The 72,089-nt window shown below is 45.9% G+C and overlaps 1 protein-coding gene across 2 annotated transcripts; it reads right to left on the reverse strand.

Moving 5' to 3' along the window:
• Positions 1-1,547: 1,547 nt before the first annotated feature.
• Positions 1,548-53,530, reverse strand: LOC147122216 (uncharacterized). 2 transcript variants are annotated; one of them, XM_085983133.1, is made up of 12 exons: positions 51,563-53,530; positions 46,084-46,160; positions 43,878-43,992; positions 40,214-40,287; positions 38,458-38,555; positions 36,171-36,403; positions 27,263-27,339; positions 26,086-26,169; positions 23,223-23,337; positions 9,395-9,468; positions 6,856-7,025; positions 1,548-1,831 (listed from the first exon to the last, which is right to left on the reverse strand). In XM_085983133.1, exons 1-12 carry the CDS (start codon positions 51,611-51,613, stop codon positions 1,566-1,568), a joined length of 1,434 nt encoding a protein of 477 aa, XP_085839259.1. In that variant the 5' UTR covers positions 51,614-53,530; the 3' UTR covers positions 1,548-1,565. The 2 variants fall into 2 exon arrangements, with proteins under 2 accessions (XP_085839259.1, XP_085839258.1); XM_085983132.1 differs by having other exon boundaries at positions 38,458-38,618.
• Positions 53,531-72,089: the final 18,559 nt, after the last annotated feature.

The raw sequence follows: 72,089 nt of genomic DNA on the forward strand, positions 1-72,089 counted from the left end.
GACTTCCGGATTTCCCGCGGGCTGTCGAACCCCCCCCCGCTCCCCCCCCCCCCCGCTCCCAGCGCATCGGGAAGTAAAAAGTCCCCCCTTAGTTTCTGCCTCAACCACTAACCGTGGAAATTAATTCCACAACTTCACAACTCTCTCTGTAAAGAGTTTTCTCCTGGCCTCTGTTCATTTAACTTTATATCTATAGCACCTTGTTCTTCACCCCTCAACTACTGGAGATGGTCTGCTTCTATCTATTCTGTCCCATCCTTTCATAATTTTAAACACTTCTATAATATCACCTCGTAATCTGTCTGGAAAAAAAAATGATCACGTCTTTCTTTGTATTTTTTCCCCCTTTTACCAGGCAACATCCTAGTGAATCTGTGGCGTACCCATTGTAAAGCATGAATGTTCTTTCTATAATGTGGAGCTCAATTCTGCAAACAGTACTCTAACTGATATTATTAAGCTTTATATAGCCTCATCATTACCTCTTGGCTTTCATATTCTATACCTCTTGAGATAAAACCTAGAAATCCATTAGCCTTTTTTGGGAACTAAGGGATATGGGGACAGTGCGGGAAGGTAGAGTTGAGGTAGAAAATCAGCCATGTTCATATTGAATGGCGGAGCAGGCTCAAAGGGCTGAATGGCCTACTCCTACTCCTAATTCTTATGTTCTTAAACAGATTTATCAACCTGAGGTGATGCCTTAAATGTCCTGTGAAGCTGTATTCCCAAATCCTTCTATTCCTCCACCGCACCGAGCCTACTTGCATTCAGAGCATAATTATTGCTGTTACTTTTTAAAACTGAAATGCAGCATCTCACACTCACTCATTTAATTCCATGTGACACTTTTTAGCCTATCTCTCATTTTATATCTCCTTGCATCTTCCTTTGGTCTTCTGATGAATTAGCCATGCCTCCTTAAACGTTGAAAATGACCACCCAGTTTTGGGTGTCTGTAGTGAGATAATATGCAAATGATGGAAATTCATCTATTGGTTCCTAGCACCCAGTATTGCTACAGATGGTGCAGCAGCCATTTAAAATTTAGTTGTCCCAAAAGCTTATGCAGATCATTGCTCTTTACTCCTAAATATCAATTAAAAAAAATGTTAAAGTTTTAATTTTCAAAAGCAGCACAGAGGCTGCCAGTAATGCTATTCTGAGGTAAGTTTCAGAGGCCCTCCATAGCCGACTTCAACACCCCCGCTCTCCCCCCCACCCCAGGCAGAGGCTGGGGAACACACCAAAAACATTTAAATGGCCCTGAGACTGGACGATTGTCTGGTGTCTCATCATACTCAAACTGTGCTCTAATTATATTAAAGTTCAATATTTTTCTACTGTCTCCGCCATTGTCCCCTTGTACCATGTGAAACAATGGGCGGGACGATGCAGCTCAGGTCTGCTCAACTCTGGTCACATTGAAAATGCTAAACTGGTGCAGCTGGAGATTGTTCAACAATACAATAATTCTTTTAAAAATGTTTAACTGTTGGATTATTGGAAGTAGAATTGCATTGTCAATGATTCTCTTACCACTAATGTGGAGATGTAAAGCTCCTTTAATTCATTTTAGAAATATGAGTTAATTGCACCTCAGTTTGGTTACTGTGTGAATATACAGTAGAAATCCTCTTTCTGCCCATTCTGTGCTGTTGAAAATTGGGAGGAGCATGCATGGGGTCTGACTTGCATGGTAAAGAGCACTGTGAATCAACGTTGCAAGATCCTGTGAAGCAACTATCAGCTGATACAATGGAAACTGATTTGCCAGTCTCCTTTCTTGGTTGGTATTTCAGTGGAAGCTTCTTACACGAACCAGTAGCCTCTGAAAGCAAGAATTGAAATACATATTATGCAAGTCATTTTCCCTTCCTCCTACTGCAATCCCTCACCTTCCCCACAAACATTTAACGGTCTCTTACATTTATCAAGCCATCATTATTTTCCTGAGATTTCAATCCTCCAATACAGTTTTCACGATATTTTTCAATTTAAAGCAAGCAGATTTTCATTTCTAGTGTGTCTTAATCAAGTCATAGAGTCATAGAGTCATAACGGCACAGAAGGAGGCCATTCGGCCCATCAAGTCTGTGTCGGCTCTCTGTGGAGCAATCCAGTCAGTCCCATTCCCCTGTTCTATCCCCGTAGCCCTGCAAGTTTATCTCCCTCAAGTGCCTATCCAGTCTCTCCTTGAAAACATTGTGTGTCTCCGCTTCCACCACTTCCGTTGGCAGCAAGTTCCAGGTCCTCACCACTCGCTGCGTAAAAAAGTTTTCCCTCACATCCCCCCTGTATCTCTTGCCCAAAACCTTAAACCTGTGTCCCCTAGTCCTTATACCATCAACTAGTGGGAACAGCCTTTCCCTGTCTAGCCTATCCAAACCCGTCATAATCTTGTACACCTCTATCAAATCACCCCTCAACCTCCTTTGCTCTAATGAAAACAAATCCAGCTTCTCCAACCTGTCCTTGTAGCTAAGATCACCCATCTCTGGAACCATTCTGGTAAATCTCCTCTGCACCCTCTCGAGGGCCTTCACATCCTTCCTAAAGTGTGGTGACCAGAACTGGATGCAATACTCCAGTTGTGGCCTAACCTTTATAAAGGTTCTGCATAACTTCTCTACTTTTGTACTCAATATTTCTATTTATGAAGCCCATAATCCCATTTGCTTTGCTAACCACTCTCTCAATATGTCCCACCACCTTCAGGGACCTATGCACATTAACTTCCAGGTCCCTCTGTCCCTGCACACTCTGTAAAACTGTGCCATTAAGTGTATATTGCTTCTCCCTGTTCCTTCTGCCAAAATGCATTACCTCACACTTCTCTGTATTAAATTTCATCTGCCACTTGTCTGCCCATTCTGCTAGCCTTTCTATGTCCTGTTGCAGTTGATTGGTATCATCCTCACTGTTTGCCACACCCCCAAGTTTGGTGTCATCGGCAAATTTAGAAATTCTACACTGTATTCCAATATCTAGTTCATTTATATATCAAAAAAAGCAGTGGCCCCAGCACTGACCCTTGGGGAACACCACTGTCTATCATCCTCCAGTCTGAAAAACAGCCATTTACCACAACTCGCTTTTTTCTGTCCTTAAGCCAATTCCTTATCCAAGCTGCCACTGACCCACTTATTCCATGAGCCTCAATTTTGTTAACCAGCCTTCTATGTGGTACTTTGTCAAACACCTTCCAAAAATCCATGTAGACAACACCCATTGCATTCCCTTCATCAATCCTCTCTGTTACTTCATCAAAAAGATTAGTCAAACATAATCTGCCTTTTACAAACCCATGTTGGCTCGCCTTAATTAAATTAAACCTCTCCAAGTCCCCGTTAATTTTTTCCTTGATTATTGATTCCAAAACTTTACCCACCACTGATGTTAAACTGACCAGCCTGTAGTTATTAGGATTGTCCTTACACCCTTTCTTGAACAATGGTGTCACATTTGCCACTTTCCTCAGGCACCTGCCCCACATCTAGGGAAGATTGGAAAATTATGGCAAGCCCTTCTGCTGTCTCCTCCCCCACTTCCCTTAACAACCTGGGATGCAAGCCATCTGGACCAGGCGACTCTAAGCATACCCAGCCTTTCTAATACATCCTGTCTATCAATTTTCACCCCTTCCATTGCTTCTACCTTTTCCACTTCTACTGCTATTTTGTCAGCATCCACCTCCTTAGTAAACACCGAAACAAAGCACTCATTGAGTATTCTAGCCTTGCCCTGCGCCTCTAAGCATATATCACCTTCTTTGTCTCTAATAGGCCCCACCCTGCCTCTTACTACCCACTTACTGTTTACATGCCAGTAGAAGATTTTTGGGTTTCCTTTTACGTTAACCGCCATTCTACTCTCATATTCTCTCTTTGCCAATCTTATTTTCAGTTTCAAATCCCCTCTCAACTTATTGTATTTGGTCTGGTTCTCCCTTGAAGAATTCATCTGATATGCATCATGCACCCTCTTTTGTTTCATCATCTTCTCCCTCGTCATCCAAGGAGCCCTTGCTTTGGTTCCCTTACCCTTCCCTCTTGTTGGAATGTACCTAGCCTGTACTTGGAACATCTCCTCCTTAAAGATCACCCATTGTTCCATTACAGTTCTTCGTGTCAGTCTTTGGTTCCATTTTACCCTGGCTAGATCCTTTCGCATCCCATTGAAGTTAGCCCTATTCCAGTTTAGAAGTTCCACTCTAGATTGTTCCTTGCTCCTCTCCATTGCTAATCTAAATCTTATGATACGATGAACACTCGTACCCAAGTGTTCTCCCACATACATTTGGCCGACCTGGCCCACCTCATTCCCAGCACCAGATGCAGCAATGCCTCCTTCCTAGTTGGACCAAGAACATATTGGTCAAGGAAATTCTCCTGAACACATTTCAGAAATTCCTCCTCCTCCTTTCCCTTTACCCTAACATTATCCCAGTCGATATTTGGGTAATTAAAGTCCCCCAATATCACCACTCCATAACTCTTGCATAACTGTGATTTCCCTGCAGATTTGCTCCTCTACCTCCCTCTCAATATTTGGAGGCCTATAGAATACCCACAATAGCGTGATCATACCCTTTTTGCTCCTCAACTCTAACCAAATGGATTCTGTCCTGGTCCCCTCAAGAACATCCCTCCTTTCCAATGCTACAATGTATTCCTTAATCAGCACTGCCACCCCACCTCCCTTTTTTCCTTCCCTATCTTTTCTGAACACCTTGTACCCTTGAATATTAAGTGCCCAGTCCTCACCCTTTTTAAGCCACGTTTCCGTTATTGCCACAACATCATATTGCCACACGGCTAATTTTACTTGTAGCTCACCAACCTTATTCACCACACTTTGTGCCTTTATGTACATGCATTATAAACCCACTTTTGAATTTTTAGTAGTCTTTCTTAGTCTGCTCCTATCTAATATGGTACTACTACTGCCTCTAGTACTATCTTCTCTAGTACTATCCAACACACTCACTCTTTTATGCACCTTATTCCTCTTTTCTACTCCTATATGCTGGTGCCATCCCCCTGCCAAGCTAGTTTAAACCCTCCCCAACAGCACTAACAAACCTCCCCGCGAGAATATTGGTCCCGGCTCTGTTGAGATGTAACCCACCTGGCTTGTACAGGTCCCACCTTCCCCAGAAATGGTCCCAATGCCTCAGGAATCGAAAGCCCTCTCTCCTGCACCATCTCGCCAGCCACGCATTCATCTGTTCTATCCTCCTATTCCTGTACTCACTAGCACGTGGCACCGGGAATAATCCGGAGATTATTACCTTTGAGGTCCTGCTTTTTAATCTCTCTCCTAGCTCCCTAAACTCTGCCTGCAGGACCTCATCCCTCTTTCTGCCTATGTCATTGGTACCAATATGGACAACGACCTCTGGCTGTTCACCCTACCCCCTCAGAGTGTCCTGCATTCGCTCAGTGATATCCTTGACCCTGGCACCAGGGAGGCAACATACCATCCTGGAGTCACGTCTATGGTCGCAGAAACGCCTGTCTGCTCCCCTAACTATTGAATCCCCTACCACTACTTTTCCTTTTCCCTCATTAGGTCCCTGCATGCCATGCACATCCCCCAACTAAGGGCAGAGGTAGGCTACCTGTATCCAAGTTTCTGTCTGTTCCACTTTGTAATTAGTTGCAAGGAGGTACACAAGACATGGCTAGGCTGGCTTATCCAATGATTTTTCCTCCCTACTCTTTGCAAAGAAACATCTTGCCTGTGTTTCCTTTCTTCCAACAGCCTAACCGAGATCTGGAACTCGGTGTGTGGGGAACTGACTGAGCTGGCAATCCACTACTCCACGGCACCACCTAGATGGTAAACATTTTTATCTATTTGTATTGAGTAAGTTTCATGCTCAGAGGAGCATCCCCTCTATACCAATGTGGTATTTTTAAGGCAAGACCAAAAACTTCTGTCAAATTATTAGCGTTTTGTGTTCTGGGTTTGTGCTCACAAGGAACTGGGTTGAAAGTGCCCAAGCTCCTTTCATATGGAATTCTTATATCTGGTGAAAATGGACACTTCTTGGGTTGGGGACTGTTCTTTAGGTTGGGTGCATACATGTGAATGCTTAATACATTCTTTAGACACCAATATCCCTTAGTTTGACAAATACAAAATTTAAAATCTAGAACCATTAGCACAGGGTAAAGTCCTGATGCTGTTGGTGGGGGTGGGGGGTTGCAGTGGGGGTGGGGGGTTGCGGTGGGGATCACATACTAAGTTGGAAGAAGTATTAGGGGAACTGGCTGAAAGTGTGGTCAGAGAGGTAGGCTTTGAGGTGGTTTTCAAAGATGAAGAAAGAGATATAAGCAAGGCAGATCGGCTGAGAAATGGAATTCCAGATTGCATTGTGGGGGAAGGCTCTGCTATCGTAGATTGAGCATAAAGGTGGGGTCGCAAGCAGGTCAGGATTGGAAGATCAAGGCGTACAGGTTGGGATATAGGGAGGACTGGAAGATATTGCAGAGATAAGGTAGTGCAAGGTCATGGAGGGATTTGTAGATGAGGATGCGAATGAGAGTTTTTAAATCAATGTGCTGTGGGATCCAGAAACAGGTCAACAAGCACAAGGGTGACAGGTGAGTGTGATAGGATGTAGGCATTGATGGGTTGAGGCAGGTACAAAAGTCTAAGTTAGTAGTCTTTGTGTTAGACCAGATAATGTAGATTCAAACTCATAAAGATCAAGGATGTGCATTGTCATGTTCAGTCTAAAGAAGCTGCTGGGAAGGGGGATGAAATTGAGGGCAATGGTGCAGAATTTTTGGCAGAAGCAAGCACCAAAATATTTTTAAATTTTTTTTAAAACTTATCTCTCTGTACTTTTTACCACTGCTCCTCTGTACCCAGATGTCTCTGGGGAGCCACTTTTCCATGCTTCGATACACTTCTCCTGAAAGGACGATGCACTGTCTGGCCGCCTGTGCATATTGTGGATGAGTAAAGTACAATGTTCATTGCACCAGTTCCCTGTAGTATACTTCATTATGTACCTGTCCACAATATACAGTACCACATAAGAGAAATGTCAATTTGCCTTTATTGTACCAACTTTAGCCTGGGATTAAAATTCCTGTTTTATCCCCCATATATAATTTATGAAAATAAATTATAGCTCCAGTCCCAATGTGACTTTCCTAGATGCTGTAATCACAAGAGTCATGATTTTTCTTGTGCTGTTTAGGTTTTGGTGTTAAATATTATGGGCTGGAATTATTCCATGTGTTGCATAGCATCTGACTCCATGACCTAGAAAAACCAGCGCTGTGCGGACATCTAAGGCCTCAAAATGGCGGGCAGGAAGTGCGCGCACACTTCCGGCCAGAAATGTGCCACTTGCCATATTAGGTAATGGCAAACAAGAGCCGTCCTTTACCCACACCTGAAGTATCTGCATTTGCTAAAAAGTGGCCTAATACCTGCTTGAGGTTTCCTCCACAAGATTGGTTTGCCCTGAGGCAGCCCACGCCATCGCGGGCTGCACTTGGGGAAACCAGCACGAGGGATCACCTGCAACAAAGAATCTAAGGGGGAGAAATTCAGTTGGTTAGTGCCTCCCATTAGCGCCTTGAGGGGGGGGGGCACTAGGGGGTTAGCAACCGGGCACGGCGAATGCAGCGACGCCCGCGAACTTCAGTGCCGGTAACTCTTACTGCCTGGGCCTCTAGCACCTCGCAGATCATGACGTCATAAAGTGCGCAGCGCCCCGTTATAGCCCCGGATGTGAAATTGCCTCCCGCCTCCTGCTGTATCGCCGGGCGTGAACAACGACAGGAAGAGGAAGTGTTGTCAACTCGACTGGCCGCTTGGGGAGCGCTAATTAAAGGGAATGATTTTCAGGTAGGCCAACCTTTATTATTTGCTCCAGTCTGGTGCCTGCTCAAAGTTTTTGATGTTTCATTGCTGCAAGATGTCCGAGCCCTCCACTTTGAGAGAGTGCTTGGGGCTGTAATGGCAGTCTGCAGGTCGCCTTGCAAAGCAGAACTGACAACAAGTAGGTTGTGCACCATCACTGGCCCTTCCCTTTAAGCGAGGGAAGCAGCCTCTGATACCGTTTGCAATGCGCTCCAAATTGTTCAGAGCTCTGCCGCTACTGCCCTGCTCCCGGACTTTAGTGCTCTAAGAGAAGTGGTTCGCGCTTGATTTAGTGCTCCACTTCCCTCTTGGAGTGCTAAAGCTGAATTTCCAGGCAGGAGCGAATCATTAGAGCCTGGCGGTACTTTTACTACTTTTCAAAAGTTAGCGCCCCAAACGGGGCGATACCCAATTTCTAGCCCTTAAGCAACTTACCCGAATAAAGAGCAGGAATGCTCCACCTGGCCCCATATTTAACTGCTGTTCTCCACCCCCTAGCCTCCCTCCCCCCTGGCCTCCTCTCCCAACCTACGATCATGGAGAGGGGATGAAAGAACATTGACATGGAACATAAAAAATCTTGCAAATTAAGGAATACACATTAAAAAGTGGCACACCACTGTGGTATTTGCTGGAGCTGGGTATCTCACGCCCTGCCCCCTTTTATTCAATGTTTTGCCTCTCCTTTCAGCCCAAAAATTGTTTGTGCCGCAAATTTCTGGAAGTGTGAGCTGATAACAGCGAGATCAACAAGGCATCTGGGACCTTGGTGAATGATGGGACTAACAGTCTAGCTCCATAACCAATTACATTTATGGATAGAGAAAGAAACAGAGGAATGAAGGAGAAGGAAGTAGGATGAATTAGAGCCAAATTATGTATAGAAAGAGAAATAACGAGAGAGAAAGAAAGATTGGATTAAGAAAGAGAAAAAAATGAGACAAAAAGGAAATGTAAGAATTAAAAAAAAAAATGTACTTAAAAATTTTAAAAGCCTCTAAGAACAATTTACTACCTGCAAGAATGAGACTCCACAGTTTCAATTGTTCCATTTCTGGGCCAAAGAGGTTGAGTGGCATTGCAGGAACATAAACCTTGCCATTAAAAGAGTCCTTATGTTATTAAGTACCAGCCCGAACTTTGTACGGCACGTTTAATTCATTTTAACAGCGCATTGCAGCAATTTCTTGAAACGCACGGGGAGGTTGATAGTGAGCTCTAGTTTTTGCAAGGCTAAAGGGGGAGCTGTGCAAATCGTCCAGCAAGTTGTGGTGATTTGCAATTCACGGGGTGTCCCTTCCTTGCCACAAATTGCTGGCTTATTTAGACACTGATAACGGCGTGCGCATTGAACTTGCCTTTATTTTCCCAGCAAATTCTGGGCCAATATTTTAATTCTCAATTCTGGTTGAATCAGAGCTCAGAATTAAATTTCACACAATTTTGAGCTAAGGGCAGATTTTATTCATACAGCTAAGTCCACCATAAGAATTTACATTCACATTACCTTTCTTTACTTTTTGTCTGTTTATCATGTTTTTTAGATGTTCCAGAATTACCTATTGAGTCAGCAGGCACAACCTAAATGAGAAATTTAAGCTGATTAAATGCACTCATTCTCCCACTTACAGATACTCCCATACGTCTCCTCTCATTCCCAGAACACACTCTATATGCTTGTTGCAGTTGCTATATCACTGTCAGCAGATGGTAAATAAAATACTCGAAAGAATATTTAACTGTTCGGAAATACAAGCAAAATATGCTTTAATTTATCCCGTGTCGATTGGAGATGCAGAGCTGTTCAAACGGTTTCAACTGTAGCACGTAGTGTAACATTTCAACAAAAACAGCATCTTTCCAGATAAATTAATTTTGTATTACGTTGTATGAAGAAACAAAGCATAAAATGAGACCATCAATCCTTCCCTTCTACAAACCATGTACAATCTAGCTATTGTGGATTCTATTCCACCTATTGAATCTTCTGAAGGAAAGTTCTACATCAATATTCCCTGAACATCAATGGTAACCATACAGAAAATAGGGACCATTAGCCTAGTGTCCTCTCATGGAACATCCTGAGCAGAAGTAAGGTGGTGTGTGATTGGCAGCCAAACAATAGGAAAAACAATTTCAAAACATGACACCAAATTGGGGGGTGCATTTAATACAGAGGAGGCTGCAGCAAAATACAGGAAGTTATTAATAAACTTGTAGAATTGGCGAGTAATTGGCAAATTAATTTCAATCTTGTTAAGTGTGAGGTAGCATATTAAGAATAAGGAGGCCATATACTCCTTGTAAAATAAGTGTCTAAATGGGGTAGAGGAAGATGTGGGTGAGGTTTTAAATGAATATTTTGCATCTGTGTTCACTATGGAGAAGGACGATGCAGGCATCGAAATCAGGCAGGGGGATTGTGATATATTGAACAAATTAGTGTTGAGAGGGAGGAGGAACTAGCGGTTTTAGTGGGCTTAAAAGTGGATAAATCCCCAGGCCCAGACAAGATGTATCCCAGGCGGCTGTGTGAGGCAAGGGAGGAGATTGCAGGGGCTCTGACACAAATTTTCAGAACCTCTCTGGCCACAGGGGAGGTGCCAGAGGACTGGAGGACAGCTAACTTAGTACCATTATTCAAGAAGGGTAGTAGGGATAAACCAGGAATTACAGGCCAGTGGGCCTAATATCAGTTGTTAGAAATTATTAGAAAAAATTCTGAGGGACAGAATTAGTCTCCACTTGGAGAGGCAAGGATTAATCAAGGATAGTCAGCATGGCTTTGTCAGGGGGAGATCATGTCTAACCAATTTGACTGAATTTTTCGAGGGGGTGACTAGGTGTGTGGATGAGGGTACTGCAGTTGATGTAGTCTACATGGACTTCAGTAAGGCTTTTGACAAAGTCCCGCATGGGAGACTGGTCAAGAAGGTAAGAGCCCATGGGATCCCGAGCAATTTGGCACATTGGATCCAAAATTGGCTTAGTGGCAGGAGGCAGAGGGTGATGGTCGAAGGTTGTTTTTGCGACTGGAGGCCTGTGTCCAGTGGTGTACCGCAGGGATCGGTGCTGGATCCTTTGCTGTTTGTAGTGTACATTAATTATTTAGATATGAATGTAGGAGGTATGATCAGTAAGTTCGTAGATGACATGAAAATTGGTGGAGTGGTAAATAGCGAGGAGGGAAGCCTCAGGCTACAGGACGATATAGACGGGTTGGTCAGATGGGCAGAACAGTGGCAAATGGAATTTAACCCTGAAAAGTGTGAGGTGATGCATTTTGGGAGGACTAACAAGGCAAGGGAATACATAATGAATGGTAGGACCATAGGAAGGGCAGAGGATCAGAGGGACCTTGGTGTGCATGTACATAGATCCCTGAAGGCAGCAGGACAGGTAGATAAGGTGGTTAAAAAGGCATATGGGATATTTGCCTTCATTAGCCGAGGCATAGAATATAAGAGCAGGGAGGTTATGATGGAGCTGTACAAAATGCTAGTTAGGCCACAGCTGGAATACTGTGTGCAGTTCTGGTCGCCACACGATAGGAAGGATGTGATTGCATTGGAGAGGGTGCAGAGGAGATTCACCAGGATTTTACCTGGGCTGGAGCGCTTCAGCTATGAAGAGAGACTGGGCAAGCTAGGGTTGTTTTCCTTAGAGCAGAGAAGGCTGAGGGGGGACCTGATTGAGGTGTCCAAAATTATGAGGGGCATAGATAGGTTAGATAGAAAGGAACTTTTCCCCTTAGTAGAGGGGTCAATAACCAGGGGGCATAGTTTCAAGGTAAGGGGCAGAAGGTTTAGAGGGGATTGAGGAAAAACTTTTTCACCCAGAGGATGGTTGGAATCTGGAACTCACTGCCTGAAAGGGTGGTAGAGGCAGGAACCCTCACAACATTCAAGAAGTATTTAGATGAGCACTTGAAACGCCATAGCATACAAGGCTATGGACCAAGTGCTGGAAAATGGGATTAGAATAGATAGGGCTTGATGGCCGGCGCGGACACGATGGGCCGAAGGGCCTCTTTCTGTGCTGTATAAATCTATGACTCTATGGGCTGGATTTTAATACTGGAGGCGTGTAGGAGGCGGGACTACAACTTTTGAGGTTGTAGTCCCGCCTCCATCGAGTTGTGGCCAACCCACTCGATTTTCACTTGATTGACCTTGTTGAGCCCACCCAGCGGGCTCTGCAGGTCAATTAAGGGCCACCCGGCAACAGGTGACATCACAGATTGATATTTCATCTGTCAAGAGCTTTTGACAGAGGAAATATCAGTGTTTGACAGCTCTTTGAAGCTGTCAAACACTGACAGTCTGTACTCTAAGTTAATTCCTTCCTCTCAGGCTGATTTAGAGATCTCTCCGGAACAGAAAGCTGAATGCTGCAACTTTTGACAGCTCGTGGCCATTCTGCTTTCTGTGCTGGTGAGATGAGGGACTCCCGAGACCTGAAGGAAGGAAAGCTGTAAAGGTAATTAAACTTCTTTAAACACTTTACACACACCAAACACACTTACCTCTGCACTCATGCACCCATCACTCACCTGAACACTGGACATCTCAAGCCCTTCCGCCCGATGGTCTGCCTCGCTAACTTGGTGTGGTTTGAAGCCGTCGGGAATCCCACACTTCAGGAATAAAAATAGGGATTAGGCTAAAAACTGCCTGTTAACTATCTGTTAACAGGCAGTTAATTGGCACTAATCCCCTTCCCGCCTCGGGGAGGCGGCTCCCAGCACAGGTCGGGTATCCGCCTCCTTTGAAACTGGCATGGAGGCGGGTTGGGGGCAGGATGGGTTTGTGCCCCCCGATTTCGCGATTTTAACCCCCCACATGCCTCCAATCCCGCCTCCACGGCCCAATGAAAATCCTGCCCTATGACTCTAGGAACAGAGGCATATGTGGGTACAGATTCACAAATCACTAAAAGTAGCAACGCAGGTTAATAAGGCCATAAAAAAAGCCACCAGAGCACTGGGGTCATTTCTAGAGGAATAGAATTGAAAAGCAAAGAAGTTATGTTAAACTTGTATGGAACTTTGGTTAGACCACACTTGGAGTACTATGAACAGTTCTGGTCTCCATATTATAAAAAGGATAGCGAGGCACTGGAGAAGTGCAAGAAAGATTTACTAGAATTAAACCAGAACTAAGAGGCTATACCTATCGGGAAAGATTGAACAGGCTGAGGCTCTTTTCTCTAGAAAAGAAAAGACTGAGGGGTGACCTGATAGAGGTCTTTAAGATTATGAGTGGGTTTGATAGGGTAGGGAAGATGTTTCCACTACAGGTGAGACCAGAACTAGGGGCCATAAACATAAGATAGTCACTAATAAATCCACTCGGGAATTCAGGAGAAACCTCTTTGCTGCCACAAGGAGTAGTTGAGGCAGAAAACATAAATGCATTTAAGGGGGAAGTTAAATAAGCACATGAGGGAGAAAGGAATAGAAGGATATGTTGCTGGGGTTAGATGAAGAATGGTCTGTTTCTGTGCTGTAAATACGCTGTAACTTTGCAATTTGTCAGTGAGAAAACCTGCTGTAGGTAGCCTAACCTGAATAAATCAGGATGAGCTCCAGCCATCTGGACCGTCAGTGAATAGGAGCTTACTTATTGGGAGTAGAGTACAAAGGTTTCTTTACCAAAGTGTGTGTTCGGTCTATAGTTAGGCACAGAGCCTCCATGTTCTCTGATGGAGCTACTGAAGTGCTTCTAGATGAATTCCGTCAGTTGAAGAAGGTTCAGATTGGTACATAGTGGTGCAGAGTCCCAAGGAGAGCTGCTCAGTAATAATGGAAGGAGGAGCCCAGTGCAGTCACTACCAATGTCATCACTCCATGCACAGCAACTCAGAAAAAGGTCAATAACCTTACCAGATTAGGCAAGTTAAGAGGAGCCAGCTACACCTCCCATGGATGTACTGTACAAAGCACGTCTGCCAGTCATAGTGACCTTTTCTCACCATTGTTAAAATGCTTCAATTGCTAACCATCAATACCCAGGAGGCAATGCTGTTCCCTTACCACCTCCAGCCTTCAACTGGAAGTGTTCCTTTACTCAGTGCCTTTCATGCAATCAGCCTACTGAAAACCTCAGATGGAATCCAATTGTTTAGTGCTTTCACCTGTCATGCCATGATGGGCTGCATGCTGACACTTGGGTTTTACAAGGAGAAGACAGCCCATAAAATAACAACAATAACAACCTGCATTTATACCGTGCCTTAAACTTAGTAAAACATCTCAAGATGCTTCACAGGAACATAATCAGATAAAAGTTGACACCAAGCCAAAGAAGGAGATATTAGGACAGTTAACCAAAAGCTTGGTCAAAGAGGTAGGTTTTAAGGAGCATCTTAAATGAGGAGAGAGGTCGGGAGACAGAGAGGTTTAGGGAGGGTCTTCCAATGATGGGGAGAAGGAAATGGGGAGGCACAAGAGGCCAGAGTTGGAGGAACACAGAGTTCTTGAAGGGTTGTAGAACTGGAGAAGGTAACAGATAGGGAGGAGCAAAGCCATGGAGGGATTTGAACACGCGGATGAGAATTTTTAAATTGAGGAGTTGGTGGACTAGGAGCTAATGTAGCTCAGTGAGCACAGGAGAGATGGGTGAATGGGATTTAGTGCGAGTTAGGATACGGGCAGCAGAGTTTATGGAAGGTGGATGATCGGACGCCGGCCAGGGGAGCATTGGAACGGTCGAGTCTGGAAGTAAGTGAAGCATGGATGAGGGTTTCAGCAGCAGATGGGCTGAGACAGGCGATATTTGTGATGGAGAGGATATGGTTCAGAAGCTCAGATCTGGTTCAGCCTAAGACAGTGGCTAGGGAGGGGTTGGAATCGATGGCTAGGGAATGGAGTGAGAACGGAGACAGGCGGCAGTGGATCCTCAAATACCCGCCCTCACACCCTCTACAAGGAGGATGCTCTCCAAATCTTCGGGAAGAAGGTGATAAAGGGTATCAGTGCGAAAGAAGGAGGTGGGCAAATGCCAGCTGACATCAATGCTGCAGTGTGTACTATCTAGAGGATGCAATGTAGCAAGTCCCCAAGACTTCTTCGACAGCAGCTCCCAAACCCGTGACCTCCAGCACCTGGGACAAGAGAAGCAGGTGCATGCAAACATCATCACAGATGAGGAGAAATTTCTTCACACAAAGGGTGGTGAATCTTTGGAATTCTCTACTCCAGAGGGCTGTGGATGTTCAGTTGAGTATAGTCAAGACAAAGATCGCTAGATTTTTGGATACTAAGGGCTCGATTTTACCAGGCCCGAGGAGGCGGGAATGGAGGCATGTGAGGTGTTAAAATCGCAAAAACTGGTGGGCGGGCCAGATCCCGCCTCCAAGCAATTTTTCCACATGCGAGTTTTCTGACACCGTCTCCATCCCGCCACCGAAGTGTGAGTGTCTGCGCTGGTGTTGGGTGCTCTGAATTCTGCTGACGCTGCGCCCTCAGAGGTTGCAGCTTCCTCTGAGGAGTCTGGAAGCTCAGGCTCTTCCTCCTGGACAGTGGGGATGGGGGCTCTCAATGGTCCTGTGGGGGAGTAAAGGAAAGAGTTAGAGATGTGAGGCCAAGGTTACATGCACATTGAATATTGCAGATGATCAAAAGTCAATCTGTTAGAGCATCAGAATCATTATCAGTGACTCATGCAATGTCAATGAGAGAGATGATAAACAATTCTGTCACCAGCTTGCTCTGATACACCCGTCTGTCCATCCCCCGCTTGCACATCCTCCTCCACTCCCATGATCTCCAGGGCCGCCTCCTCCCAGGGGGTGAGCTGGGCTACTGAGGGTGGCCCTCCTCCTGTCTTCGCTCTTTCCCTCTTATTGTGAGCTCTCTTTTCCTGCAATGAGGGAGACAAGTGGAGTTTGAGTGAGAATGAAGGAGTGAGTGTAGAGAATCCATAGCATAGATGCTTAGAAGGAGACAAAGATGGAGTGAGTTGGCAAGACCAAGGGCCCTCCCTGTGTGTTGTAAATTGTAATTGCATCACAGTGATAGGGAGTGTGAGGGCTGCAAAATCGAATAGTTAGGTGAATGTGACCATAGAGAGAGAGCGAATGGGTAAGGGTGCAGGGATGTCAGTGTCAAGTGGGATGTGGAGGAAGAGGTTGCCAAAGCTGAGTGCTGGTGATGAGAGGAGATGGGGATCAGATTGAGGGTGATGGGAAAGTCATACTCACTTTCCCAGTGTGCAGAAGGTCATGAAACCACTTCCTGCACTGCAGCCAGGTTCTGCGGCACATAGACATTGAATTGACCTCCTGGGCCATTTGCATCCACACAGCTTTAGTCTGCTGAGGAGGCTTTTTCCTCTCCGAGGAAGGGAAGAGCACCTCCTTATTGGATCTGGCTCCCTCCACCAGAGCTTGCAGGGTGGCTTCATCAAAGCGTGGAGCAGACTTTGGCCTGCTGCTGGACATCGTGGCTGAAATAAGGGTTTACAGCAATGGGCATGAAGTTTGTAGTCTCCAAAAGAAGCAAGGCTGCTTGCAGTCCTTAAATCCAGCAGCATTGATGACGTCATCGGAGGCGACTTTCAGGATGGAAAGACTAAGTGGGCCAGGGGTTCCCACACGCTGGGAATCAATTGGCCAATGAGGTGAAAATCGCATTTTCCCCCCACATCAAAGTGGAGTCGGGTGAATAACAGGAAAAAAGTGTCTGACACGTCCCCGGCCCGCCTCAATGATGAAATCGAGCCCTAAGGGAATCAAGGAATATGGGGATAGTGCGGGAAGGTGGAGTTGAGGTAGAAGATCAGCCATGATCTTATTGAATGACAGAGCAGGCTCAAAGGGCTGAATGGCCTAGTCCTGCTCCTATTTTTTATGTTCTTATGACCTCCAAGTTCCTCTCCAAGTCATACACCACCCTGACTTGGACATATATCACCATTCCTTCATCGTTGCTGGATCAAAATCCTGTAATTCCCTACTTAACTGCATTGCAGGCGTACTTTCACTACATGGACTGCAGTGGTTCAAATAGAAAGTCCACCACCACCTTCTGAAGGACAACTAGGGATGGACAATAAATGCGGGCCTTGCTAGAGATGCCCATATACCGAGAATTAATTAAAAGAAAGCTGCTGGTTTATGATGACACTGGGTCCATCAGCATGCAAGAAATATCATTACATTTATTTTTGATTACATCTGGGCCACCAGCTGAATAACTGGATCCAATACACTATTTTTACACATGGTAATCTCCAGAATTATTATCCCTTTGTTCTATATGCCAATTTCATTGTGTACAAGGCACATTTTTCTTCCCTTTTAAGGGCTCATGGGGTTGGGAGTAATATATTAGCATGGTTAGAGGATTGGTTAAAGGACAGAAAACAGAGAGTAGGAATGAACTAGTCATTTTCATTTTGGCAGGCTGTTACTAGTGGAGTGCCACAAGGATCAGTGCTGTGGCTTCAGCTATTTACAATCTATATTAATGACTTAGATGAAGGAACCAAGTGTAATGCATCCAACTTTGCTGACGATACAAAGCTAGGTGGGAAAGTAAGCTGGGAGGAGGACGCAAAGGGCTCGAATTTCATTGGGCCATTGAGGCGGGATTGGAGGCGTGTGGGGGGTTAAAATTGTAAAAACTGGTGGGCGGGCCCCAACCCCGCCTCCAAGCAATTTTCATTAAATCGTGTCTACTGGTCCCGTCTCCGTTCTGCCTCCAAGAGGCGGGATAGGCCGTTAAGGCCCTTAACAAGCACTAAATTGCCTCTATAATGCCATTTTGATAGGCCTTTGTGATTTTAACCCTTTCCCCACGTGAAGCACGCCTGTTCTGAACCACGACGGTGAAACCTGGCGGTAGCACAGTTGGATTGCTGACTATCAGCTGCAGCTCAACCATTAAATAGGAGATTTGATCAGCCATCATTTGCAGGTGGCAGGACTTTGTCAGGGAACATAGGGTCTGATGAAAGGGAGGAAATGAAAGAAATCAGTATTTGTAGGGAAATGGTGTTAGGAAAATTGATGGGATTGAAGGCCGATAAATCCCCATGGCCTGATAATCTACATCCTAGGGTACTTAAGGAAGTGGCGCTAGAAATGGTAGATGCATTGCTGATCATCTTCCAACATTCGATGGAATCTGGAACAGTACCCATGGATTGGAGGGTAGCTAATGTTACCCCACTATTCAAAAAAGGTGGTAGAGAGAAAACGGGGAATTACAGACCGGTAAGCCTGACATTGGTAGTGGGGAAAATGCTAGAGTCCATTATAAAAGATGTAATAGCAGAGCACTTGAAAAACAGTCACAGGATCGGACAAAGTCAACATGGATTTACAGAAGGTAAATCGTGCTTGACTAATCCGCTGGAATTCTTTGAGGATGTAACTGGTAAAATAGATAAGGGAGAACCAGTGGATGTGGTGTATTTGGACTTTCAGAAGGCTTTTGATAAGGTCCCACATAAGAGATTAGCATGTAAAGTTAAGGCACATGGGATTGGGGGCAAGGTATTGACTTGGATAGAGAACTGGTTGGCAGACAGAAAGCAAAGAGTTGGAATAAACGGGTCTTTTTCCGAGTGGCAGGCAGTGACTAGTGGGGTACCGCAGGGATCGGTCCTTGGACCCCAGCTATTCACAATAAATATTAATGATCTAGACAAGGGAACTAGATGTAATATCTCCAAATTTGCAGACGACACAAAGCTGGGTGGGAGTGTATGCTGTGAGGAGGATGCCGAAAAACTCCAGGATGATTTGGATAGGTTGGGCGATTGGGCAAAAATATGGCAGATGCAATATAACATGGATGAATGTGAGGTTATCCACTATGGTGGCAAAAACAGGAAGGCAGATTATTATCTGAATGGCAATAGATTGGGAGAAGGGGAAGTGCAACGAGACCTGGGTGTCCTTGTGCACCAGTCACTGAAGGTAAGCATGCAGGTGCAGCAGGCGGTTAAGAAGGCAAATGGTATGTTGGCCTTCGTAGCGAGAGGGTTTGAGTACAGGAACAAGGATGTCTTGCTGCAGTTGTACAGGGCCTTGGTGAGACCACATCTTGAGTATTGTGTGCAGTTTTGGTCGCCTTATCTGAGGAAGGATGTTCTTGCCATGGAAGGAGTTCAGCGAAGATTCACTTGGCTGATACCAGGAATGGGATGGCAGGAATGACATATGAGGAAAGATTGGGACGATTGGGTTTGTACTCGCTGGAGTTTAGAAGAATGAGAGGGGATCTTATTGAAACTTATAAAATTCTGACAGGACTGGACAGACTAGATGCAGGAAGATGTGCTTCAGATGCCTGGATAGATCAGGTGGAGCCCTGCAGTACTCAGCAGCCAGGGTCTCCACAATCATCGTGGTTTGCTGTGCACTTCACAACATGACACAGCGTCGTGGCTTGCAGATTCCTGAGGATCAAGTGGCTCGTCACATATCCTCCTCAGATGAGGGGGAGGAGGAGAGCGAAAACGAACATTTGCAGAGGCCCATCAACCAGCGGCAGCAGTACGCGAGAACATTGCTGCCCGGGATGCAAGGAACGCACTCATCTTGGCCAGATTTGCTTAGCCTAGCCAATCAAGCACTTTTGCCTTGCAACTTCTTACCTGAGCATCGACAATGGCTAAGAACCAACGGATTCCTAGCAATTTGACCACCATACTGACAATTGCAAGTAATTCTAAGCCCTCAATGTGGAAGTCCCATTCGTGAAATGACACACACCACAACTACAGCAGTAGCCATCAGATTTTTTATTTACAGTAATCATCTGATGGCTTTTTAACATAAAACATCAAATTTCACCCAAGTGACTACCCTTGTGACTATTTGTGCAGTATCTTTCTCTTACGCGTGCTCCGACGTGGTGCTTCCCCTGTGGCTTCAGCAGATGTGGAGGCCCCTTTCTCACTTTCTTGCTGCTCCTGTCTCGACACCTTTGGTGGGCATCCTCTGGGGTTGCGAACCTGTGAGGGCTCGCCAACAGTCTGCTGCTCCTGCGGCTGTGCAGGGGTTGAGATGCCAATCTCAGTTGGGTGTGGACTCTGGTGGGGCTCTGACCGAGGACACTGCAGTGGCATGGAAGTGCGAGCGCTTGGAGAGGAGCCCCCACTTCCTTGATGTCTGCCACCAACTTCCCTCTCATGGGTCAGGTCCCCCTCAGCGCTTGCAAGTGGCTTGAGAGCACCTTGCTGCACATCAGGGGGGCCATGGGGACCCGTATCTGCACTGGCAGTCCTATTCAGAAGGACTTCCATGAAGGTCTGGTTTCTCTGTTCAATAGATGACCATCGCTCCTCCAGAGATGTCATTCTATTCAGAACACTCACTATGTTTTCTGCACTCTGGTGACTTATCACCTCCATGGAGGTTGCCATCCTTTCCATGGTGATGCGTTCATGTGCCAATGACTCCACAAACGCTCTGCTCATGTTCGCAATCGACTCCTCCATTTGCTCCACACTCGCAGCGACCCTGGAGACAAAACCTGCCAGAGACTCCTGCATCTGTTCCTGGAATTACAGCACTGCTGATCTTATGGATGGACCCAGAGGCAGAGGGTCAACATGCAGCTGAGCTGAGCTGGCAGAGTCCTGCGCCCTCTGACTAGGACTCTCCACTGCTGTCCCTGTCTCCACAATCTGCTGATGCTCACTTGTGAGCTGTGATACACCAGGTGACAACACTACTCTATCTTGCGATGTTCCCTCTGAGGTGTGAGTGTCTGCACTGGTGCTGGGTGCGGTGAATTCTGCTGATGCTGCGCCCTCAGAGGTTGCAGCTTCCTCTGAGGAGTCTTGAGGCTCATGCTCTTCTTCCTGGACAGTGGGGACAGGTGCTTGTGATGGTTCTGTGGGGGAGTAAAGGAAAGAGTCAGAGATGCGAGGCCAAGGTTACATGCACTTTGCATATTGCAGATGATCATAAGTCCATCTGTTAGAGCTTCAGAATCATTATCAGTGACTCATGCAATGTCATTGAGAGAGATGGAAAACTATTCTTGCTGTCACCAGCTTGCTGTGATGCACCCGTCTGTCCGTCCCCCACTTGGGAATCTTCCTCCACTCCCACGATCTCCAGGACCGCCTCCTCCCAGGTGGTGAGCTGGGCTACTGAGGGTGGCCCTCCTCCTGTCCTCGCTCTTTCCCTCTTATTGTGAGCTCTCTTTTCCTGCAATGAGGGAGACAATTGGAGTTTGAGTGAGAATGAAGGAGTGAGTGTAGAGAATCCATAGCATAGATTATTAGAAGGAGACAAAGATGGAGTGAGGTGGCAAAGCCAAGGGCCCTCCCTGTGTGTTGTAAATTGTAATTGCATCACAGTGATAGGGGGTGTGAGGGCTGCATAGTCGAATAGTTAGGTGAATGTGACCATAGAGAGAGAGGGAATAGGTAAGTGCATGGATGTCAGTGTCAAGTGGGATGTGGAGGAAGAGATTGCTAAAGTTGAGTGCTGGTGAGGAGAGGCAATGGGGATCAGATTGAGGGTGATGGGAAATTCATACTCACTTTTCCAGTGCGCAGAAGGTCATGAAACCTCTTCCTGCACTGAAGCCAGGTTCTGCGGGTTATTGACAAAGAGTTGACCTCCTGGGCCACTTGGATCCACACAGCCTTGGTTTGCTGGGGAGGCTTCTTCCTCCCTGAAGAAGGGAAGAGCACCTCTTTATTTGCTCTTGCTCCCTCTACTAAAGCCTGCAGGGCAACGTCATCAAAGCGGGGTGCAGACCTAGGTCTCTGGCTGGCCATTCGTCCTGCAGGTGCCTCTAACATGCAAGGGCAAAAGCTTGGCAGTCTGCAGAAGAAGCAAGGCTTGTTGCAGACCTTAAATGCAGCAGCAATGATGATGTCATCGGAGGCGACTTTCAGACTGGAAAAACTCATTGGCCATGGGTTCCCACACGCTGGAACTCAATTGGCCAATTACAGTAAGTTAAAATGGCATCATTTTCCCACATCGATTTAGAATCTGGTGGCTAACACGAAATGTGGATTACACGACCCCAGCCCGCCCCAGTATCAAAATCCAGCCCATCGTGTCTGCAAAGGGATATAGGCAGGTTAAGTGAGTGGGCAGTAAGGTGGCAGAAGGAGTATGACGTGGGGAAATGTGAGGGTATTCACTTTGGTAGGAAGAATAGAAAAACAATATTTTTTAAATGGTGAGAAACTATTAAATGTTGGTGTTCAGAGGGATTTCGGTGTCCTTGTACAGAAAATACTAAATGTTAACGTGCAGGTACAGCAAGCAATTAGGAAGGCAAATGGAATGTTGGCCTTTCTTGCAAGGGGGTTGGAGTACAAGAGTAAGGAAGGTATGCTGCAATTGTAAGGGCCTTGGTGAGACCACACCTGGAGTACTGTGTACAGTTTAGATCTCCGTACCTAAGGAAGGATATACTTATCGGAGAGGCGGTACAAAGAAGGTTCACTAGATTGATTCCTGGGATAAGAGGGTTGTCCTATGAGGAGAAATTGAGTAGATTGCACCTATACTCTCCAGAGTTTAGGAGTATGAGAGGTGATCTCATTGAAACATATAAGATTCTGAAAAGGCTTGGCAGGGTAGATGCTGAGAGGCTATTTCCGCTGGCTGGAGAGTCTAGAACCAAGGGGCATAGTGTCAGGGTAAGGGGTCGGCCATCTAGGACTGAGATGAGGAGAGGGTTGTGAATCTTTGGAATTCTCTACCTCAGAGGGCTGTGGATGCTCAGTCGTTGAGTATATTCAAGGCTGCGATCGATAGATTTTTGGACTCTAAGGCAACCAAGGGATTTGGGGATCGGGCGGGAAGGTGGAGTTGAAGTCGAATATCAACCATGATCTTATTGAATGGCTTGAGGGGCCATATGGCCTACTCCTGCTCCTAATTCTTATGTTCTTATGTTTAGACTTTTATTGTTTCTCAATGGGAATGTGTGCCAGCACGAAACCTTTTTTTAAAAATCCAATAAAATATAGTAAATAGTATAAGTCCACAGAGCAGTAGGATGGAGATCTCTGCTGTGATTGTCCATATGCTGAATTTCCATTCCACACAAGGCATTGATCTAGGCTGTTGCCAGAGGCCTAGGGAAGATGTCACCTGCCTGCTCTCTTGGCCAGAAAATTGGGCACAGTGAAGGGATTATAAACAGTGAGAACAAATATAGAATACAAAACGAAATAAAACACCAATTGTTTTTCCAGTGTACGAACTCCATAATAATGAAAATGGCTATTTAATCCTCTTCAAAAATTCAGGAAGAATATAAAATTTTTAAAAATGGAGTTAAATATCTCATCGATTAGGAGGCATTCTATATAGAGTCAGGGTTTGTTGTCATTAATCCCTACCTCAGGCTTACAATCATTTTGCGTTCCTGACGAGGCCTTTTGATTCTCGACCCTTAGCAATGAGGTAATATCAAGCAGAGGCTTTTCTTTCTCCTCACACTGTAATGGTAAGGGACTGAATATAGAAAGACAGAGAAAGTGTGAATGTCAACTTGAAAAAGCCATCTACATTTAACCATTCCAGTACTGTTGGCACTCACATTTTCACCAGGTACGTCTACTGAATTTTGAAAATTTAACTTCCACCATTTTCAGTTATTTCCTATCTGCTTTATGGATTCTCCATCTCCCTCTGTGTTATTTATTAGACAGGTAAGAAAGAAAACCTGCTTCACCTACATCCTAGGGTACTTAAGGAAGTGGCCCTAGAAATAGTAGATGCATTGCTAATCATCTTCCAATATTCGATGGAATCTGGAACAGTACCCATGGATTGGAGGGTAGCTAATGTTACCCCACTATTCAAAAAAGGTGGTAGAGAGAAAACGGGAAATTACAGACCGGTAAGCCTGACATCGGTAGTAGGGAAAATGCTAGAGTCCATTATAAAAGATGTAATAGCAGATCACTTGGAAAACAGTGACAGGATCGGACAAAGTCAACATGGATTTACAAAAGGTAAATTGTGCTTGACTAATCTACTGGAATTTTTTGAGGATGCAACTAGTAAAATAGATAAGGGAGAACCAGTGGATGTGGTGTATTTGGACTTTCAGAAGGCTTTCGATAAGGTCCCACATAAGAGATTAGCGTGTAAAGTTAAGGCACATGGGATTGTGGGGGGGGGCAAGGTATTGACTTGGATAGAGAACTGGTTGGCAGATAGAAAGCAAAGAGTTGGAAAAAACGGGTCTTTTTCCAAGTGGCAGGCAGTGACTAGTGGGGTACCACAGGGATCGGTCCTTGGACCCCAGCTATTCACAATGGGCCAGTAATTCCGGTCCCAACGCGTGAGTACGGATGGGGTACTCACGCGTGGGCCCGTTGGAAGTGCCGGATTTCAGCATGCACAGCGCATGCACGGGAAACCGGCATTTCCTCCAAGGGGTTCAGAGGTCCAACGCGTGCGCGCAGGACTCTGCGCGCACGCGTTGAACTTCCTTCTTTTTGACAGGTTTGCCCGTGTGTAAGGGCCCCAACTTTTTAGAAATGTAAAAAGGAGACGTAAGGACTTGATTCTTTAAGGTAAGTGGTCTATTATTTAAAATTATAACATTTTTTCCACAGCTTTATTGTTTTTAAGGACTTTACAGTAAGGTAAGTGTATTTTTAGACCCGATTTCTTAAAAAATTATTTTTTTCAAAAATTTGATTAATTGTTTAAAATAGTTTTTTAAAGTTATTTATAGTTTATTTAATTAGTGCGATGTTTTTTAAAATTTTATTTAAAGTTTAAGTGGTCTTTTGGGCGCCTGTACTTTTCATGAGTTTGACAGTTCTTACTATCAAACTCATGAATGAAGTTTTCCCTCCCCTGATTGGCTGCCCAGTACTCACCTGATCCCAGCCGGCACATCACACTAACTACGCCACTGGATCAGGCAAGCACAGCACGCCGACAGCTGAACCAGGCCAGTGACAGGAATTCCAAGCAGGCCCAGGCTTCAGCTGTCGGCACGCCGGGTAAGTGCACATCGGGGGTTTGCACGTGCGGCAAGCCCCCGAACCTAATTTCTGGGCCAATATATATTAATGATCTAGCCAAGGGAACTAGATGTAATATCTCCAAATTTGCAGATGACACAAAGCTGGGTGGGCGTGTGTGCTGTGAGGAGGATGCCAAAAAACTACAGGATGATTTGGACAGGTTGGGTGATTGGGCAGAAGCATGGCAGATGCAATATAACGTGGATAAATGTGAGGTTATCCACTTTGGTGTCAAAAGCAGGAAGGCAGATTATCTGAATGGCAATAGATTGGGAGAAGGGGAAGTGCAACGAGACCTGGGCGTCCTTGTGCACCAGTCGCTGAAGGTAAGCATGCAGGTGCAGCAGGCGGTTACGAAGGCAAATGGTATGTTGGCCTTCATAGCGAGAGGGTTTGAGTACAGGAACAAGGATGTCTTGCTACAGTTATACAGGGCCTTGGTGAGACCACATCTTGAGTATTGTGTGCAGTTTTGGTCGCCTTATCTGAGGAAGGATATTCTTGCCATGGAAGGAGTTCAGCGAAGATTCACCAGGCTGATACCTGGGATGGCAGGAATGAAGTATGAGGAGAGATTGGGTCGATTGGGCTTGTACTCGCTGGAATTTAGAAGAATGAGAGGGGATCTCATTGAAACTTATAAAATTCTGGCAGGACTGGACAGACTAGATGCAGGGAGGATGTTCCCGATGATCGGGGAATCCAGAACCAGGGGTCACAGTCTAAGGATAAGGGGTAGGCCTTTTAGGACAGAAATGAGGAGGAATTTCTTCACCCAGAGAGTGGTGAACTTGTGGAATTCTCTACCACAGAAGGCAGTAGAGGCCAATTCATTAAACATATTCAAGAAGGAGTTGGATATATTTCTTAAGGCTAAAGGGATCAAGGGGTATGGGGAGAAAGCAGGTACCGGGTACTGAACTTGGATGATCAGCCATGATCGCATTGAATGGTGGAGCAGTCTCGAGGGGCCGAATGGCCTACTCCTGCTCCTATCTTCTATGTTTCTATGTTTCTCAGCCTCTTCAAATACTGGTCTGTAACCAACCACTAGGAGATACACAAGATCAGCCTAGGTAGCTCACTTTCCAATTCTTTTCTTGTCTTTTCCTGCCTATTGTATTCCCAACAGTACACCCAGATGGGAAGCTCACCATGTGAAATATTGCAGGGAGTATCCATACCCCAGTACTTTGTGATGCATCTATACACTAACCTCGATTTCCCAATCCCAGCAATGTGGAGGCTGTTCTGACCACGTGTTGACATAAGGCCTTTCCCCTTAACGTGAATAGGCTCCCTGGAAAACAAACATAGGGACTCAGACCTGGGAATTGGTTGGCTGCATGTCAAAATTAAACAATTACTCTGAAAAGGATTGCTGCTCTCCATTACAGGCGAGTTAAGTAATGTTGCAGCTGGGAGTGCAGCACATGTTCTGGGATGGTGCCATGATTGGCCATGGGAAAGACTCTCACTTTCAGTAATGATGCTTCGGAGATGTGGTGAAGGAGAATGGTACTCTATGGAGCAGAAGGCCATCCATCTCTTAAAGCAAAGGCCCAAGATGCCTGGGAGCAGGTTGTAGGGTGACTGAATGCAATGTCCCAGGTTTGCTGGACCTGGGAGGAAATGAAGAAGTTCAGTGACATCAAAAAATGTAAGAATGGCATCGAATCTATGTAATTAAATGCAACTCGTCTGTTATTGTCTTTGCTTTGAATCAAAGAATCAGCCTAGAGTGGAGATTTTTATTGACAGTTGTGTCTGAGAGCTGAGGGAAGAGGCAGGGCCAATGATTGGCTGTGATCCTTTGAATTGACAGTTCTGTGGCTGGAAATTTCGAGTGTGGGCCTTTTATTTGTGGCTGAGAGACGAGAACAACAATCAATCTGTAGCCAACTGAAACCAGGCTCATTTGAGTCCGGCAGTGATTCACCATGTGAGAAGTGAATATCAGTTTTCATGGTTCAATGTATGTTGATCGGTCACGGAAAAACACATTTGATTGTTTTGATATACATTATAGAGGTCATTAAAATTTGTAATTACAGCAATGAGTACTGTTCATTTAGTTGTTCTGGTAAATAAATTCTGTTGGTTTATAGCCTGAGTCGTCTTCTGATAAAGCGTTTATTAACCTGAGTACAGAAGATGAGGAGAAATGTCTGATACATTCCAGTAAGCTGGTGTACATATACAGTGGCAAGGATTGCGTTATTGCTATTGTTTACCTAGATATGGAGCAGCCGCAGGATTGTAGAGGATGAAATAAGTTACCACTAATCTACTATAGTGCACCTTTATTAGGAGGGGTGCGGGGTGGGGGGAGGAGGTGAGATACAGGCCAGCATATGATCATGGAAAGAACAACAAGAGAAAGGGTGTGTTACCATATTGTTGCCTTTGTTAGTTTATCAGTTTGTTCAGCGTTGTCATTTATATTCTGGACTTGCAGCTCTGTTAGTTCCTGTTGAGCACAAATAGAAAGTATAACAAATACAATGAAGGCAAGTGCTGAAGAACCCTAGTCACTTAGAGCATCCTGCAGGTGTTAATGAATAATAATATTGCATATAAAAAGTGTGATACCTCCAAGCTGAGCAACTTTCAGGTGTATTCAGTTGCTGCTCCATGTTCCAACCGAACATACGAACATACGAATTAGGAGCAGGAGTCGGCCACTCAGCCCTTCGAGCCTGCTCCGTCATTCAATAAGATCATGGCTGATTTGATTACTCCACATTCCCACCTACCCCCAATAACTTTTCACCCCCTTGCTTACCAAGAATCTATCTACCTCTGCCTTAAAAATATTCAAATACTCTGCTTCCGCCGCCCTCTGAGGAAGAGAGTTTCAAAGACTCACGACCCTCTGAGAAAAAAATTCTCCTCATCTCTGTCTTAAATGGGCGACCCCTTATTTTAAAACAGTGACCCCTAGTTCTAGATTCTCCCAGAAGAGGAAACATCCTCTCCACATCCACCCTGTCCAGATCCCTCACGATCTTATATGTTTCAATCAAGTCACCTTTTAAGTGGCGGGCGGGCCTGACCCCGCCTCCAAGCAATTTTCCCAAATGTGTGGTTTCTGATCCCGTCTCCGTCCCACCTCCAAGAGGCGGGATAGGCCCTTAAGGCCCTTAACAACCACTAAATTGCTTCTATAATCCCATTTTGAGAGGCCTTTCCGATTTTAACATGTTTCCCATGTGATTCACGTCTCTTCTGAAACACGATGGTGAAACCTGGCGGGAGCACAATTGGATTGCTGACTATCAGCTGCAGCTCCACCATTAAATAGGAGATTTGATCAGTCATCATTTGCAGGTGGCAGGACTTTGTTGGGAGAACTTTTAGCAGGCATAACCATAGCTGTGGAAGTTTGGAGCCTGACACCCATCTCCAGTGTGACCTCTTGGGAAACCCCTCTCGCCACCTTGAGCGCTTCCTCAACCGAGGCATCTACCAGAAGCATGGGAACCATTTATTTCCTTTCCTCCTGGACATCAGATGAGCTCGGGCACCAGCCGCGACAGCAGCAGAACCATGAACAACAGCAGCACCAACAGCAGCGGCAACAACAGGAGCGCCAAGCTGCTGCTCACCCAGCTGAAGCTGTACAGGCCAGAAGGCACCAGCCCATGGAAGCCCATCGGTGCAGGAGATACCCCCCAAACAGGGTCTACAGACAGAGGATCAGCTACCTCAACATGAGTGAGCAGCAGTGCCAAAGGAGGCTACGACTTTCGCGAGAGGTAGTGACTGACATCTGCGCAATGCTGCAGCAAGACCTGGAGCCCAGAGGAGCAGGCGGACACCCCTTACCAGTGGCCGTCAAAGTCACCACCGCACTCAACTTTTTTGCTTCAGGCTCACTCCAGGGATCAGCAGCAGACATCAGCGGCATCTCCCAGGCGGCCACACACACTTGCATTATGCAGGTAACCGATGCCCTCTTTGCCTTCGCGCACAATCACATCCATTTCTCCAAGGATCAAGCAAGTGTCACGGCGCGTGCGGTTGGACTAGCTAATCTGGCAGGCTTTCCAAGGGTGCAGGGCGTCGCTGACAGCACACATGTAGCCCTTAGGGCACCCCATCGTAATCCAGGTATTTTTGTCAACCGCAAGGGCTTCCACTCCCTCAACGTGCAGCTGGTGTGTGACCAAAAGAAGGAAATTTTGCATGTTTGTGCCAAGTACCCTGGCAGTTGCCATGACTCCTTTATACAGCGCCAGTCTAGTGTGCCTCCGCTCTTCAGTCCGCCAGACCAACTTAATGGATGGCTACTTGGAGACAAAGGCTATCCCCTGAAGACATGGCTAATGACACCGTTGAGGAGCCCATCCAATGAAGCTGAGGAGAGCTACAACTCCAGCCACATTTCCACCAGATCCATAATCGAGCAAACCATCGGCATGCTGAAGATGTGCTTCAGATGCCTGGATAGATCAGGTGGAGCCCTGCAGTACTCAGCAGCCAGGGTCTCCAGAATCGTCGCGGTTTGCTATGCACTTCACAACATGGCACAGCGTCGTGGCTTGCAGATTCCTGAGGACCAAGTGGCTCCTCACATATCCTCCTCAGGTGAGGAGGAGTAGCAGGAGGAGGAGGAGGAGGAGAGTGAAAACGAACATCTTGCAGAGGCCCATCAACCAGTGACAGCAGTACGCAAGAACATTGCTGCCCGGGATGCAAGGAACGCATTCATCTTGGCCAGATTTGCTTCACCTAGCCAATCAAGCACTTTTGCCTCACAGCTTCTTACCAGAGCATCGACAATGGCCAAGAACCAAAGGATTCCTAGCACTCTGACCACCATACTGACAATTGCAAGTAATCCTAAGCCCTCAGTTTGGAAGTCCCATTTGCGAAATGACATGCGCCACAACTGCAACAGTTGCCATCATAATTTTTACTTACAATAACCAACTGATGGCATTTTTAAAATAAACACAACATTTCACCCAAGTGACTACCCTTGTGACTATTTGTGAAGCATCTTTCTCTTACGCGTGCTCCTACGTGGTGCTTCCCCTGTGGCTTCAGCAGATGTGGAGGCCCCTTGCTCACTTTCTTGCTGCTTCTGCCTCGACACCTTTGGCGGACATCCTCTGGGGTTGCGAACCTGTGAGGGCTCACCAACAGTCTGCTGCTCCTGCGGCTGTGCAGGGGTTGAGACGCCGATCTCAGTTGGGTGGGGACTCTGATGGGGCTCTGACCGAGGGCTCTGCATTGGCATGGTCGTGCGAGCGCTTGGAGAGGAGCCCCACTTCCTTGTTCTCTGCCACCAACATCCCTCTCATGGGTCAGGTCCCCCTCAGCGCTTGCAAGTGGCTTGAGAGCACCTTGCTGCACATCAGGGGGGCCATGAGGACCTGTATCTGCACTGGCAGTCCTACACAGAAGGACTTCCATGAAGGTCTGGTTTCTCTGTTCAATAGCTGACTATCACTCCTCAAGAGATGTCAGTCTATTCTGAACACTCCATGGCCGTCGCCATCCTCTCTACTGTAGCCATCCTTTCCACGGAGTTTGCCATCCTTTCTGTGGTGCTGCGTTCATGCGCCAATGACTCCACAAAGGCTCTGCTCATGTTTGCAATGGACTCCTCCATTCACTCCACACTCGCAGCGACCCTGGAGACAAAACCTGCCAGAGACTCCTGCACCTGTTCCTGAAGTTCCAGCATCGCTGTTCTTCTGGATGGACCCAGAGGCAGAGGGTCGACATGCAGCTGAGCCGAGCTGGGAGAGTCCTGTGCCCTCCGACTAGGACTCTCCACTGCTGTCCCTGTCTCCACAATCTGCTGATGCTCACTTGTGAGCTGTGATACACCAGGTGACAACACTATTCTAGCTCACAAAGGTGTGAGAGTCTGCCCTGGTGCTGGGTTGGCTGAATTCTGCTGATGCTGCACCCTCAGAGGTTGCAGCTTCCTCTGAGGAGTCTGGAGACTCAGGCTGTTCCTACTCGATAGTGGGGACGGGTGCTTGCGATGGTCCTGTGGGGGAGTAAAGGAAAGAATCAGAGATGTGAGGCCAAGGTTACTTGCATATTGCATATTGCAGATGATCATAAGTCCATCTGTTGGAGCTTCAGAATCATTATCAGCGACTCATGCAATGTCAATGAGAGAGATGAAAAACTATTCTGTCACCAACTTTCTCTGATGCACCCATCTGTCTGTCGCCCACTTGCGCATCGTCCTCGAGTTCCAGGACCGCCTCCTCCCAAGGGGTGAGGTGGGCTACCGAGGGTGGCCCTCCTCCTGTCCTCGCTCTTTCCCTCTTATTGTGAGCTCTCTTTTCCTGCAATGAGGGAGACAAGTGGAGTTTGAGTGAGAATGAAGGAGTGAGTGTAGAGAATCCATAGCATAGATGCTTAGAAGGAGACAAAGATGGAGTGAGTTGGCAAAACCAAGGGCCCTCCCTGTGTTTTGTAAATTGTTTTCATAGCATCACAGTGATAGGGAGTGTGAGGGCTGCATAGTCGAATAGTTAGGTGAATGTGACCATAGAGAGAGAGGGAATGGGTAAGGGTGTAGGGATGTTAGTGTCAAGTGGGATGTGGAGGAAGAGGTTGTTAAAGCTGAGTGCTGGTGAGGAGAGGCAATGGGGATCAGATTGAGGGTGATGGCAAAGTCATACTCACTTTTCCAGTGCGCAGAAGGTCATGAAACCTCTTCCTGCACTGAAGCCAGGGTCTGAGGATGAGGGACAATGAGTTCACCTCCTGGGCCACTTAGACCCACACAGCCTTTGTTTGCTGGGGAGGCTTCTTCCTCCCTGAAGAAGGGAAGAGCACCTCCTTACTAGCTCTTGCTCCCTCCACCAAAGCTTGCAGGGCGACATCATCAAATCTGGGAGCAGACTTAGGTCTCCCGCTGTTCATTCCGCCTCCAGGTCCCTCTCACTGCAAAGGCCAAAAGCTTGGCAGTCTGCAGAAGAAGCAAGGCTTCTTGCAGACCTTAAATGCAACAGCAATGATGACATCATCGGAGGCGAGTTTCAGACTGAAAAAACTAATTGGGCCATGGGTTCCCACACGCTGGAACTCAATTGCCCAATTATATGAAAATCTCATCAATCTCCCACGTCGATTTGGAATCGGGTGGATAACACGAAAAGCGGATGACACGACACCAGCCCACCCCAATGACAAAATCCAGCCTTTTGTGTTTTTTAATTAAAAGTAGGATTAAAATGTAAGATTACTCTGATATGATCTGTTACACAATGATGTAATTGCATTGACTATTACTTTGTCATAAATGGTTTATTTTACATTATTTCAGCACAGATATTCTATTTAAACAACCCATTTGAGTCATTTTTTTAAAAGAGCGTAAATTAATTGTTGAGGCTTTCTGATAGCTCAGCTGGCTAAGGCAGTGAGTAGCTGAGGGATATTGAACAGTAAAGACCCAGGCTGGATTCCTGACCTTTGCTGAGATAACTAATCCCAACTGGGCCAGTGGTAGAGGTAGGAATGGAATAAACAGCCAGAGTTCCTGCTCCGGATTCCTACTGGAAATCCACATGGTTCAGCTGTGATGATTTGTGGTCAAATAGCCTGCTGACGCTCAAGGGTCAAAGTTTAACCCTGCCCACTTGACAGAAACCGAACGGGCCGGCAGTTAAAATCGCCCATGGATCTGCGCCACCGATATCCTACATCCATGCTGCAGGTTTCGATTTTAACCTGCTCTTCTGGGCAGAGGAGAGGGACACCCAGCAGAAACCCACAAAACCACAAGCCTGACATGCTATACATCTCACCAGTTCTGATTCTACAGCAATGTTTGTCATTGTGACGGTCTGTGGTTTCATCCCCACTTTGCTCTCTGCTTTTGCTTTACAATCAGATTTGCCCCACAAGATTAGCTTAAATAGTGCTGACTTGGGCCATACAGATGACTGAGGAGACTGTTGAAAACCGAAGGCTCACAGGTAATGAAATTTGTGGCAGTTAAGCACTTCATCTCTACTAAAACCACACATTCATATAAAGACGGCCATAAACCATATTTAACAATATACTGCTAGAATGTAGAACATCTTCTGCCCGCTGTCTATGAATGGATGGTAAATGTTGCCCTAGTATATACAGTGTAGTGAAGTGTGCATTAGTATTAAACTCTCCGCTGAGATTAGTTTGGCAGACTAGGTATTCACTGTCTGTAATACTTTCTGAAACTTCCTAAAGAAAGCTTTTTATTTGTCCCTCCCATTTCCCCCCCTATCCTGAAGGTGCACACATATTGGAGTACAGTTGAACCAAGATTTTCTGATTGCTGTTATTTCTATTACATGGATTACCATCATCACTGAAATAACCCTGCAAAACTCAATGTTTTCCTCATCCTGCATGTTGCGTCTTTAACAACACAATATTGGCCCAGAAATTCGGGTTGGGGGCTTCCCGCGGGTGCAAGCCCCCGACCTGCACTTACCTTGCATGCTGGCAGTTGAGCTCTGGGCTCCCGTGAAATTCCGCTCCGAGGCCTGCTCCAACTCCCAGCACGCTGTGCTTGCGTGTCCCAGGGGCGTAGTTAGTGCGATGCGTCCCCTGGGATCACGTGAGCCATGGGCAGCCAATCAGAGGAGGGAAAAGCCCATTCATAAGATTGACAGGAAGACCTGTCTAAACTTAGGAATATACGGGCCCCAAAATAACAGTAAACCTTCAAATAATTTTTTTTTTTAAATCACACTTTTTAAATAAACTATAAATTACATTAAATAACTATTTTAAACAATAATTTACATTTTTGAAAAAAATAATTTTATAAAAAAACGGGGCTAAAAATAAACTTACCTTGCTTTAAAGTATTTAAAAATAATAAACCTGTGGAAAAAATGTTTTAATTTTAATTAATTGACCACTTACCTTTTAAAATGCAGGCCTTACTCCTGGTTTTTACATTTCTAAAATCTAAAGACTTACCCTCACGGAAAATCCTGTAAAAAAAAACGTAAGTTCAAAGCGCACGCGCAGACTCCCGCGTGCACGCGTTCGACCTCTGAACCCCTTCGTTCAGAGGAACGGAAGTGCCAGTTTCCCGCGCATGCACAGTGCATGCAAGAAACTGGCACTTCCATCGGGTCCACGCGTGAGTACCCCGTGCGTACTCACGCGTTGGGACCTAAATTTCTGGGCCAATGACTGATGTGAGCTGGTAAACAGCAGAAACCTGTAACCAATTGCAAATTATCAATATTTTTAAGTCACTGCTAGCATAGTCCAATTACAGGCAGACAGGTGGAACTAATGTTAAGTATATCATGGTACCACGTGAAACAATGGCCGTGATTTTGCTGACCTCGGCGGGCCCATGGCAGACGACGTAGGTGGTGGGTCCCGACCCCGCTGCTGGCTCCATCCCACTGTCTAAAATGAATTTCCCCTGATTGGGCTTGTTAAGCCTGCCCAGCGCGTTTCCTGGCCAATTAGAGGAAGCGGGTCTGGTGATGTCATTTGATGAAGTGTCATTAGCCGGTTTCCTTAAAGGGACCATGGCCAACTTTATTTTGACATTTGTGCTGTCAGTGTTCTACGGCATTGAGGTGCTGCAAATACTGACAATCACTGCACAGAGGTGCAGGCCTGCACCCAGGCTCTCCGATGACTCCCTCCTTATGGAGGGAGTCACAGCACGCAGGGAGGTCCTCTTCCCTTCCCATGGGCGGAAGAGACCTCCCCAGGAGATAAACACAGACTGGTTGCACATTGCAGAGGAGGGCACAAGCAGGGATGTGGTCAGGAGGAGCTGGGTGCAGTGCCGCAAACGTTTCAATGATCTCAGTAGATCACAAAATGTTACTGCAAAGCCCTACTCAACCTCATCCTGCTGTGCCTCTCATCACATCCCCATCACTCTGCCTTCCCTATCCTACTCCTGCACATCCTTACTCACACCAACTTACCTTGCACCCCCACCCATCCCTCTCTATCTACATTATTACATCCCCATCTCACTAGCCACCCCTCACACTCACCTTCATCCTAGTGCATTCATACCAACTAACAACACACAAGGGTAGGCACGTGGGTGTTTTATGCAATGTTCATGTAAAGTTTCTGTTAATGTGGTGTCAAACATTGAACCCTTTATTTTCAACACTTTGCGTTCTTGGGCAGATGTGTGTGCACCTTTGGAAATGGCTTAGTGAGTTGCAGTGAATGGTGAGACATAACGGTACCCCCGCAATGGTGATGAGTGTGAAGGGAATGGCTTGGGCATTGTAGGGATGCTTTATGGTGTTGGTGTGGGGTGGTGCCAACCCGGCGCATCATATGGCAGCCAGGGTGTACAGCGTCAAGTGAAGTAAATCTGGCCATCGTGAGGCATCCCATGCTCCTGAGCAACAATGTGGTCGGGTGCTGATGCCCTGTGTCCTGTGCCGCATCAGGTGATTGCGGAGAAGGTTGGTGGTGTTGTTGGTGCTGCTGGTGTGCCTGGTGCTGCTGGTGTTGGGGCTGATTGTGGTGGGATTCTGAGGACCATGGTGAGCGAGTATAAGAGGCACCCATGCTGATGGAATAGATGGCAGGTGAAGTAGAGATGACAGAAGCGATTTGCCAATGGTGAGAGAGGTAATGAGATCAGACTGGATGGAGACTTGTGTAAAGACTTGCAGCATGGTGAATCTGTTGTGGAAATGCAGTGAGGAAGAGCTTGTGGCTGAGGGAAGATATCTCTGTAAGGTGGGAGCTTTTACTGTACATTTGAAGCTGTCAACTCAACAGCTGATTCAATGGCCACTGAACTCTCACCTCAGCTTGACAGACGTGGTCCACGACTAGCGTGGACCCCGTGGGCGAGCTGCCAAATGCAGAATGTGAACTGAATTTCATTCTTTAGTGGCTCTAAACAAGCCACTAATGACCTGAATTGGATTCCCTGTTGTGAACCCGGTGCTATGTGTTGGGTCTGCTCAGCGCTGACAGACCCGACATCGGGGAAAGGCGTGCAGTGGCTGGTTCACAGCAGAGTCCCGACCCGCTGTGAAAAAAAAACACTTTCCCACTGGACCTTCCACCAATCGCGCCCACTGACTCTCTGCAAAATCCAGCCCAGTGGGTGGGGCTGTGCAGCTTCAGTCAGTTAAACTCTGGTCATGTTGAAAATGGCTTTACTGGTGAACCTTGAGATTAATCAACAATACAATAATTATTTTTTTAAAGGTTTAACTGACTATTGGGAGTACAATTACTTTGTCAGTGATTCTCTTAACACTTCCATGGTGGTGTAAAGCTCCTTTAAACCATTATGGAGATGTGAGTTAATTTCACCTGATTTTGGTTGCTGTGTGAATGTACAGTAGAAAACCGCTTTCTGCTCATTCTGTGCTGTTGAAGATCGTGAGGAGCATAAATGGGGTCTGACTTGCATGATAAAGGGTACGGTGAATCAACATTGCAGGGTCCTGTGAAGCCACTCTCAGATGACATGATGGAAACTGCTATGTTGGCCTCCCTTCTCAGTTGGTCTTTCAGTGGAAGCTTCTTACGGGAGCCATTAGCACCTGAAAGCAAGAATTGAAATACATAAAGTGTAAGTCAGTGTATTTTCCCATTTTACTCTTCCTCCTACTGCACCTACGCACCTTTCCACAAATATATAACTGTCTCCTGCATTTATCAAGCCATCATTATTTTTCTGAGATTTCTATCCTCCAGTCCAGTTTTCAGGATATTTTTCATTTGAAAGCAAGCAGATTTTCAATTCTGCTGCATCTTTATCAATTTTTTTCCCCTTTTCCCTCATTAGGTCTCCATGGCACTAACTAGACATAAAGGGGGAAAAATTCAGTTGTTTGCGCCTCCCATTAGCGCCTTAAGAGGGCGCAAAGCAACTAGCGCTCGGGCGCGGCGATGTTTGCGCCGCTCGCGAAATTAACTAGACATTTTGCGGCGGCGCTAAACACTACCGCCACGATCTCCTGCGCCAGCAGATTGTGACGTCAGTCGAGTGCGCAACGCCCTGGTAGCACCCCGGACCGGATATTGAGTGGCGCCCCCTGCCTTACCGCCTGCTGCTAGCAACGACAGGTTGAGGGGAGCGTTATGCTGTCAGAAAGGGTCTAGGGGAGTGCTATTTAAAGGTGACCGCTTCCTGCCTTTTTTTGTCGGTGACATTTTTGCACCACGCATTCTGAGAGAGAGAGAGAGACTTCTGGAGAGATTCAACGCTGTGTGAAGGAGTTTTGAGTACAGAGCAGCACTTTGCAGGTTTATTTTGATTTGCCCTTCCTTGCTTCGCCAACGCTCTGAGGTAGTGCCTCACTCCTCAGCCTTTGCACCTTAAGACAGGTGTGAAGTGCCTGATTTAGCGCTCCAATCACCTCCAGGGACGATAAAAGCCAAGTTTGCTGTCGGAGTCGATAATTAGCGCCAGGCGCTAAACTTTGCGCACGGCCGATAATGGCGCCCCAAACGGGGCGATGCTGATTTTTTCCCCCAAAACATTTCTTTCTAATTATATGGAGTAATTTTCTGCTCAGAAGGGCATCCCCTCTACACCAATGTGGTATTTTGAAAGTAAGACTCGGAACTGGTGTCAAGTTATTGGCTTATTGTGTTCTGGGTTTGTGTTCACAAGGAACGAGGTTGAAAGTGCCCAAGCTCCTTTCATATGGAATTCTTATAGCTGGTGTAAATGGTCACTTCTTGGGTTGGAGACTGTTCTTGCGGTTTGGGAATATTCTTCAGGTTTGGGAATGTTCTTCTGGTTGGCTACATATGTGAGAATGCTTAATACATTCCTTAGGCACCAATATCACTCAGTTTGACAAATACAGAATTTATAATCTAGAACCATTAGCACAGTGTAAATTCAGGGGTGGTGCAGCGGGGGTGGGGGTCACAAACCAAGCGGTAGTTGGAAAAAGTATTAGTGGAACTGGCTGAAAGTGTGGTCAGAGAGGTAGGCTTTGAGGTGGTTTTTGAAGATGGAAAGAGATATGGCAAGGCAGATAGGTTGAGGAACAGTATTCCAGATTGCATCATGGTGGAAAGCTCTGCTACCATAAATGGACCATGTTGGTGGGAGTCGTAAGTAGGCCAGTGTCAGAAGACCAAAGCGTACAGGTTGGGATGTAGGGAGAACTGGAAGAGATTGCAGAGGTAAAGCAATGCAAGGTCATGGAGGTATTTATAGATGAGGATGCGAATGAGAGTTTTGGAACATATGTGCGGTGGGATCCAGAAGCAGGTCAAAAAGCATGGGGGTGATAGGCTGTAGGCAGCTAGGTTCTGACAAGTTTGAGTTTGTGTAAAGTGTATCTGAGGAGGCCAGCAAGGAGGGCATGGAGAAATCAAACCCAAAGAGGACAATGGCGCAGATGAGGGTTTCGGCAGTGATGTTTGAGGCTGGGTCAAAAGTGTAAGTAGTCTTGATGATAGACCAGATAATGGAGATTGAAACTCATCTTAAGATCAAGGATGTGCACTCCTATGTTCAGCCTAAGCAAGCAGTTTGAAAGGGGGATGGAATTGAGGGCAAGGGTACAGAGTTTTTGGCAGGAGGCATCACCAAAAAATTATAAATCTGAGTTTTTTTAAATTTCTCTCTTTGTACTTTTTACCACTGCTCTTCTGTTCCTGGATGACTCTGGGGGGCCGCTTTCCCATGCCTCAAAACAATTCTTCTGATAAGACGACGCACTGTGTGGCCGCCTGTGGGAGGGCAAATTACAACAATAATTGCACCAGTTCCCTGTAGAATCTATCATCATGTACCTGTTCACAATACACAATACCACACAAGAGAAATGTCAATTTACCTTGATTGTACCATCTTTAGCCTGGGATTAAAAATCCTGTTTATTCCCCCCCATATATAAAAAAAATTACAGCTCCATTTCCGAAGTGACTATCCTAGATTCTGCAATCACAATAAGACTTTTCTTGTGCTGTTTGGATTTTGGTCTTAAATATTATGGGGTGGAATTGTTCTGTGTGCCGCCTAGCACGGCACCCGATGGTTACTGAAGTGGAGGTGGTGCTGCATGACGTGCTTGTAAGGAGGGTTGCCCTCTGTGCGACTCCATGGCACCATACCTGTAGGTCAATACTGCAGCATGTCTGCAAGGGGATGGAGCCAAATTTCCAGTCACAGCTGACCATTACTCTCATTGATGTGTCAGACCTATACTATGTGGTAGCTACAGGCATCTTTTCGGTAAGTGGTACAGCTCTGCATCTACCCCTCTATTTACCCAGACCCTGTGGTGACAGTTCCCCACAGTCACAGCCAGATAGGTGTGCCAGGGCCTGCAGATATCTCGATTACATTTTGGCAGGTGCAGCTAATCCGGGTAACATTGATCAACCTGCTGAAAACATGGTGCTTTGTGATTGAGGTGGTTCCAAGGAAACAGTCAACATTATAGTTAAAGTATTCACATATCTTGGTGGTACCACTGGGTCTTCTGTCTCAGATTCCTTTGGGAAGAGAAGGATCTACATCCAGTCATCTATCAAAGCATGGTCAGATGCAGATATGCAGATCCTGGTAGATGGGGACAGAGCAGCTTTATCAGCCTGGCATCCCTCTATAGGTCTTCTTAACTGTCCAAACACCACAGAATCCCATTAGGAACTCTTTGGTGGCAGTAATTGTGCAGAGGGGGAAACATATATTCAGAGAATTGTTACAAAGGCTCACAAGAAGCTAAGTGCCAGCAGAAAAACAAAACAAAAAAATTAAATGAAAACAGTCATAAATGACTGAAATATTAACAATTAAAGTTACTTATCTGTACCCTTGAAATCAGCTACTACCACAGTTAGCAACCTAGAAGGCATCCTTTAGACTTAAAGTCCTTCATGCCCTAATATTAGGAAATGATATGCTGGATGTTCATGTGTCAACAAAATGCCCAGCTGTCTGATGCCCCTCAACAGAAACATTGCTCTCAGACAAAGCAGGGGAAGTTCCAACAGAACGGAACTCAATCCCATGTTCCACTACCAGCCACTCTATTAACAACTCCACAACAAGTGGCCAGTTGCAGCAAATCCAGGATTCACCATCAAGACCCATATGTGAACAATTGCCACTTTGGTGAGGTACTGATTGCTGCCTGTGGAGCCAGAGCCAAGGAGAGGAGGGAGGGGATGGGAGATCATTGGCAAGGAAACACAAAAAAAATCTCAGAGATTAAGAAATACACATTAAGAAGTGGCACACTCCTGTGGTATTGACAAGTTAATGTTTTCTTTCTCAATTCTAGTTGATCTAGAGCTCAGAATCGAATTTCACATAATTTTGAGCTAAGGGTAGATTTTGTTCATACAGCTAAGTCTACCATAAGAATTCACGTTTACATTACCTTTCTTTACTTTTTGTCTGTTTATCGTGTTTTTTAGATGTTCCAGAATTTTCTATTGAGTCAGCAGGCACAACCTAATTGAGAAATTTAAGCTGATTAAATGCACTCATTCTCCCACTTACAGATATTCTCATATGTCTTCTCTTATTCCCAAAATGTACTCTACATGCTTGCTGCAGTTGCTATATCACTGTCAGCAGATAGTAAAATACAATACTCGAAAGAATATTTATCTGTTCAGAAATACAAGCAGAATATGCTTTAATTTAGCCTGTGATAATTGGAGATGCAGAACTGTTCAAATGGTTCAAAGTTTTGCACTTATTGTAACATTTCAACAAAAACAGCATCTTCCAGATAAGTTACTTTTGTATTATGTTTAATGAAAAACAAGGCATAAAATGAAACCATCAATCCTTCCCTTCTACAAACCGTGTACAATCTAGCTATTGTGGATTCTATTCCACCTATTGAATCTTCTGAAGGAAAGTTCTACATCAATATTCCCTGAACATCAATGGTAACTATACAGAAAATAGGAACCATTAGCCTAGTGTCCGCTCGTGGAACATCCTGAGCAGAAGTAGGGTGGTGTGTGAGTGATGGCCATCTGAGGTAAAGTGAGAAACCCCGCTGAAGGTAGCCTAATTTGAATAAATCAGGATGAGCTCCAGCCATCTGGATTGTCAGTGAATAGAAGCTTACTTACTGGGAGTAGAGTACGAAGATTTCTTTACCAAAATGTGTGCTAGGTCTATAGTTAGGCACATCTCCAAGTTCTCCAATGGAGCTATTGAAGTGCTGCTGGGTGAATTACAACAGAGGAGAGAGGGTCAGTTTGGTAGAGTAACACAGAGTCCCAAGGAGAGCCGCTTAGGAGTAGTGGAAGGAGGAACCCAGTGCAGTCACAAACAATGCCACACCCCATGTGTAGCAAACTCAGTACCTGAAAAAGGTTAATAACCTTACCAGATTAGGCAAGGTAAGAGAAGCCAGCTACACCTCCCATTAATGCATCATTCTAAGCATGTCTGCCAGTCACAGTGACTTCCTCTCACATGTTAAAATGCTTGAATTGCTAACCATCAATGCCCAGGAGACAGTGCTGTTCACTTATAACCACCAGCCTTCACCAGGAAGTATTCCTTCACTCAGCCTTATATGCAATCAGCCAACTTAAAACCTCAGATAGAATCTAATTCTTTAGTTCATGCACCTGTTATGCCTTGATGGGCTACATGCTGAAAGCTGGGTTTTACAAAGAGAGGACAGCCCATGCACTAGCGAGAACTGCGACAGGTGGTGGCGGAACCTCAAACATCCGCTCTCACACCCTCTGCTAGGAGGAAGCTCTCCAAACCCTGGGGAAGGAGATGGGATGATAGAGGGTATCAGAGACAAAGGAGGAGTTGGGTAGATGCCAGCTGATGGTTTATGATGACACAGGGTCCATCAGCATCCAGCTAGTTACAAGAAAAATTCATTACTTACTTTGTGATTTTCTATGCACTTCATCACCTTCCCATTTATTCACCTACCATTGCCACTCACTCCAATCCTTATGCAATGTGATGCATCTGTCTCATAGTCACCCTCGCCGAATGCACTGCATCTATTGGGTGAATACCTGACCTTCAGAAGAGAGCATAAAACGCAAGGGAGAGGGAGCGGACTGGAGGTGGGCCACCACAAATAGTCCAGCTAAGTGATGCAGAGGAGGAGACCCTGGAGATAAGTGGGACATCAATCTCCACCAAGCTGGTCTGCAACAGAGTGGTAGGAGTGATGTGGCACTGGCCCAGGAGAGGGATGATCTCAAAAGGGGACATGGAAGTGGGTACTCCTCTCAAAGCGCTCCCATTTCTCACCCATTGCCATCCCCTCAGCCAGTATCTGACATGTTGACTCATCTCCCGATGACAGAGTCTGCCCCTGCACAGGTGCAGGTGGAGCAGTCTTTGGCGAGGCCCTCAGGGGTTGCAAAACCCTGAGGGCATTGGCTAAAAGCATCTCAGTAGTTAGGGCAGGGATCTGAGGAGCCTGCCTCTACCTCTGCTGAAGCCACACGGGAAGCACCACGTAGAAGTGGTAAGAAGTGTAAGTTCAAGAAATTGTAATTCACCAAGGGTATGCACATGGGTGCTTGAGAAAATGTTATGCTATTAATTTTCCTTTTTTTATGCCACATAAAATTAATTGTTTAGCATCACTTCCACGTCTTGCCCATTATTGCGTCCCGAGTGCCAAATTGCCCTTTCACTTGTATTGACATTCATCATGAAACATGACGGGACACATTGGGCAGATATGCAATGGGTATATCAGTGGTTCAAGGACTGTTTAGTCCAAAGGGGAGGTGATGGTGATCCTGGTGGTGGGAGTGGACCGCTGGAGTTGACAGTGGTGGTCACTTTCACAGCCACTGGTAATGTGTGGCCACCAGGTCCAGCAGGGAGCAGGTCTTCCTCTAGGAGGCTGCCGATGCCTGCTGCCACCTGACATGACAACCTCAGCCTGCGGAAACACTGCTCTTCTGAGGAGGTCAAGGAAGCTGAGCCTCTGTCTGTGCACCCTGTGATGTGGGTAATGCCTCCTGTGACCTCAACCCCTCTCCTGGGCACCTACCGCCTGCGCATGTGCTGATCCCACCACAGCACGCTGTTGCTGCCATGGATGGTGATGGTCTTCCTCTTCTGATGTGCTGTATAACACATCCAACGCCTCTCCCATCCTGACCTTGTCAGCTTGAAAGCCTCCAAGGCTGAAAAAAGCTGCATCCACACAAGAACTCTCTGCCAAACATTTGCCAGAGGGAACTGAGACAGCAGCTACAATAAAGTGAGCTTTTATTCAGATGGGACAATGCCAAGTTTAAATGCCCACCTGAACTGCTGCTCAACCTCGCCTCCGTTTCCCTTGTCAGTTTCTCGAGCCCTGGGAAACCCGCGTTGCACATGTTAAATTTGGAGCCAAGTTAAAGGCAATTTGCAAAGACCTCATTAACATCTCCGAAGGATGTTAATTGCACCCGCCTACCTGCAATAATGAAACCCTTGACTTTGGTGAGTAGAGTTCTCACCAGTATCCAAACACATCTGGAGCCAGGTTGTGCTCCCAATCGAAAATTCAAAAATTTTAACCCCCTCCCACCTGCTTCCAGCTCACATTCTTGGGGGTTAATATTTCCCCTATTGTGTCTCTACAAGGTACATTTTTCTTCCCTTTTAGACTTTTATTGTTTCTCAATGGGAATGTGTACCAGCATGAGACTCTACTATATTTTATATGATTTAATGTAAAATAAATAGTAAAAGTCCGCAGAGCACTAATATGCGGATCTCTGCTGCGATTGTCCATATGCTGAATTTCCATTCCACACTAGGCTTTTGGCAGAAGCTTAGGGAAGATGTCGCCTGCCTGCTCGCTTGGCCAAATAATTGACACAGAGGAGGGAATTATAAAGAGTGAGAATGAATATAAAATACAAAAGGAAATAAAAAAAACAATTGTTTTTCCATGGTACAGACTAATACTGAAAATGGGCCACTTAATCTTCCTTAAAAATTCAAGAACCTTATGAAATTAAAAGAATGGAGTTAAATGTCTCATGGATTCAATTAGAAGGAGTTCTATATAGTCAGGGCTTGTTGACATTAATCCCTACCTCGGGCTTACAATCATTTTGCATTCCTGACGAGACCTTTTGTTTGTTGATCATTAGCAGTGGGGTAATATCAAGCAGATGCTTTTCTTTCTCCTCACACTGTAATGGTAAGGGACTGAATATAGAAAGACAGAGAGAGTGTAAATGTCAGTTTGAGAGCCATCTATATTTAACCATTCCAGTACTGATCGTCACTCCAGTTTTCACCAGATACTGTGTTTTCCCCTCTCCCTCTATTTGTGACTTATTAGACAGGTAAGAAAGACAATCTGCTTCTCAGCCTCTTCAAATACTGGTCTGTAATCAACCACTATGAGATACACAAGACCAACCTAGGTAGCTCAGTTTTGGGTTGTAAGGTGACTGAATGCAATCTCGCAGGTTTGCTGAACCTGGGAGGAAATGAGGAAGTCCAGTGGCATTAAAAACGGTAGGAATGGCATCCAATCTGTGTAATTAAAAAAAAATTAGTCTGTTAATGGGCCAGATTTTCCGACCCCAACGGGTGTGTACAAGGTGTGTATGCACCCGTAGGGGCCTCGTAAGTGCCGGTTTCAGGCATGCGAAGCGCAGGCGCTAAAACTCGGCACTTGCGATCTGTCAAGAATTCTCCTGACAGATCATCCACCTGCCCGGGAAAAGTGCCTCTGCGGGTGGAGAGTTGCGCTTTTTGCACAACTTCCGCCCGCTGAAAGGCCATAGAATTCTTACGCCTGGTAATAGCAGGTAAAAGTGTTGAAAAATAGAAAAATGAAATTTGATAACTCATTTATAAATTAAAAATACTCTTCAAAAAGGTAAGTTTATTTTTAGCTCTGTAAAAACATTTTTTTTAAATTCCAAAAAAATTTTACATTTTTAAAAATTAAATGGAATTTTAATTATGTAATTAAAAAAAAAATGTATTTAATGTTTTAGTGTGTTTTTAAATGTGATCCCCATTCATACTTTTGACAGTTCTGTCCCTACAGACCTGTCAAAAGTATGAAGGGGAATTCCCTTCTATGATTGGTTCGCCTGGCCCACGTGATCTCAGGGGCACTTGCGAACCACATGCGCCCCTGGGATACGTGGGCCTCTGCGCATTTCCAACAGGAGAGGCCCAGGATCGGAAGCCTTGGGTTCTACGGAACCAGCAGGTAGGTTCGTAGATTTTTTTCCGATCGGAGGCATCCTCCCGAAGGAAGCCTCCGATCGGAAATTCAGGGCTAATGTCTTTTGTTTGAATGAAAGAACCAGCCTGGAGTGGTGGTTTTGATTGACATCTGTATCTGAGACCTGAGGGAAGAGGCAGGATCAGCTGCCTGAGATTGTTTTTTTATTCATTATTGGGATAGGGGTGTCGCTAGCAAGGCCACCATTTATTGGCCATCCCTAGTTGCCTTGGGGAAGGTGGTGGTGAGCCTTCTTCATGAACTGCTACAGTCCACGTGGTGGAGGTACTCCCATAGTTCTGTTAAGTCAGGAGTTCCAGGATTTTGACCCAGGGACGATGAAGGAACGGCGACGTCTGTCAAGAAATAAATGTTGAAAACAAATATAACAAAACTACTTTGTGTTCCATCTCCAACCTAGCATGGTGGCGATGTATAATTGATGCAGCTAAAACTACTGGACTGGATGAAGTTGGCCAGGTCTATACCAGGAGTCTATCCTGTCTAACTCTGAAAACATGTGACCAGGCTGCCAGGTGAATTTTCTCATTCTCAGGTCTGGCATAGAAAAGCTGCTACAGTGCACAAAAACATTCTGCAGCAGGTCAGAGAATTCCAGGAGCATACAGCGTCACACAATGCTTGTTTTGTCTGTCTATAGTGAACTCTTGTCAACTTCTTTGTATCCAATTCTTCGTGTGTACCTGCTACACACAAAAAAACCACAATTCGAAATGCATTTTTCTCTTTCTTATACCATACATTATTCTGTCAGCTAAGAGAGCAGGCTTTTCAATACCAGACTATAACCAGCTGCTAGGAGGTGCACAGTAATTATCCTAGAAATGACTCTGGCTTTTTCCATAATTTCTAGTGGGGAGCATCTGGCCTGAGCTTAAAAAGAGGCCACATTGCTCTCTTGTTGTGGGATGGGGGCAGAGGGTTTGCGGGGGTGGGGGTGGTGGGTGGGGGCGAGGGGAGCAGGAAGAGAACTACAAGCCAATATATATATGATAAATAAAGGAAAGAAAAAGAAAGGAAGGGTGTTTTACCTTATTTCTGCCTTAGTTATTTTATCTGTTTGTTCAACGTTGTCATTTATATACTGGATTTTCAGCTCCGTTTGTCCCTGTTGAGCACAAATAGAAAGCATAACAAATACAAGGAAGGCAAATGCAGAAGAACCCTGGTCAGTTAGAGGATCTTGTATAAATGAACTCCTTTAGGAGCAATGTTTGTGCTGTGTTCAGTATAGTGGTCATGTAATAAATGGTTTATTTTGTGCTGGATGTCAACACAGATATTCTATTTAAACAACCCATTTGAATCATTTTTTTTTAAAGAGCTTAAATTAATTTCTGAGGCTTTCTGATAACTCAGCTGGTTAAGGCAGTGAGTAGCTGAGGGATATTTAACAGTAAAGACCCAGGGTGGATTCCCGGCCTATGCTGAAATAGCTCATTCTAGCTGGGCCAGTGAGAGGGGTAGGAACAGAATGATCAGCCAGAGATCCTACTCCTGATTACCATCCAGGGATTCCTACCGGAAGTGCACACGGTTCAGCTGTGATGATTTCTGCTCAAATAGCCTGATGACACTCAAGGGGTAATTTGAACTTTGCCCGCTCAGTAGAAACCGAGTGGGCGGGCAGTTAAAATGTAAAAAAAGATGGTCAGCCCAAGGAGGCTGGTAAGTCCCTTGACCTGCTTGTAGCACAAAGGCACAAAGAGCACGTTTGTCTTTCTTTCTCAAACTCGCCCTCCCATGCCCTGTGTTCCCACGCCTCCCCTCCAAGTTATAATGCACATAGACACCTATTTGGGTAATTTTCTCCTGTCACAGAATTGTACAGTACAGAAGGAGGCCATTGGGCCCATCGAGTCTGCGCTGTCTCTTTCGAAGAGCAATCCAGTTAGTCCCACTCCACCGCTCTTTCCCCATATCCCTGCAATTTTTTCTCCTTCAACTTTTTAATCCAATTCCCTTTTGAAAGCTACAATTGAATCTGTATCCATCACCCTATCAGGCAGTGAATTCCAAATCCTAACCGCTCGTTGCGTAAAAAAAAAAGGTTTTCCCTCGTGTTAGTTGATGTCTGTACACTTGCTGAGTCTTGTATATTGTGCACTCAGCCTGCAGATTAGAGGTGGCTGAGAGCAGACTAGCATTATGGGTAGAACTTCCTGCAGTGACATTGTGAAATTCCATTCCAGTCACATCGCAAATTAGTGCAAGTGGGTGCAGTTATTCAATAATGCAGCAGCGTATGAAAAGCATGCCACACTATTAAACAGAGTGCAGGATTTTGCTATCAGCAACAACAACTTGCATTTATATCGCGCCTTTAACGTAGTAAAACGTCCCAAGGCGCTGCACAGGAGTGTTTGAAGACAACAAATTTGACACCGATCCACATAAGGATAAATTAGGGCAGGTGACCAAAAGCTTGGTCAAAGAGGTGGGTTTGAAGGAGCGTCTTAAAAGGAGGAAAGTGAGGTGGAGAGGTTTAGGGAGGGAATTCCAGAGCTTAGGGCCTAGGCAACAGAAGGCACGGCCATCAAAGGTTGAGCGATTATAATCAGAGATGCTCAAGAGGGCAGAATTAGAGGAGTGCTGATATCTCGGGGGTTGTGGGGCTGAAGGAGATTACAGAGATAGGAAGGGACGAGGGCATGGAGGGATTTGAAAACAAGGATGAGAAATTTGAAATCGAGGCGCTGCTTAACCAGGGGCCATTGTTGGTCAGCGTGCACAGGGATGATGGGTGAACGGGACTTGGTGCGAGTTAGGACACGGGCAGCTGAGTTTTGGATGACTTCAAATTTACGTAGGGTGGAATATGGGAGGCCCCCCAGGAGTGCGTTGGAATAGTCAAGTCTAGAGGTAACAAAGGCATGGATGAGGGTTTCAGCAGCGGATGAGCTGAGGCAAGGGCGGAGACGGGCGATGTTATGGAGGTAGAAGTAGGCGGTCTTTATTATGCTGCGGATATGTGGTCAGAAGCTCATTTCAGGGTCAAATATGACACCAAGGTTGTGAACAGTGTGGTTCAGCCTCAGACAGATGTTAGGGAGAGGGATGGAGTCAGTGGCTAGGGAATGGAGTTTGTGGCAGGGACCGAAAACAGTGGCTTCGGTCTTTCCAATATTTAATTGGAGAAAATTTTGCTCATCCAGAACTGGATGTCGGACAAGCAGTCTGACAATTTAGACACCGTGGAGGGGTTGAGAGAAGAGGTAGTGAGGTAGAGCTGGGTGTCGTCAGCGTACATGTGGAAACTGACACTTTGTTTTCAGATGATGTCACCAAGGGGCAACCTGTAGATGAGAAATAGGAGGGGGCCAAGGATAGATCCTTGGGGGACACCAGAGGTAACGATGCGGGAGCGGGAAGAGAAGCCATTGCAGGTGATTCTCTGGTTATGATTAGATAGATAAGAATGGAACCAGGCGAATGCAGTCCCATCCAGCTGGACAATGGTGGAGAGGTGTTGGAGAAGGATGGAGTGGTCAACCGTGTCAAAGGCTGCAGACAAGTCAAGAAAGACAAGGAGGAATAGTTTACCTTTGTCACAGTCACAAAGAATGTCATTTGTGACTTTGATGAGAGTCATTTTGGTACTGTGGCAAGGGCGGAAACCTGATTGGAGGGATTTAAACATGGAGTTCCGAGGAAGATGGGCACAGATTTGGGAGGCGACAACACGTTCAAGGACTTGAGAGGAAAGGGAGGTTGGAGATGGGGCAGTAGTTTGCAAGGACGGAGGGATCAAGGTTTGTTTTTTGAGGAGAGGTGTGTTGACAGCAGATTTGAGGGAGAGGGGGACAGTACCTGAGGAGAGAGAACCGTTAACAATATCAGCTAACATGGGAGCCAGAAAAGGAAGTTGGGTGGTCAACAGTTTGGTGGGAATAGGTCCAAGGGAGTAGGAGGTGGGTCTCATAGACAAGATGAGCGCAGAGAGGTCATGAGGGGAGATCGGAGAAAAACTGGAGAAAGATGTGAGTTCAGGGGTAGGACAGGGGGGAACCTTAGAGGAAGTTTGGTCCAGTGGGCTAGGGGAAGGAAGGGAAGTGGCAGAGGCAGCTGAACGATGGTCTCAATCTTAGAGACAAAGAAGTCCATGAGCTCCTCACACTTGTTATCGGAGGTGAGGGTGGAGGAGACAGAGAAGGGGGGTTTAAGAAGACAGTTAGCAGTGGAGAATAGGAGCTGGGGTTTATCTTTGCATTGCAGAATGATTCTGGAATAGTGAAAAATTTTGGCAGATGAGAGCAGGGCCCGATAGTGCTTTATCAGAGGATAGAGGCCATGAAATTCGGCCCTTTTGTGCCGGCCGATAAAGCCAGTTTGGATGAAAAAATCGCGGTCACCTCGCTTCCACTGACTTCCGGCGCCGAATGTGGCGGCCGCCATTTTGGGTAGGTCGGCTGCGCTGCTGTTGCCTGCGCTCACTCCAGATATGGAAATTAGTCATATGGTGACATCAATCAGCGTGCAACGCTGAATTGACGCACGATCTGGTATTTTGGTCGCCGCCGCTCCTTTTAACACCCTCTTCAAAGCACGCATAGCAGAACATGCGTGCAGCTGTACGACATACCCCCCTACCAGTGCTTCTTAAAGGGACATACGCAACTTTCAGGTAAGTTTAGATTTTTGTTTTTGGTTTCTTTAAATTTTATTGCAGTAGTGGCTTGGTGCAATACATTTAAAAAGTTGTTAAAGTGTGAAGGGAGTGCAGGGAGTGCTGCTGGACATTTGCAAAGCTTTGGCTCTTAAAGGAAAGCTCCCAGTCCTGGGGGCTCCAGTTGCAGCCCCCCTTAGGCTGCAGCATGACATGGAAATGGAGCAGAAGCAGCAAAGGGGACAAACTGCTCACAGAGGGAGGAGGAGGAGGAGGAAGAAGAAGAAGCAGAAGAGGAGGAAGCGGAAGGAAGGCGGTAACCCAGACAGCCCCTTTCTGGCTGGGATATCATGGATCAAATCATCCGCCTGCGGTACCAGTGAACACAACCCCAATTCCCCTTTCAACATTTGTCCCACACCTTACCTTCCCTCAGTTACTGACCATCACAGCACCCTCTTGGCCACAATGCTGAAATAAAATCCACTACAAAGCAAACATTCCAATCCAACTTTATCCAGATTTGAATCCAATATTACATCAAAAAATCAACTAATCATCCTTGAGCATTCCCTTAGTGTGCCGTTGCCTATCCTAATACTCTTATGCAGTGCGACACCAGTGGCTGCAACATGGCTGGTGGAAGGCTGCTGACTTTCAGTGGGGGACACTGCAGATGACCTTGCAGGATGATCGCGAGGAACTGATGGCTGGGAGTGTGTAATCGAGTGATGGTGTTTCTTCTTCTTCTTCACTCTCCTCTCCCTCTTCTTGGTCAACCACTGGCTGGGCAAGCTGCATTTCTTGGGTGTCTGAAATGAGGAAGGCACAAGAGTAGGGTTGTGGTGAAGGGAGGGCAGGAAAGCAAGAGGTGCATGCTTACACCATGTGCAGCTTGTACATCAAAAGATATCGTGGAATGAGGGGGAAGTGGGATGTGAGAAGGAGGATAATGTATGAGGATACTGGCATCTTGTATTCTTTCAGCCCCATCACTAGCCAAGGGCTCTGCCATGCCCGTTCCAAGAATGGCCAGCACCGTCTCCTCCAAGGGGGTGAGGTGAAGCTAGGAATGTGAGGTGTGCCTCGTGTTTAATAGAAGTTGTTGGTAGGTGAGTGATTGGGGGGTCGTACATTGAGCAGTGTGTGAGGCTAGTGGTGCAGTTGGTAGGAGAGGGCATTTGAAGATGCATTCGCTGACCTTGACCACTGGTCTGAGGTCATGGAACGTCTTTGGGCACTGGAGCCAGGTCCTGGGAGCGACACTGCTGGCAGCGACCTCCTCAGCGATCTGGTCCCACATCCTTCTTTCTGGAGGGCCTCCTGGCCCCCTTTGGGTAGAGGACCTTTCTTCCAGTGTTCACCCCCTGCACAAAGCTCGAGTGCTGCATCCGAGACCCTGGGTGCCCTTTCCCTGGCCTGTTGTGCCATTTGGGTTGGTGCTGAAGCACGTTTGTCATTTTACATCAGCAGAAGGCAGCTCACCTTTAAGAGGTGCAGACTAGCTTTAAGTAAAGCTGGCCTCGCTCGAACATTGCGAACTTCGGCCCCCTGCTGAGCAGACACCCTGTCAACAGCGCGTTCAGCGCTAGCCTGTGCGCTGCGATCATTATAATTAGCAGGCAGCATGAAGTTGATGTGCTGCCTGCATTCCTTGAATGGGAGTGGGCACATCACTCATTGTGGAATTTCACTCCAGAGACATTTTGTACAGTCAGTTTCAGCTGGATTCTAATCCCATCTCCAAAGGGGAGAGCACTGTATTGCAACGCCACCCAGTCCCTCAACTGCTGCTGTTGTGGGCTCACTGGGGATTATCTGGCTACTGAAGCCTCCTAGTTCAAATGGAAAAGTTATATTTGACATGGAAGCAAGTCACAAAACAACAAGTCAATACACCTCACCATTTCTGATTCTGCAGCAATGTTTGTCATTATGACGGTCCGTGGTTTCATCCCCACTTTTCTCTCTGCTCTTGCTTTACAATCCCATTTGTCCAACAAAGTTTGCTGATATGATGCTGCGAAGCGCCGTAGATATGACTGAGAAGACTGTTGAAAACAGAAGGCTCACAGATAATGAGTGTTGTGGCAGTTAAACACTTCAGGCTGGATTTTCATTGGGCCGTGGAGTCGGGATTGGAGGCGTGTGGGGGTTTAAAATCCTGAAATCGGGGGTCCCAACCCCATCCCGCCCCCAACCCGCCTCCATGCCAGTTTCAAAGGAGGCGGGTACCTGACCCGCACTGGGGCCCACCTTCCCGAGGCGGGAAGGGGACTAGTGCCAATTAACTGCCTGTTAACAGGTAGTTAACAGACAGTTTTTAGCCTAATCCCTATTTTCATTGTTGAAATGTGGGATTCCCGACGGCTCCAAACCACGCCAAGTTAGCGAGGTGGGCCATCTGGATGAAGGGCTTGGAGGGTTCGAGATGTCCGGTGTTCAGGTGAGTGATGGGCGCATGAGTGCAAAGGTAAGTGTGTTTGGTCTGTGTAAAGTGTTTAAAGAAGTTCTACTAACCTTTACTTACCTTTACAGCCTTCCTTCCTTCAGGTCTCGGGAGTCCCTCATCTCACCGGCACAGAAAGCAGGATGGCACCAGCTGTCAAAATCTGCAGCCTCTGCTTTCTGTTCCGGGGAGATCTCTAAATCATCCTGAGAGGAAGGAATTAACCTGGAATACAGATTGTCAGTGTAACAGCTGTGAAACGCTGATATTTCATCTGTCAAAAGGTCTTGACAGATGAAATTTCAATCTGTGATGTCACCTGTTGCCGGGTGGCCCTTAATTGGCCTGCTGAGCCCGCTGGGTAGTCTTAACAAGGTCAATCAAGTCTAAATCATGTGGGTTGGCTCGAACTCAATGGAGGCGGGACTACAACCCCAAAAGGTGTAGTCCCGCCTCCTACCCGCCTCCTCAATGAAAATCCAGCCCTTCGTCTGTACTAAACTCAGACATTCATATAAAGACGGCCATAAACCATCTTTATCAATATAACCCTAGAATGTAGAACATCCTCTGCCCGCTGTCTATGAATGGATGGTAAATGTAGCCCTAGTATATACAGTGTAGTGAAGTGTGCAGACTGAGTATTCATTGTCTGTATACTTACTCAAACCTCCTAAAGCAAGATGTAACCTTTTTTTTGGTCCCTCCCATTTTCTTCCCTCCTGTCCTGAAGGTTGCACACGTATTGGAGTACAGTTGAAGCGAGTATTTCTAATTGGTGTTTATAGTAATCTGGGATGTAATGTTTAAGTTATCCACCAGATGGAGCCAAATATTAAGGGTTCACATTCACCAGTATTTAAGGTAATGGGTCATGTACTCAATGTCCTGGTACACCAGTTAACACGGTAATGTGGCTTTGCATTATGGGTATGACTCAGAGGTGGATCCTCCATCTTGTGCTCGTGCGATAAGAAATGTGCCTGGCCTCCAGCTTGTAAGAGATATGTTCCTCTGCTACACCGTGTAAATAAACAGTTGGGTTTGTTCCTAATATCTCGCTTCTCTCAGTTTCTGACCTTACCACTCGGATATCACATATTGGCGACGAGGATAAACAGATCACATCTTGAAAAAGAAAAAAAAAGAAAAGGAACACTGAATAACGGATCATGGCTGCTATGGTAGGACAGATCTCTGCTTTTGATGTTCAGACGCAGGCCTGGGATGAATACTGTGAGGTGTTGATGCATTTCTTTGAAGCAAATGATATAGATGATGTCGGAAAAAGGAGGGCAATTTTGCTCACTTCCGTGGGAAGTCAGACGTATAGTTTAATGAGAAACTTATGCAGTCCTGCAAAGCCTGGAGACAGATCATTTGCTGACTTAGTGGCCTTGCTAAAGGACCATTTCAATCCCAGACCGAGTGAGATTATACAGCATTTCAAATTTAATTCATGGAACAGAAAACCGGGAGAGACTGTATTGGATTATGTAGCGGTGTTGCGGAAATTGGCACACGATTGCAATTACGGCAACAACCTGAAAGACAAGCTGAGAGATAGGCTAGTTTGCGGGATAATGGATGATCGAATGCAGCGGAGATTATTGTCCGAGACTGGGCTTACGTATGAAAAAGCGTTGGAACTTGCTCAAGCCATAGAGACAGCGAACCGAGATCTAAAAGAAATACAAGGTTCAGACTGGACTACTACAAAGCAAGTTGCAGGTCAGGTTATTGTGCACAAGTTAAACATGCATCAGAAACCACAACGTGAGCATGTGAAGGCATGTTATAGATGCAATGGCGATCACCTGGCGAGGGAATGCAGGTTTCTGGAGGAAAAGTGCCACAAGTGTGGGAAAAAAAGGCACATAAAACATGCATGCAGGGCAAAAGCAATCGTGGAGGAATACAAACCAAAAGGGGGAGGAAAGCAAAACCTAGGAAGAGAAGTGAAAAAACAGGGAGCACATCACATCAGCGGAGAAGCTGAGAAAGAAGACGACATGTTCATAATGCATAGTATGGTAGAGAACATTCCAAAAGTGGATCCTATCACTTTGCAACTGACAGTAAATGACACTAAGGTCAACTTTGAAGTGGATACAGGATGCAGTGTAACCATAATGAACAGGGAGGAGTACTCAAAATTGTGGAACCGTGCAAAAGTTCCAGAGTTAACATCTTGCTCTATGCAGCTTAAAACATATACCGGTGAATGAGTGGCGACATTGGGTACAGCTACTGTAACTGTGCAACACAGGGACACCATGGAACAGCTACCTGTAGTTGTAGTATCGGGTTCCGGACCAAACCTGTTAGGTCGGGGCTGGATACAAGAACTTAAATTAGATTGGGGAGCAATAAATCAAATAGAGGGAGGCAAACAGTTGTCTTTGCAAGAAGTGTTGTTTGAACATGAGAACGTGTTCAAGGAAGAACTTGGCACATTTAATGGCCCCCCAGCTAAGATTTATGTAGACAAGGAGGCACTGCCAAGGTTTTTTAAACAACGACCTGTGCCGTATGCCATGAAACCGAAGGTAGAGGTTGAGCTTGATCGTCTTTTGAGGGAGAACATACTGGAACCCGTGAAATGTTCAAAATGGGCAGCTCCCATTGTACCTGTTTTAAAACCGGACAATTCGGTAAGACTGTGGAGATTATAAATTGACAGTAAATATGGTGCCTAAACTAGAACAGTATCCTATTCCCAAAACAGAGGATCTCTTTGCAAACCTGGCTGGAGGGAAGAAATTCACGAAGCTGGATATGAGTCATGCATACTTGCAGATTACACTAGATCTAACCATAAATCCACACAAGGGTTTGTTTACCTATAACCGCTTACCATTCGGTGTCTCATCTAGTCCAGCTATTTTCCAGAGGACTATCGAGGGTGTACTGCAAGGGATCCCACATGTTTCAATCTATCTGGATGACATTCTGGTGACAGGAAGAACCGACCAGGAGCATCTGAGCACTCTGAGAGAGGTACTACAAAGATTGGATAAGGCTGGGTTACGGCTCAAGAGGAGTAAGTGCACTTTCCTGGGGAATGAGGCCATGTTCCTGGGACACAGAGTGGATGCCACCAGGCTCCATCCAATCAAGGAGAAGGTACAAGCACTGCAGGAGACCCCAGCTCCTACCAATGTGACTGAGTTAAAAGCTTACCTGGGACTGCTAAACTATTATAACAGATTTTTACCAAACTTGGCAACAGTGTTAGCACCTCTTCACAAACTTCTGCGCAAGGAGACACAGTGGCAGTGGGAAGAGGAACAGAGGGTTTCATTTGAACAGTCCAAGAAACTGATGCTGTCCTCGGATATGCTGGTTCACTACAATGCAGAGAAAGACATCATTCTCTCTTGTGTTGCTTCACCTTATGGGGTGGGGGCGGTTCTTTCACACAGCTTGGAAGATGGAACAGAAAGACCAATAGGGTTTATGTCTCGAACTCTGACACCGGCGGAAAAAACTATTCCCAGTTAGATAAAGAGGGGTTAGCAGTAATGTTTGGGTTACGGAGGTTTCACAAGTACATATATGGCAGGAAATTCACCATATGCACCGATCATAAACCTCTTCTGTCTCTTTTTAATGAAATGAAAGCAGTACCACAGATGGTGTCACCCGGATCCAGAGGTGGGCAGTGACGTTGAGGGCATATGAGTATGTCATCGTTTACAAGGCGGGCAAGTACCATGGGAACGCAGATGCCTTGAGCCGTCTTCCACTGCCAGGTACACCTATCCGTGCAGCTCCAGAGGACAGAGTTTTGATGTTGGAGGACACGGACACGGCAATTGTGACCGCTGAACAAGTAAGGACATGGACCGGTAAAGATCCAGTACTGTCTAGAGTCTGAGAATATGTGATGAGGGTTTGGCCACAGCATCCAGAAGGGACTGATTTCATATCTTACAGTGTCAGGAAGACAGAGCTGGGTGTGCAGGATGGTTGCGTGTTGTGAGGAGCACGAGTGATTATTCCACAGCCAGCATGACAGTCTATCCTAGGGCAACTACATCAGTGTCATCCTGGAGTTTCGTGTATGAAAGCCTTGGCAAGGAGTTACTTGTGGTGGCCAAAGCTAGATGAGGAGATAGAAAATCTAGTCAAGACATGCAGCACTTGTCAAGTACACAGGAAGGCACCAGCAGCGGCTCCTCTCCACCCCTGGGAGTGGCCGGATAAACCATGGAGAAGATTACATGTAGATTATGCGGGTCCATTCATGGGAAAGATGTTCCTCATAATCATTGATGCCCATTCCAAATGGATGGATGTTTATCCTGTAAATTCTGCTTCATCTACTGTTACTATAGACTGCCTGCGTAGGAGTTTTAGTAATCAAGGGCTACCGGAGATCGTAGTAAGTGACAATGCCACGTGTTTTGTGAGTACAGAAACAAAAGAGTTCATGAGAAACAATGGCATAGTGCACGTGACCTCAGCTCCATATCATCCGTCTTCAAATGGACTTGCGGAGAGAGCCGTACAAACATTTAAGGAGATGATGAAAAAAGTACGGAAGGGAGTTTGGCAGCCAAGGTGTCACGAGTTCTGTTCAGCTACAGAATAACACCTCAATCTACCACAGAACTCTCTCCTGCTGAGCTGTTGTTAGGATGTCGACTACGCTCCACTCTTGACCTGGTTCACCCAGATCTAAAAAGGAAGGTGGAAAACCAACAAATCAAACAAAAGGAGAACCATGACAGAAGGACAAAGAGCCGCAGTTTTGGAGAAGGAGATGCGGTCCTTACCAGGAATTTCAGTTATGGTCCAAAATGGATTCCTGGCATCATAGACTCAATGGCCGGTCCAGTATCATATACGGTCATGGTGGGAACTGGTCAGGTAGTACGCAGACATGTAGATCAGATACTGACCAGACAAGGGGAAATCGAAATGGAGGTTCCAGAGGAGATGTCGGAGGACAAGTTGGCCCCCAGTTATCCAAATGCATCGGTGGTACCACCACCACGAACAGAGTCAGTTCCACCTGGACCCCTTCGTCAAGAGGAAACCATCATAGCAGAGTCAGATACTCTGAGTACTGCTCAGGAGCAGCAGGTGGCTCTACCACAACCAAGCAGGGACTTGACTGTAAGACGTTCACCAAGGGCTCACAAGCCGCCAGAGAGATTGATAACGACCTGCTAGATTCGTTCAGTATGGACTATCGTTAAAGGAGTTTCCTTATGGGACTTTTTAAGAATGCTGTTAAGAAATTAATGTTCAACTTAAGAGGGGAGGGATATAGTAATCTGGGATGTAATGTTTAAGTTATCCACCAGGTGGAGCCAAATATTAAGGGTTCACATTCACCAGTATTTAAGGTAATGGGTCATGTATTCAATGTCCTGGTATACCAGTTAACACGGTAATGTGGCATTGCATTATGGGTATGACTCAGAGGTGGATCCTCCATCTTGTGCTCGTGCGATAAGAAATGTGCCTGGCCTCCAGCTTGTAAGAGATATGTTCCTCTGCTACACCGTGTAAATAAACAGTTGGGTTTGTTCCTAATATCTCGCTTCTCTCAGTTTCTGACCTTACCACTCGGATATCACAGTGTTATTTCAAATAAATGGATTACCATCACCACTAACATAACCCTGCAAAACTCACTATTCCTGCATGTTGCGTCTTTCAAAATGACACAATTACCGGTGTGAGCTGGTAAACAGCAGCTGGCCACAAACTTCAAATTAGCAAAGTTGTGAAGTTATTGCTGAGGTAACTCCAATTACAGGTAGCCAGAAGTAACTGCTGATAAGTCCATCACTGTCCAGATTCACAAATGAAGAACGATTATTTGAGTGAGGTATTGGAGGGTACCTGCTGCCTGTGAAGCGCACCACAGAAAGGAGTTTTCACCATCAGAATAGAAGGGTGGGAGAGGAGAAAAACTGGCCAAAAGAATCAGGAAGAAAAATTATTTAAAAACAAGAGTTTTGAAGAGCAAACTCCAATGCAGCAGCAACAATTAAATCCACTGTCATTTTCAAATAGCTTAGACTGTTATGTATATTGTATTGTTGAAAGTTTAGAAAAAACGTTCTTGTGAAACATAAATGATTAATAAACATTCTGACCTTATTAAAATGAGAGTGTTGTGGATTCAAGCTATACTCCAGAATCGGAGCACATAATCTAGGCTGACGCTACCTTCAATACTGGGTGCGGCTGCATTGCTGCATGAGAGATTAAACCAAGGCTCTGTCTGTTCAGGTGGTTGCCAAAGATCCTATGGCATTATTCAAAGAACAACAGGGGATTCTCTCATTGTATTCCCACAGCCAACATCACCAAAAAAAAAATTGCATGTAAAATGGCTGACACATTTGCCTACACAGCAAAATTGACAGTAATTCATTGTATGCAAAACTTGGCATTGGCCTGAGAGACAAGATAAGGCATTATATAAATGCAAGTTCTTTCTAAAGGTTTAAAACCCATACTCAATTCATTATTACTGCCAAACATATGTTGTCTCCTCCCCACCTTCCCCCCCCCCACCCCACTTTCAATGAGTCGATCCACTGATAGTGTTATGGGTTGAATTTTGGTGTTACTAATAATTTGTGTTATATATCTGAAGCATATTATCTGGTGGAATGCCTCACATATTAAGGGAGGAGTGGCTTAATTTTGACCAATTGAGTTTTAACAAGGAATCTGTTGGCTGTCATCGTTTGAAAGGTATGGGGCGATTTTCTGCCGTCGGAGGAGGCGGGTTTGGAGGTGGGAAAGGTGGGAAAATCAGAGTCAATGAAGTCGGGTTCGGAACCCGCCCCCAACCCGCCTCCGTGGGATTTTGCCGGTGCCGGGGTTGGAGGTCAGGAAACAGTCCCGCCTCCAGCTGGTCTTATCGAGATACGTGTCATCATTAAATGCTCGTTAAGGGCCTCTCTAAGCCTATTTTGAGAGGCCCTCATGATTTTTCGATGATTTCGGTGTGCTCCACGCACCTCCTGAACAATGCCAGGTAAACCTGGCGGGTTGACTCATGGGTGGCCTCCTCACTGCTGCAGGTCTAATGAGACATCATTTATTGCAGCAAAGATTACTTGCAGGTGCCAGACCTTGGCTTTAAAAGGTCTCTGAGCACTTTTAGAAGGCCTTCCGAAGTCGGAGGTGCTGCAGCTTGAATCAATCAACTGTGGGACCTCCTTGGAAGACCCTCTCCCCACTTGCAATGAGCGCTTCCCCAAAGGAGGCATCTGTATGGACCTCCGATGAGGATGAGGAGGAGGAGGAGGAGGCTGAGGAGGAGGAGGATCTAGAGGAGGAGGAGGATCTGGAGGAGGAGGAGCAGGAGGAGGAGGAGGAGGAGCAGAAGGAGGAGGAGGAGCAGGAGGAGGTCAGAGCGCTGGTGTATCGACCAGTGGCAGTGGCAGCACGCGAGCACATGGCTGCCCAGGATGTAAGGGATGAACTTATCCTGGCCAGATCTGCATAGGTTGCCCAAGTTGGCACATGTCCTTGGCTCCAGCCTAGGACATCATTGACAATGGACATGACTCTCTGGCCTCCTTTCACTCAGGCCACCAACCTGACAATGCAAGTGTGGCAGAGGCCGCAATGTGGAGCTGCCTAAGGCGAAAGAACAGATGCCATAACGCCAACATTTTGGCTTCAAATCATTTTAATGCTTTCCAACAGGGATGGCATTTCATCAATACACATAAATATTCTCCCAATCTGCACACAGATCTGGAGGTTATATCTAGCCAGCTGTTTCTTTGGCAGGCCTCTTCCTCCCAGATGAATGGAAGATCACCTCCATGCTAGCTGTCACCTCCTCAAACAACTTTTGCAGCGCCTCATCAGAGAGCCTCGAGGAGGCCCTTGCCTTGGAATTGGACATAGTGGTTTCTCAGAATATGTTGCAGGTGGTGCAGCATAGGCAGAAATCCTGTGGAATGAGCCAAGGGAACAAGAAGCCATAAAATCAGACTGGAAAAGTGCTGTCAGCAGAGGCGGGTTTCAGTCCCAAAATACTAATTGACCAAGGGCATCCCACACCTCTGAAATCAAGTGGCCAATCATGGGAAAATCTGAATTTTTTGAAAGCTATCAGTGGAGGTGGGTTTCAAACCCACTTAAACCAAAACCCGCCTCCATCTCACCTCCAGTGGAAAAATCGCCCCTTAAACTTTTAGTCCTGAAAGCCAATATGGCTTAAAGTAGATCAGGATGAAAACCACATTGGTTAAATTAAAATTATGATGGTAGAATTAGCAGATTGGATTCCCCTTTCGCATTTTCTCCACCCCCACCCAGTAGTTTTGTTTTGTTTTTCTTTCCCACCTTTGTCCCAGATTTGACAGTTGCTGACTGCTTTTCGAGCTTCTTTTTAACCTTGGGTTTAGCATGTGCTTCTTCTGTACCTGAAAAATAAACATACTGAAGTTGGCTGGCATGAATTCACTATTTAGCAGAGGTGGTACCACATATTAAGGCAGGGAAGAATATCAAAGCTAACTAAAGAGGGAAAAAAAAGTGAAATAATGACAAAACTTTGAGGCAGATTCAATGGAAAATTAGACAGGCTCACTTACAGGCGTGTGCTCCTCTCCGCCTGATTTTCCTGTATTCACAATGCCAAGGAGATGCAATACACTTGTTACTAGGAAAGTAAACAATTTCCTCTAAAAATATTGGGAGAACAAAACTTTGAACAGGCTCATTTTCATTAAGTAGGAGTGCTTATTTTAGAGGAGGCTGGACATTCTGCTCAAAGTTATTACTAGTCTTGGTCTCTTGCTCTCTTTAGTTACTTGGTTTTCCCTCCCCAACCAAATCTCCTTCCTTATTTTTGTCCCACCACAAACAACCCCTGATCAGCAGCCATTTTGGAATCACGTCACCTTATGTCAGACGTGTCATTCAACACAGTGCTGCCACTTTCACCCTACACCATACTTATTTTGCTAAAAAGAAACGAAATACTTGCGTTAAAGTCTCGCACTACATACACATGTGGTGTAAGTAAGTAGCGCAATTCAGAAACAATAGTTAACCTAAAACCACTGCTGCTGATGGACTACATAGTGCCCTGGCTCTCGAGGCTATGGACTATGTGGCTGCTGGGGCTTGGTGCTGTGTTTTCGGTGAACCATTGCTCTCTATCATGTATCCTCTATGCAACAATGTCACAGGAGTTAAAAAAAATAAACTCAGGAAATAGCCAGACAGAGAGTTATAAAAATAGATAATCGTATTCCACATTGCAGCTAAAGGGAGCACTCAACCCATTAGTACCCCGTTGCTTTGACTGTCTGTTGATGATAGCTGGTTAAGAATAAAAACCTTTCGAAACATTTAGTGGATGCTGAAAGGAGAATGTTTCACAACACTTTAATAAAGAAAGAGTTTTGTTTTCTGTTTATGGTAAAAAGGCAGCTTTCATAAGCAGACTAACTCTTCTATAAATCAAAAACCTGTACCATTATACATGCCATGTATAATTAAATTCCAGTCACGCTAAATCTATCACTAGAGGTGATAAGGTGCCTAACAATATAGTCCCATTTGGGGCGCTAAATTTTAAAAGGGAGAAAATTAGCGCCAGGCGCTAGTCTTTCTGGGGGGAAAAATTTGGTTGCTTTGCGCCTCCTGTTAGCGCCTTAAGAGGGCGCTAATGGGGTGCAAAGCAACTAGTGCCCGGGCGTGGTGCCGCCAATGCTTCCCACGAAATTCAGCGGTGGCGGTAACGGTTAGCGCCCTGTGTGCTGCGCTGCTGGCGATCTTCAGTAGCGCCCCTTGACTTACCGCTGGATGCTATGTCCGACAGGGTCAGGGGGGCCTACCTGCGGCTCGGGCGGAGCTATTTAAAGGCGAGGTGCCGGGCGGCCATTTTTGTTGCTGGCCGCCTGCCAGCACCTGCCTCCGCTGCCATCCTTGGCCTCCTGAGCCCCCCACCTGCGGAGTGCCGGCTGCGCTCCATGAGCCCGGCACTTCTCTTGAGTGCCGGGCTCTTTTGCCGGCATTCCGATCCCCGGTGGCCCAGCTGGGCCCTGGGTCGCGCTGCGCAAGGCCGCTCCCCTGTAAGAAGGGGAGGAAGGCCTGCAATACCACAGCGTCCCAAGAGGGAGGTGGGGCGCTTCCAGTAGCGCCCCACTTCCTTCTTGGGGCACTACCACACAATTTCGGCTGTGGGGGCGCTAAATTTTTCGAGGCACTAAAAGTAACGCCCTGGGGAAGTCAGCGCCCCAAAGGGGCGCAACTCAATTTTTCCCCCCTAAACTTTTAAAAATTTCGTTTTGCGCTCCAAGAAGGAAGTGGAGTGCTAAATCAAGCATTCCATTTCCTTCCTGGAGCGCAATCGGCAGCAGGCGGGGCGGAGACTTCAGCAGCGCTGCACACTGGGCCGTGCAGCGCTGTCGCGTTCAAAGGCTCCTTCCCTCTCTTAAAGGGAAGGGCCATCGCTGCAGGCTCTGCAATTTAAAAAGTACCTACCTGGATCACCAAGGCAGCCGCGATCCCACACGATCAGCCCGGCACGCAAGCAGAGTGCCGGGCTGATCAATCGTGGGCAGGAACCGCCGGAAAAAACTGCAAGAAGAAAGGTAATTTTTTTTTTTTTTACTTACCTCGGCCACCTCGCCTTTAATCATCGTCCCCGAAGCAGCCGGCCGCCCGATGCACGCCTCCTGCAGCTGTCGGTGTTTTCGACCGGCGCTGCTGCAGGGGGCGGAAGTCAATTTCGGGTCCGGGGCGATGCGCACACCGATGACATCTCAACCTCCGGGCAAAAGAGATTGGGGCGCAACATCATAATGCTGCCGCAAAACCCCCGCTGAATATGGGGGCGCTAACAGGAGGCGCAAAGGCACCCAATTTTGCCCCCATTCTCTTGTCCCTTCTGACAGGTAGAAAATAACATAAATGTCAAATTAATGTGTATAGGCTAATCTATTTGGCCAGATTTATTTACAGGTTGAATAATAGATTGAAGCAGTAAGACAACAAGATACTGAAACTACACAAATTAAAAACAATAAAATTAGCATCATTCCGTGAGGTGTTAATATACCCTCTTTTAGAACATGCTTCTTACAGAGTCTGGTGAGTTACAGGACTTTTGGATGCAATCAGGTTTAGTAGACTACAGATGCAGTAAGCTGCAATTTTGCACATAAATGAAACAAATTCTAGTTCATTCATGGAGTTCAGGTATCTTTCCAGAACTAAAAACTACAGGCGAAACCCACAATTTTCACATAGTTTTAAAGGCCTCTTAAGATAGTACTAACAATCACCCATGATCAAAGATACAATAAGTAGGGACTATTGCAGTAAATGTTAACCAAAGGTATTAAGAGATATGAGCAAAGGCGGGTATATGAAGTTAGGTTGCAGATCAGCCATGATCTCATTGAATGGCGGAACAAGCTCGAGGGGCTGAATGGCCGACTCCTGTTCCTATGCTCCTACACTAATGGCCCTTACTATACCTCGTCTGAAGATGTTATGCTAGTACAAAAGCAGTGCTTGAAAATTGAACTTGCTTCACAAAAACAATACTTTGCAAAAACTAAAGTGATTTTCAGTTAATCTAAATAAATTTATTATTAAGGTTAATTAGTCCATTAATAAGGACTTTACTCATTCAAATTTATGATTCATATTGCATTCTCTAGTACATGTCAAACATTTTATGATTTGTATCCTTATTTCGTTATATATAAATGTATTCGTTATTATGATCAGTTCAATATCCACCAATCCAAGACACCATTCAAACATAAGGATGCAGGAGTCTATATCTGATACAGTAAACTGATTACTACAAGTAAGGTAATTGTTAAACCTCAGGCCATGAAACTCTGTGAAAGGAAGATTATCAACAAAAATATAGCTTCCAGATCACAGGGGGCAGGTCTGCTGACAGAAACTGCTGTGAACCTGTTGAGAGAGAAAATGGTTCTGTGCAAAACAGAAATGAGAACACTGACCCAGTTGAAACAATACAATTCAGGTCAGCCTGAGCTTATTCTCATCCTTAAAGATTTAAGAAAATACAGCAAATCAAATCCATATGTGTGCATCCCACCAGAAGCACATTTCTTGCAATGTCCCGATATATGCAAATTGTGACTAACTTCGAAATGTATTCCTTATAATACACAGTAGGTGAAGGCTGATCATAGCAACTACAGCACAGAAGGAGTTCATTCAGCCCATCACTCCTGCGCTAGTCCTAGATCTTTTAACTGGAACTATCCATCTAATCCCATTTTCCTGTCCATTGCCTGTTTGCCATCCATATTCTCCATTGAGAACCAGGAAGTCCATTGCCAGGTATAAGATTAGTGCAGGTTAGCATTTGAATAGGACATGCAGGGCGTGAAATTGGGCTCGGTAGCGCCCGTTGTTTGGGCGCTACGGGTGCCATTCGGGGAACAAAATGACGTCCACTGCGCGCTTGCACAACTCTGCTGTGAATCGCGCGGGACGCTATCTTGGTAAAGGCATTAGTGTATACACAGCTAATGTCAGCCGGAAGTATGCAGAGTAGGCAGATTATGACGTCAATAAACGTGCAACGCTGATTTGATGGCAGCACTGCCATTTTGGAGCTCAACCCTCCAGCCGACACCCTCTCTTAAACTCGCACATCTGAACACACATTAAGCAGCAGGAAGAACCCACCATAGCGCTATTGAAAGGGATCAACTACTTACAGGTTAGTTACTGGATGATTTCTTCTGGCTGTTGGTACGATTCTACTAGTGTTTGGTGCTTTCCATAGTTGTTTCAAGGTGCAGGTGCTGAAGGACTTTTTGCTGACTTCAAGGCTTTTGCACAAACCAGTTGCTGCCAGACATGAGTGCACTAGTAGGACTTCCGCTTGGAATAGAGCATGACTGAGAGAATGAGCAGAAGCCATGCAAAGCAGGACAAGCTGCTAGAAGAGGGAGGAGGAGGAGGGGGAGAAGGAGGAGGAAGAGAAGCAAGAGGAAGAAGAGGAAGGGAGGCAGAAACCTAGACAGCTCCTTTCTGCCCAGGCTGTAGATGAAGAACACTCCTTACCTTCCCTCTGCCACTGACCATCACATCGTCCTCTTGGCCACAATGCAAAAATAAAAACCACCAGAAAATAAATGTACCAATCTAAATTATAAATAAAATCATGCCATATTGCATACAAACATAAACTAATCACTTTTGTGCATTCCCTTAGTGCCTGCCTTCCTTGTGCCTGTTATGTTCATTAATAACTGGACATTCTTATTATGAACACAGCTAGCTTCTAGCTAGTCATTTATTCAGTACACGTTCTCTAGGTACAGTATCTGTAGAGATGCTGCATGTGTGCTCCTGTGTGCAGGCTGCCATCTTGACTGTTGCCTTGTGGGTAGCCTAGCCTCATGGGTAATGTAGTCTTAATATATATATACAGCTGGGTAGTGTAGTCTTATACATACAGCTATATACAGCTCTACTGCTCCACCTAGTGTCCACCACAGAATGACATGTTATTGATCACTACATCCTCCTTTCTTTGAGGTTTAACAAAATCAATATCAATCAACTTTCAAGAAAACAATAAAGATAATATCAGTAACACTTTTGTTAGTGCTCTATAAACATAAACATTTTCAAAACAGTCAACACATTTTCAAAGCTTTACACTGTACTCAAAGATTAAGTCTATCAGGCTTTTTTACTTCACGTGTGGATCTTCTCAACACAGGTAAGTCTGATGTGTTTTCATGAGATTGTTCTGGCGGTGAATGACAAGATGCAGTTGCGGTATTGTCATCAATCTGCTCTTGTATAGATCGAGGTCTCCTTGCGATCTTTGCTTGGAGAGGGTTTCAGTGTTTCCTTCACTCTTCATGCCATAACTCTCAATGTAGTCAATGCACTCTCGAAAAACTGCTGGCAGCTGGATCCCATCATACAGCATAGTCCTCTCAGCAGCCTCGGCTAATGGAACACCAAAGATTGGCCTGAGGGAAGAAGGAGTATCCACCGGAACTGCTTCCTGCTCTGGTGCAGGCTTCTTCTTTTTCTTTTTCTCTTTCCACTGCTTAACAACATCTGCTGCGGTTATATCTTTGGACTTTTTCTCCTTGTGTTTTTCCTCTTTGTGCTTTTCTTCCTTTGGCTTCTCTTTGACCTTAAAGTCTTTTTCTTTCTTCTTGGAGAAACTAGGCTTTTTGAAGACATGGATACCCTTTGGCCTTTTCATCCTTGATGGGCTCTCTGCTTCATCACCTGAGTCATCTGGTCTGCTTATGGCACAGTTTATAAGGTAGACTCTCTTGACCAGTTCTAAGTCTTCACAAGCTTTGTCACCTAGTATTGAATCAAGTCTTTCAGCCACAACAGAAAACATGAGATGATGCACTTTGTCTTTGACTGTCACTTTAAGTCTGCATACACCTAAGCTATCTATTTTCTGTCCATTATAGCTCTTCAGTAGTACTGACTTTTTCTGTATTTTGGGCTTTTCTTTCATATTTTTTATGTCACTCATACTGATTAAGTTTGCTTTTGCCCCAGTGTCCAGTTTCAATGTAACTAATGCTCCATTTATCTGCAGTGGGATCATCCATTTGTCCTCTTTTACTGCATTAACTTTATGTTCAGCATTGTCTATTTCTGAGGGCTGCACATTTTCTGTATCTTTTTTGATATTGTCACATGACACCATTCCTACAAAAAATGTCTCACTTAAATCAGTGTCCTCAATCACATTAACTCGTTGCCCTTTCATCATTTTTACTTTTGAAAAGCATTGTTTGGCAAAGTGATTCTTTCCATTACACTTTGTGCACATTTTTCCAAACGCTGGGCATTGTCTTAACTGGTGTTTGTAACCACAGCGTTTACAATTAAAAATTTCATCCTCCGATTGCTTTTCATTTCTGTCCTGCCCACGTTTCTTCCCCTTGTAGAACACAGCACCGACAGCAGCATTATCACTCATTACATTCGCATCATTATTGATTTCACTGAAAGTCTTCGCATGATTTCGAGCTAGCTCGCTGGCTTGGCATATTTTCACCGCATTTTCCAAATTTAGTTTGGTTTCTCTCAACAGACGTTCCCTGACTTTTTTATCATGAATACCAAACACAATCTGGTCACGAATCATGGATGCTTTGAGCTCAGAGAAATTACATGTCTGTGCTTTCAGTTTCAGATCAGTTATAAAGCTAACAAAAGTCTCATTTTGTTGCTGTGTCCGAGAACGGAAGATGTATCTTTCATACGTCTCATTCTTTTTGGGAGAGCAATGTGCATCAAATTTTGTTAGCACATCTTCTAATTTTTTTCTGTTCTCCGCTGGATTAAATACAAATGTATTAAATACCTCTATCGCCTGTGGGCCTGCAACCGTGAGCAGCAACGCTATCTTCCTTGCGTCTGGCTTCGTACCGAATCCGATGGCTGCAATGTAGAGTTCGAATTGCTGTTTAAAAGTCTGCCAATTGTAGTCGATTTTTCTGTGAGATTCAAACGCTCTGGTGGCTTCAAATTCTCCATGTCGCTTTTCACAATTTTCAGCAGATCTTCACCACCCTGGTACCATGTTATGTTCATTAATAACTGGACATTCTTATTATGAACACAGCTAGCTTCTAGCTAGTCATTTATTCAGTACACATTCTCTAGGTACAGTATCTGTAGAGATGCTGCATGTGTGCTCCTGTGTGCAGACTGCCATCTTGACTGTTGCCTTGTGGGTAGCCTAGCCTCATGGGTAATGTAGTCTTAATATATATATACAGCTGGCTAGTGTAGACTTATACATACAGCTATATACAGCTCTACTGCTCCACCTAGTGTCCACCACAGAATGACATGTTATTGATCACTACAGTGCCTTTGCCTGTTCTAGTGCTCCTACGCAGTGCTACCCCAGTGGCTGCAGCATGGGTGGTGGAAGGCTGCTGAATTTCAGTGGTGGAGACTGCAGATGACCTTGGAGGGTGACCTCAAGCAGCTCTGGGCCTAGAAGGCCTGGCTTCAGACTCCATCCCTCTCCCTAGCATCTGTCTGATGCTAAACCAGGCTGTTCGCAACCTTGGTGTCATATTTGACCCTGAAATGAGCTTCTGACCACATATCCGCAGCATAACTAAGACCGTCTATTTCCACCTCTGTAACATTGCCCATCTCTGCCCTTGCCTCAGCTCATCTGCTGCTGAAACCCTCATCCATGCCTTTGTTACCTCTAGACTTGACTATTCCAATGCATTCCTGGCTGGCCTCCCACATTCTACCCTACGTAAACTTGAGGTCATCCAAAACTCGGCTGCCTGTGTCCTAACTCGCACCAAGTCCCATTCACCCATCACTCCTGTGCTCGCTGACCTACATTGGCTCCTGGTTAAGCAACGCCTCGATTTAAAAGTTCTCATCCTTGTTTTCAAATCCCTCCATGGCCTCGCCCCTCCCTAATCTCCTTCAGCCCCACAACCCCCCAAGATATCTGCGCTCCTCAAATTCTGCCCTCTTGACCATCCCTGATTATAATCGCTCAACCATTGGTGGCCGTGCCTTCAGCTGCCTAGGCCCTAAGCTCTGGAATTCCCTCCCTAAACTTCTCCGCCTCTGTACCTCTCTTTCCTCCTTTAAGATGCTCCTTAAAACCTATCTTTCTTTCTTTACCTCTTTGACCAAGCTTTTGGTCATCTGTCCTAATTTCGTATGTGGCTCGTGTCAAATGTTTGTCTTCTAACACTCCTGTGAAGCGCCTTGGGTCGTTTTACTATGTTAAAGGTGCTATATAAATACAAGTTGCTGTTGCTGCACCATCTCGGCATGGGCGGCAGCAGTCTGGGTTGGCTGGCTGACAGGCAACAGCAAGGGCACTGGCGGTGTGGCAGGGGTGCGAGCACCAATGCTGTTACCCTGAGAGAGGACAGCAGGCTCGTGCTCCATGGAGCCACTCCCCCGGGGCAGCACCTCAGCAATCCTAGTAATCTGTTCCAGGACAGATTGCTGGACTGCTTTGACACCCTGCAAGCCCCTTTGAGCACTGGTATCCACAGCCATGATGACAGCAGTCTGAGCTTGCATGAGAGCAGTTTGACCCTGCATGACTTCAGTCTGAGCTTCAGCTGCAGCACTTTGACTTATGGTGGAAGCTGAGACATCGGCCATCAGATGCTGCATCATGGTTGGGTCCAAAGTTTGCTAATGGAGTTGGCCACCACTTTCATGCTGGAAAGGATGGGCTTCAAGCTCTGCACAAAGCCCTGTGCCAAGTTGGTGCCGGACTCCTAAATGCTCCTAGACATAGATCACAGGCTTTCTGGCAGGCTTCCCGATGCACCAAGCGTTTCATTGTGTATACCCATCAGCCTTCTTCTGCAGCCTGCCCCATCAAAGTCCTCATCTGAGTCCCCTGCAGAAGAACATGTGTGCGACCTCACCCTCCGGCAAGCTGGCACCTGTGCTATCCTTGCCCCCTGCCCTGGCTGCAGCTCAGTATTGCCCGGTGTCTCACCATGTGCAGATCCCGTCTCTAATCTATCCTCGGAGATACGTGCCATGTCAGTATCTGAGCTGGTGGGTACGAGCGTGGAATCAAGTGATGGTATGTCTTCATCATCATTCCCTTCTTGCTGCTCCCCCGCTGCCTGATCAGCTTGCACTTCTTGGGTATCTGAAAGGACAAAGGCACAAGGTAAGGTTGTGGTGAGGAGATGGGGGTCATGTTAGTGGTGCATGTTTACACCAAGTGCAGCTTGTAAGTCAGAAGAAATTGTGGGATGAGGAAGAAGTGGGATGCGAGAAGAAGGATTAGGTATGAGAATACCGTTATCTTCAATTGATTCAGCCCCCGCTGCTGGCCACGGGATCAGCAATTGCCACTCCAATAATTTCCAGCACCATCTCCTCCATGGGGTTCAGGACATGCAGGTGTGCCTGTCCCCCTCCGGGTAGCTCCTGCTGCCTCCGGTTGTGCGCCACTTTGTACTGCAAGAGAGAGGGAAGTATGTCAGTGACTGTCGTGCAATCAGTTTGGGTGATGTGGCTGTCATGGTTGAATAGCTGGCAGTGTGTGTAAGCTGTGAGATGTGGGTGTGAGGCTTGCAGGAATGCTAAGTGTGTGAGGGTGCGGTGGAGCATATGAATGTTAGGTATGAGTCCTGATTGATAGAGATTGTTGGTAGGTGAGTGATGGGGGTTTGGTGCATTGAGCAGTGTGTGAGGCTAGTGGTGCAGTTGGTAGGATATGGCATTTGAAGATACATTCACTGACCTTGACCATTTGTGTGAAGTCATTGAACTTTTTGTGGCACAGCATCCAGGTCCTCAAGGTTAGACTCCTGGTATTGACCTCCATGGCTATCTGCTCCCACTGCCTTTTGAGCATGTGTCTGGAGGTCCTGCTGGCCCCCTGTGGATACAGGATATCCCTCCTACTTTCCTCCTCCACTACAAAGACCTTCATTGCAGCATCTGAAAACCTTGGAGCCCACTTTCTTGCATGTTGTGCCATTCCTCACTGTTTCCCAGGTCAGATTCACTTCTTGCACAACTGCCAGCACCTGCTCCAGCCACAATGCACCTCCACTTTAAGAGGTGCAGGCTAGCTTTAAGCAGTGCAGGCTAGCTTTAAGTGACGTTAGGGAGTGATGATTTTGGGCCCCCTGCTGATGTGTGCAGCCAATGAACAGCGCAGTCAGCACTGGCTGCACACAGCAATCACTCTAATAAGCAGGCAGCAGAAAGCTTGCATGATACCTACATTTCAGTCAATGGGTGCGGGTTAATTGCACATCATGATCCTCTCGCCTGTTTTCGGGGGCTATCCAATTTAACCCCCCATATTTCTACTGGGAACATTGGTGAGTCAAGCATTTGCTGCAAGGATAAGCCTCATAAATTGTTGACTGGCTGCATTTGCAGTAGTGACAACTCTGCTATTTAAGCCCTGTGCATGTCATTAACTAAAATTGTAATGGTGAATATTAAGGCAGAATCTGGCAACTGCACGGAACTACAAAATATTTCTTTCCTCATGGTCTGAATAATGTAAACAAACTAATCTTGTTATATTTTTGACATCAATGCAGAAATGGTACTGGAGTTCTACAAAAAAAATAGGTTTTTACCAATTGTACCTTCACAAATGGAGTTCAAATAATCATCAGCTTCTTCCGCAGGCACCCATGAAGTGACTCTGTGGAAAGAAGCACCATCATTGTCATTGGAACTCCGCTCACTTTAACCCATAAAAGCGTGTGTGCAAAGCAACGTGAATCATCACATCTAAGAAACTGCATCCAGCATTCAACCAAGGAGCCCTGGCAAAACTGAGGTAAATGAAGCCGCACATGCCAGACTACAGCAAGAGTTGGACAACATCCAGGCTTGGGTTGACCCTTCCCTCACCTTCACATGGTCCATCTCCGGCTCTTCCCTTCCCTTCTTCAACTTCTCTGTCACCATTTCTGGGGATAGGCTATCGACAAACATCCACTATAAGCCCACTGACTCCCACAGCTACCTGGACTACAATTCCTCACAATTCGCTTCCTGTAAGGACTCTATTCCATTCTCCCAGTTTCTCTGTCTCCGTCACATCTGTTCTGATGATGCCACCTTCCGTACTAGTTCTTCCGATATGTCTTTTTTCCTCAACCATGGATTCCCTTCTACCGTGGTTGACATGGCCCTCGACCGTGTCCGTTCCATTTCCCACACATCTGCTCTCACCCCTTCCCCTCCTTCCCAGAACCACAATAGGGTTCCCCTTGTCCTCATGCTTCACCCCACCAGCCTCCACATTCAACAGATCATCCTCCGCCATTTCTGCCACCTCCAACGTGATCCCACCATCAAAGTCCAACATTATCATATGTTCGTATGTTTGTGTTCAGCTGCTTTTCCAAAATTATTTGAAGAGAAGCTAGAGAATAAATTTGTCAAGCTTTGTTCAGGTAAAGTCTATCTTAAGTGTTTTGTTAGTTCAGAGAAGGCAG

This window comes from Somniosus microcephalus, chromosome 3 (genome assembly GCF_052327205.1).
Source record: "Somniosus microcephalus isolate GS21.2 chromosome 3, FLI_Smic_1.0, whole genome shotgun sequence".
Taxonomy (NCBI): domain Eukaryota; kingdom Metazoa; phylum Chordata; class Chondrichthyes; order Squaliformes; family Somniosidae; genus Somniosus; species Somniosus microcephalus.

What these genes read in the sequence shown, in the direction of transcription:
- LOC147122216 (XM_085983132.1), bottom strand. Translation starts at nt 51,613, where the DNA reads ATGAAACCACGGACCGTCATAATGACAAACATTGCTGCAGAATCAGAA. An exon ending in AAAATGATTGTAAGCCCGAG is followed by an intron (nt 40,288 to 43,877) that starts GTAGGGATTAAT and finishes TTTCTCAATTAG; the next exon opens with GTTGTGCCTGCTGACTCAAT. An exon ending in CACACAGCAACCAAAATCAG is followed by an intron (nt 27,340 to 36,170) that starts GTGAAATTAACT and finishes TGTGCTCAACAG; the next exon opens with GAACTAACAGAGCTGCAAGT.